Raw genomic sequence first — 72089 nt, 5'->3', positions numbered from 1 at the left:
CTGAAAATCGCAGTTAAATACATAGGGTGGCTTGCCGCATAAAATTGCCTGTGATCTAGAGCGATCTCAAATCACTGAAAATATTGCATTTTGATACATTTTGCCAATGCTGTGAAAACAACAAGAAAATAGCACTATATTTGTTAAAGCTACATTATAGACCAATATGTATATTGCTTACTAAACTCCATTGGTGGGGGAGCAACCTGGATGCCCGGCATCTCGTGAGTCCATACAGTTTTTCTTTGGTTCCTCCACTGCACAGACAGCGAATCAGGAGTATTTGAATTGTGGTTCCATGGTGAGTACAGATTGGCAACGTCGTGGTGACGTCATAGTGCATTGCCAACTATTCAAGTTGTGCGCCCCGCGCCATTGTGGCAGTTCCTCAGCGGGGAGAGACGGAGCAGGAAGTCGTGGAACAAGGCACGCGGTGTGAGGAAAAGGAAGCCAGAGAAGACCCACGGATGGCAGAGCCCTTGTAAGGGCTGGGAGTGGCTCTGCCTGCAGCTGCCACAGACACTGGGATCAAGACAGAAAGACGCCCGAAACGGGGAGCCCTTGTAAGGGCTAGGAGTTCCCATGCTTCAGAAGGAGGAGAAGAATCCGAAGTCAAGAACAGTGGCGGCTGCCCTTGAGGACGACGGCGGAGGGTGAAAGATAGAATAGCTGGGGGACACCCAGAGATATGTAAGGTCCTTGTGGGCACCACCCCTACCAGGTTCACTAGGTCCTGTGTATTTAGTGGGGCACTAGGTCCTGTGTATTTACTGGGACACTAAGTCCTGTGTATTTAGTGGGGCACAAGGCCCTTAGTGTAGTAGCGCATAAGGCCATTGGCATCATTAGGTGGGGTACAAGGCCCTAGCCCCAATAGAGACCCTAGGCTGGACATCGAGCCAATGAGGCAGGGAGGGGGAGTAACAGGCTTTAGAAGCCTGAGGTCACAATAGTTTCTGGCTGGGAACTGGTGGCCTCCGAGTCAGAGTAGGTTTAACGGGGTGTTAATCTGCACAGGTAACGGACAGGGGTAGTTGAGAGGGGCTCCTCTAACCAGAAACCAGGATCCATCCGGATCCTGAACTGCATTGCGTATCATTTCTGAGGTGGTTTCTCTAGGATTGTGTCCAAGCAATACCCTGAGGTAAATTGTGTGTAACTGCCTATATTGGCAAATATTTCCCCTGTAGTATACTGACGTCAGGCCTCCATTGAAGGTAGGCTTCTGGTATCCTGATCTTTTTGCCCCGAAGTCCCTGAGGCATGAACTTTGCTCTAGGTTCAACGGACAGAATCCCCCCTGGCAGTGCAGCACAGCCCTTTTGAGTTACAGTGGCATAAGTTACTGGTTTCACTTGGATTTCTGTTCTGAGTTCTGGCAGTGGCTCCTGACGGTTTCAGTTTGGGCAGTGTATTGTGCATAGTCTAGGGAGTGTCTGGTCTGAGTTATTGCAGTGGCCACTGGCGGTTACAGATTGTGGGACCTCACTCTGCAGTGTGCTGGTCCAGCGGGCTCTGGCTAAACAGGAGCACATTATGCAGGGTAATGATGTCTATAATAAAGGCCCCAAAACTCTATTAATCTGAGGGTGTATGAAAATGGATTCCCTGAAAACTGCATCATGGTGGCTCTAATCCTGCCCACTTCAGGATGGCATGTATGATTAACACTGGTGCTTTTTTAGCTGGAAACCACCCTTATGAACAGCATTGCTGCTTTGTTTTTTGAATCATCGTTCATTTTTTAATAAGTGATTGTCTTTGTGAGATATTTTATTTTATAATCTCATTATGTTTTTTTACTATAAGTCATTAGATGTATATCACTATGGAGGCCCCCTACATAGTACTAATTCAATCTGGCAGACACATAGGGCTCTTTTTGTTAAGTATTGGCTCTATTTTTACAATTAGAAAATTGAAACAAATCCAGCTAAAGGGAGCAAATTTGTACCTCGACAAATCTTGTTACAATGCAAGGAGTACAAATGCAATATGTTGTATGCCAGGAACATACTGCTATACTTTACAACATAGGAGTATTCTCGCACAAATCAAAGCAATCATAAATAAAATTGTATAGGTTGCAGAAGAGATTTAGATTATTAAAGAGGAATCAAAAAGAGAAGTATAACTAAATTAGAAAAAAAGGATAAGAAATATAAATAAAAAACAGAGAAAGCATTGTAGAGATAAACATTGAGATGATATTAACTTGGGAAGGAGAGAAAGGATAGGCCAAATTATCCTGGCCTTATAAGAAATACTAATAGTAGGAATAACACAAAAGTGATAAATAGGAGAAAAGAGTATGTAGAGAACTATACAGATAGATAGTTTGAAGTTAATTATAAAAAAAAGAAAATGGCATAATAAGTTTGAATACAGAGAGCTCAAACATATGAATATTAGGAAACTGAACCAGCGGGAGAATTTTCACCATTAGGATAATTATGGAAAACGTCACATTAACTATAGAGATCAGCGTATGAATAATGATACTATCGGAATGGGATAGGGTTTTTAAAATGAAATGGATATGAACTTTTAGGAGATGATTTAACCATAATAATTTTTTAGGCCAACGCAACTGATTTCAAATGAATTGGTAGTATTATATAGAAAAAACAACTCCAGAAGAAGAAGGGGAGTGAGAGGGGGAAACAGTATGGAAATCAAATTTCTCTTAAAACAAAGAAGAAAGGAAAATCTATAAAAGATAAATTAAATAATGAGGATAATACCAAAAATATTCTATTTAAGCTCTTATAACGTACATTACATATATCAATTCTGAAGAAGAGATGCTTTTAAAAAAGGGACTTAAGAGGGGTGGTCTGAACAACATGGCAGCTGGCAGCAACTGAAGAGAGCTCCAGGAATGGTCAGACTCTAAAGCCGCTCACTGGAGTTTAATCAGCCCAAAGTGTTCCAACCTGATGGGCAGGAGTCCCTAGATCACCAACAGCCCCCTTATAGCCTCCACAGTTGTGAGGATGCTGACGGCTCATCCTTAGCTAGGACATCCACCTCGTTCAGCCTGACTAAGGTACTGTACCTTCCCACCTTTGCATAGTGACTGCCTGACTTTGACACCAACTCTCAGCTAACTCCCTGCAAGCTTGGTTTTCTGTGCCATATTCAATTACACAAACTAATACCTAGGGGTAAATTTATCAAGCTGCTGGTTTAAAAAGTGGAGATGTTGCCTAAGGCAACCAGATACTAGTTATCATTTATTTAGTGCATTCTACAAAATGACAACTAGAATCTGATTGGTTGCTATAGGCAACATCTCCACTTTTTCAAACCAGCAGCTTGATAAATGTACCCCCTGGAGTCACTCAGGCTGTATCACTTTATAAACTCATAGACTGACTCACACAGAAACAAGCTCCTCTACATTGAGTTCTATCTGTCTTCTAGTGTACTGCTGCCATCTAGTGTTTTTGTTTTCAAACCGCACAAGCTACATACTCCTTAACACCTTTAATGGACTCTACTTGTAATGTGATAATTTATCCAGGAAGTCCAATCAATGGACCATCTGCACCACACAGTGTTTATCCGAGTACGTGTCTCATGGAATCCTTCGTCTAAACAAAGTGCCAAATTTAGGTCCCATGACCGGATCGCACATGAAGAATAATTGACACGATTTAAAGGCATATATTCTCATTAGAAGGTGGATCCATGTAATAAGACAGCCAATGGGCATAATTTGAGATACAAAACCCAAAAACCCAAAATTCACTAGGTTCTGTTATAAAATACAAATAAGATACTAGGGTGATATCCCTGGTATAAAATCATTCTATATAGTAAAACAACTTTTCCATTTAATGGACATTATAAATTGCTGTTTTTATTTGTGTCATTCATATGTAAATTATCTGGGCTGTTTATATTGTCACGTGATCGGCATTTTACAAATTTATTATTTGAATGTTTTAATTGTATAATTCAGTTGGGCTTCCATCTAGCCCACTTATTCATACCATTTTGTTGGCTTATTGTTTTTATACATATTTGAAAGTATGTCACTATATTTCTCTATCCGCATTCCGATTGGCCAGCTGTAGTTTAAAGATCTGTGCCATAGGGACGGATTTAATATTACCTTGACAAAGACCCAGGAGTTCAGGTTGAAACGCATTGGTCTTGCTTCGCTACAAGTCGTACCTGCCACTGAATGAAGGGATAGTCGGCTCTGCATATTCCAGAATAATCACATCTTTCCCGCTGTTTTCTCCCCTTTCATGATCATCGTTTGGCTGTATGTGGGAGAGTATTACTAATGGACTGTAAGCATAGACATCTGAAAATCCATCATGATTTATTAGACTTTACATTACAGAAGAACTTGATCATCTGTCTGTTTGCCAAGGACTTATGGTGTGCGCCAGTTACATGTACTAATTTTTTGTTTTTTTTCTGTTCATATGTGGCAATGCCTGCAATTAATCTGTGTTATTTCGACTGCTAAGAGGCTTTAAATAGGTAAGGATAAGATAGGTCCCCCTAAGACCAGAAGAAAACAAAGGAGTCTGTGACGAAGATTACCTCTCTCTCAGCTAATACAGGCATTTCTCAACCAAACCCTCGAGCTATGGGGGAGGCCTCTATTACTTTACCTCCTGTAACCGAGGCCTGCACGCAGAACCGTGGAGACTTGCTGAGATCTTGCCGTATCTAAAAACTCTACCCACCAAAACAGATTTTCAAGGATTTGAAGTTAAGATTCAGGAAACCTTCCATTCACAGATTGCTATAGTCCAGTCTTACCCAGATTTCTGACAGGGTGCTTTCCCTGGAGGAAAACAAGGAAGTCACTGATTCACACAAGGGAACTCGTTGAGACTCGCAATAAACTAAATGACCTTGATAACAGAGGTCGCAGAAACAATCTCAGAGTCAGGGGAGTTCCAGAAGATAATCCTCCCCCCAGGGAATTAGAGACACTCTTACCATGAACTTTAACTAGTTGTTGGAGGCAGAAACCCAATGACCAGATCCTCTTCGACAGAGTCCACAGAGCTCTTCATACCAAGAAATATGCAATCTGATAGTCCTCGAGACTTCATATGTAGAATCCATTATTATATGGTGAAGGAAGCTCTAATCAAAAAGTCTTGGGATGGCCATGAGATCCACAGCTATCAGGACCTCTCATGGTCTACTCTCCAACAACAGAGGATGCTGCACCCTCTCACCGATGAACTCAAGAAGCGCTCCATTAGATTCCGCTGGGGGTTCCCGCTTAGTGTCCAGGTGACCCAGGATGGTAAACTTCTCTCTCTTCCAAAACATGCTGAAGTTGACTCCTTCTCTGAGAGCTGCATCCTTCCTAAAATCTTACTACAGGATTGACACAATCCTACATCATAGCCGACCCTTCTTCCATCTCCTGGTCGAGAATGCTGGCGTACAGTCTCTAGGAATGGACGACGGCTTTGATCCACTGTTGTCTCTGATGCACAGGGTATGACCCAAGTCTTGGGACTTATGCGTAAAGAACCTTTCTTACTGATCATGGACTCTTTAGTCTCCATTTCTTGGGCCACTAAAGACTGACAGTTGTTGGTTCCTAGTAAAGGTCGAGTCCCCCACACATTGCTTTCCTTCAGATGATAAGTTGATAATATGATTAGTTGATAATATATTTATTAGTATATAATATGTTTATCCCAAGTTCTTCACATGTTTAAGCTTCATGTTTCTAGGAGCTATGGGAAATGTTTTTCAGAGATCCTTCCCATAATTCCAGTTATCCACAAAGTTATCAGACAAATACATTTTTCAGTACATTTTATCACATTATCCATCTAGCCTGGTGGGTGTTGCTCCACCACCTTTCTCCCACTAACATATATCCACTCTGTATAAATTGTCCAGAGGACTATTCACTGCCCTCTGGTATCTGAAGCGGTACTCTCACATGCATACCATCAGCATATATTTATTTTGTATTGTAATGCTTTTGTTATTGCTTTGCTGGTATTGTCTGTCCCCCCCCCCACTTTTGTTAATTTCCCCCTTTCTCTCCACCTCCTAACCATGGTGCTGTGCACTTTCTACCTTACTCAGGGCCCTCAGACCCAGCAGAGGAGCCTGGGAGCTGGACTACAGTTGAATCTACGACAATATGACAATGCAACCCCCCCCCCCCTCCCCGACACTGACCCAACAAAGAGGTCTGAATGCGTCACAGAAGCTCTCTCGACTCCTTCACACACTACACATAGATGTCACTCACCGGACTGTGAGTGCTTCTTCCCGGACTATTAGGAACCGTGGACGTCCTCTATCCTGAGGGACTGCGCATGCGCAGCCCTTTCCAAACCTTCAGTGTATGTTCCTTTAACTTAATTGGCAGATCAGGCAACCTCCCTATATTAAGCACCTGTGGTCAACACCACGTTGCCTGATCTTGGAGTCTCATTCCCCATGAGTCTCTGAAGGTGTTCCTGTGTTTCCTCGTTTATTCAGCCCAGCTGATTCCTGTGGTTTCCAAACCACTTCTACCTCTGTGGTTTCCAAACCACTTCTACTACTGTGGTTCCCATACCACTTCTACCATCTACTGTATCATCGTGACTGTGAGCTGATTCCTATCCGCTGCCTCCGTGCACTACAGTCTTCTAACCACTTCAACTCTACCTTGTATCATTGGGACTGTTAGCTGATGCCTATCCGCTGCCTCCGTGCACTACAGTCTTTCATTCACATCCACTCACCTGTTCATGATTGTGACTGCCAGCTGATTCCTATCCGCTGCCTCCGTGCACTACAGGCTTCAACCTGCAACTCGTCTGTGTTTCATCATCGTGACTGTTTGGCTGATTCCTATCCGCTGCCTCCGTGCACTACAGTCTTCAACCTGCAACTCGTCTGTGTTTCATCATCGTGACTGCTAGCTGATTCCTATCCGCTGCCTCCGTGCACTACAGTCTTCAACCTGCAACCCGTCTGTGTTTCATCGTGACTGTTTAGCTGATTCCTATCCGCTGCCTCTGTGCGCTTCAGTCTTCAGTCCTTGTCAACTCTCCCGTGTTTCCTTGAGTCTGCTGCCACTATTGCTACCCGCTACTCTCCGTGATCAACTGTTCCAGTTCAACTCTGCTCTGGTGTCCCATCGTTACTGCACCTGCTGGTTGCTATTGGCTACCTCCGTGTTCCCGCAGAGACCCGCTGCTGTTACTTCTCAGCGCTACGCATCCATCTACTGCTGATCCGCTCTCCACGCCTTCCTGGGTTCCCTGCTGGTCTACCTACCTGTGCGCTGCACCTGCTAGACCACCGCTTCACCCATCCAGGGACTTTGCATCCTGCCGGCCTCCTGCCGTTCAGGTATCTCTGCACTTCTGTCTGACTGCCTTCTCCTGAACCACGGTATGCATACTTCCCATTGACTGTGCTGTGTATTGCATACCTTGCTGGACTGTGTTGGTTCTCCTCTGGAGTGTACTATCCGCTGAGTCTATTGCCATCATTGACTGTGTTATCTCATGCTGGATTACTTCAAGAGACTTTCTATATTGGCAGTGTTGTTCAGTCATTTATACATTTATATTGTGCATATTACTGTGGATCAAAGTCAAGGTGCCCGTGTATATATTGTGTTGCAGTCTCTCCCCGTGCACCTCCTCACATATATATTCAGTGGTACAACTTGCTAGTGGCAGACCACTGACCCCTGTTTCCAGTTTCACCTGCTCCAGTATCCTCTCACATAGCAGTGGTACAACTTGCTAACGCAGACCACTGACTCCCCGGATACCTCCATTTGGATTCCATTCCTTCACTCAGACAGCGGTACAACTTGCTATCCGCAGACCGCTGACTCTCATCACCTCCTCGTTTCTGTTGGACATTCCTCCTCACTATAGCAGTGGTACAACTTGCTACCGCAGACCACTGACTACCTTCACGTGTCCTTTGTCCATACAGTTCCTCGTGTATTACTACCTCCATATTGCCAGTGCTGCTAGTCATAGACTTTCCTGAGCATCTCATCATCTGCTATTTCCTGTTCCGTGATCACCCTGCTACCAGAGTACCATATTACCACCTATACTGCTCTGGTAAGCCTATCACCTGGTGATCCCTGGGTAAAGACTCCTAGTGCCCGTGACAGTAAGATCAGGCCATGACAGACCCAGATACGGAACCTACTGCCAAAGAGATGCTGCGGCATCTGGTTACCCGTATTGAGCAACAGGAAGTTCGCCAACGGCATTTACTGCGGTGTTACCAGGCGTTGGCCTCCCAAAGACCGTCTGTGCAAGATGCCACAACTACTGTTGATGCTCCTGTGCCTTCCTCCGTTTCCCCATTGCCATCCCAGGTGTCTACAGCTTCCACGCTTCACCTGCCTACTCCGTCAAAATACGATGGAGACCCCAAAACTTGTAGGGGTTTTCTTACTCAATGCTCAGTTCATTTTGAGCTCCAACCTCAAAATTTTTCTACCCATCGTTCCAGAGTGGCCTATCTTATTTCATTGTTTTCTGGACAAGCTCTCGCATGGGCTTCCCCTCTGTGGGAGAGAAACGATCCATTGTTACAGGATAGTGCCGAGTTTATTTCCACGTTCCGAAGTGTATTCGATGAACCAGGTCGGGTTATTTCCGCTGCATCCAGCATTCTCCGTCTTCGCCAAGGATCTCGCACTGTGGCTCAGTACGTCATTCGATTTAGGATCTTAGCCTCTGAACTTCAGTGGAACACTGAAGCACTACTTGCCGCCTTCTGGCAGGGGCTTTCCGATAAAATTAAAAACGCACTGACTTCACAAGAACTACCCTCCTCTTTAGAAGATTTGATCTCTCTTTGCCATCGGGTAGACCTGAGGTTTCGTGAAAGAGAAACTGAGAAAACAACTTCGGTTAAAACACCTCTTCTCTCAAATCCTCAATTTCACCCAGCTTCATCTCCGGTGATACCCATGGAGATAGGTCGCTCCAAATTAACTTTAGAGGAGAGGGACCGAAGAATAAAGAATAGACTTTGTATCTATTGTGCCGATTCTACGCATATGCTCAATTCTTGTCCCAGGAAATGCCGGGCTCTAACCAATACTGGGGAGATAAGGTTAGGGTTCCTGGAGTCCTCTCCATCTTCCATGAAATCTAAAGTCTGCGCCTTTGATGTTACGATTTCCTGTGCTACCAAAGCCTTTGAGTCACAGGCATTGATTGATTCCGGAGCAGCAGGAAATTTCATTTCCAAATCATTAGTGAATCAATGGTCCCTACCAGTGATTACTTTGAAAACACCGATTACTGTGACTGCTATGGATGGATCACGTCTCATCAATGGTCTCATCACCCAGAGTACGTCTCCAGTAACGCTTCAGATTGGTGGGCTACACCATGAAGAGATTTCGTTTTTAATTCTTCCTGTTACGACAAGTCCGATTGTCTTAGGCCTTCCATGGCTTCAGTGTCACTCTCCCCAGATTGACTGGCGCACTTCTCAAGTTACATCTTGGGGAGCTGAATGTCATCATCGTTGTCTCTCTCAAGTGGGTTCATTCAAAAGACAGCATTCGTCTATTCCACCAGGTCCTCCTCCACAGGATCCTTCATCTACGGATCTCTGTGATAAGGTTCAGTCTGAACGCCTTCCTCCTCATCGGGCGTTCGTGACGTCATCGGACGTTGAAGATGGATCTCAGGAGTCATCTTCAAAAAGTCAAGTGCTGGTGGTTCACGGTCACCATCCGTCTTTTCCAGAATTTCCTGCCCTCCCGCCCACCCAAGTTCCTGCGGTGGAGACTGCTTGTCAGACCTTTAAAAATATCGGGTCTCAGGTCAAAACCTGTTTAAAGAAGACATCTATCAAATATAAATCTTTCGCAGATAAGAAGAGGCGGGCTATTCCACCACTAAAAATTGGAGATCGTGTCTGGTTATCCACCAAAAATATTCGTTTGAAGGTTCCATCCATGAAATTCGCCCCTCGTTTTATTGGTCCATATAGGATCATTCAAGTTATCAATCCAGTATGTGTGAAACTCCTTCTTCCTAAGAGTCTTCGGATTTCTAATGCCTTCCATGTATCCTTGCTCAAACCTCTTATTATCAACCGTTTTTCAACTCCTCCCTCAGCTCCGCAGCCAGTTCAAGTTCATCAGGAGGAGGATTTTGAGATTACCGAGGTACTAGATGCAAAAATTTCGCGAGGAGTCCTCCACTTCCTCGTTCATTGGAAGGGCTTTGGTCCTGAGGAGCGCTCTTGGATCAAAGCTGAAGATCTTAATGCTCCTGCCCTTTTGAAGAAGTTTTACTCCAAAAATCCGGACAAGCCCGGTTCCAGGCGTTCTGTGCCCACCTTTAAAAGGGGGGGTACTGTCACTCACCGGACTGTGAGTGCTTCTTCCCGGACTATTAGGAACCGTGGACGTCCTCTATCCTGAGGGACTGCGCATGCGCAGCCCTTTCCAAACCTTCAGTGTATGTTCCTTTAACTTAATTGGCAGATCAGGCAACCTCCCTATATTAAGCACCTGTGGTCAACACCACGTTGCCTGATCTTGGAGTCTCATTCCCCATGAGTCTCTGAAGGTGTTCCTGTGTTTCCTCGTTTATTCAGCCCAGCTGATTCCTGTGGTTTCCAAACCACTTCTACCTCTGTGGTTTCCAAACCACTTTTACTACTGTGGTTCCCATACCACTTCTACCATCTACTGTATCATCGTGACTGTGAGCTGATTCCTATCCGCTGCCTCCGTGCACTACAGTCTTCTAACCACTTCAACTCTACCTTGTATCATTGGGACTGTTAGCTGATGCCTATCCGCTGCCTCCGTGCACTACAGTCTTTCATTCACATCCACTCACCTGTTCATGATTGTGACTGCCAGCTGATTCCTATCCGCTGCCTCCGTGCACTACAGGCTTCAACCTGCAACTCGTCTGTGTTTCATCATCGTGACTGTTTGGCTGATTCCTATCCGCTGCCTCCGTGCACTACAGTCTTCAACCTGCAACTCGTCTGTGTTTCATCATCGTGACTGCTAGCTGATTCCTATCCGCTGCCTCCGTGCACTACAGTCTTCAACCTGCAACCCGTCTGTGTTTCATCGTGACTGTTTAGCTGATTCCTATCCGCTGCCTCTGTGCGCTTCAGTCTTCAGTCCTTGTCAACTCTCCCGTGTTTCCTTGAGTCTGCTGCCACTATTGCTACCCGCTACTCTCCGTGATCAACTGTTCCAGTTCAACTCTGCTCTGGTGTCCCATCGTTACTGCACCTGCTGGTTGCTATTGGCTACCTCCGTGTTCCCGCAGAGACCCGCTGCTGTTACTTCTCAGCGCTACGCATCCATCTACTGCTGATCCGCTCTCCACGCCTTCCTGGGTTCCCTGCTGGTCTACCTACCTGTGCGCTGCACCTGCTAGACCACCGCTTCACCCATCCAGGGACTTTGCATCCTGCCGGCCTCCTGCCGTTCAGGTATCTCTGCACTTCTGTCTGACTGCCTTCTCCTGAACCACGGTATGCATACTTCCCATTGACTGTGCTGTGTATTGCATACCTTGCTGGACTGTGTTGGTTCTCCTCTGGAGTGTACTATCCGCTGAGTCTATTGCCATCATTGACTGTGTTATCTCATGCTGGATTACTTCAAGAGACTTTCTATATTGGCAGTGTTGTTCAGTCATTTATACATTTATATTGTGCATATTACTGTGGATCAAAGTCAAGGTGCCCGTGTATATATTGTGTTGCAGTCTCTCCCCGTGCACCTCCTCACATATATATTCAGTGGTACAACTTGCTAGTGGCAGACCACTGACCCCTGTTTCCAGTTTCACCTGCTCCAGTATCCTCTCACATAGCAGTGGTACAACTTGCTAACGCAGACCACTGACTCCCCGGATACCTCCATTTGGATTCCATTCCTTCACTCAGACAGCGGTACAACTTGCTATCCGCAGACCGCTGACTCTCATCACCTCCTCGTTTCTGTTGGACATTCCTCCTCACTATAGCAGTGGTACAACTTGCTACCGCAGACCACTGACTACCTTCACGTGTCCTTTGTCCATACAGTTCCTCGTGTATTACTACCTCCATATTGCCAGTGCTGCTAGTCATAGACTTTCCTGAGCATCTCATCATCTGCTATTTCCTGTTCCGTGATCACCCTGCTACCAGAGTACCATATTACCACCTATACTGCTCTGGTAAGCCTATCACCTGGTGATCCCTGGGTAAAGACTCCTAGTGCCCGTGACAATAGATAAGGTTGATGTGGCATTTGTGCAAGAAACACATTTAAAAAATTTCTATCAGCTATTCACTCTAGTCAATATTTACGCTCCCAACAGTTCCCAAGCTGCCTGCTTAGCCAGGACCTTGACAGTAATCGAGGACCAGTTAGAGGGGATTGTGATAGTGGGAGGAACTTCAGTTGGTCTTTAACCCCTCAAATTGACACATCTGCGGGTTCCTCTAGGACATCACTCAAGGACGCACGCAAGGTTAAATAGGAATGTCATGACCACCAGCTGGCCCATGCCTGGAAGATTTCACCCGTCTGATCAGGACTATACATTCTACTCTCATCCTCATTGCTCTTATTTATGTATCGACTACTTATTTATTAGTTACAGACATCATGATCAAGTGGTAGATTCATGGATCAGCCAAATGACAGAGTGAGATCACGCCCCCATTTATTTAGTTATTAATCTGGCTGTCCCCCCTCCCAGACAATGGATGTGGAAGTTTAATGAATTTCTTCTGCAGGATTCTTGTAAGTCCCAATTAGAATCTGCTTTGGATGACTATATTGTCATTACCAATAATAGGGAGAACTCCAAGACAGCGGTGTGGGAGGCCCGAAAATGTGTCTTCAGGGGCAAATGCATCCAACTTGGTTCATTCTTAAAGAAGCTGAAAGAGGCTGTGAGATATGCTTTTCTTCTAGATATAAAATATCTAGAAACTAGGCATAAACACTCTCTCTCTCTCTGGCGACTTTGGTGGAACTTCAAATGGTCTGCTCTATATAAACAGTTAAATGATAGAACTAAACTGGCTTGGAGGCGCTGCAGGACCCAGTTTTATGAATGGGGAGATAAGCAGGGACGCCTTATAGCTAGGGCTCACATTTATCCGGTCCATCCAGGATGGTAGAAATGTGTAAAACCATACAGACTAAAAATAAGCGTTTCAAGTTTACTATTCCCGGCTGTACAATATTTGCCATCTGGTGTTTCCATCTGATCTAGCCTCTAGAGAGAAAGAAATAGACCAATATCTTAATGAAATTAATTTCCCTAGAATCTCCCAAGAAGCCAGTACGCTACTAGATTCCCGTGCCATTTTATATAGGAACAAACACCAAAGGGGAATGCAATTACCAATGTTCACAAGCTACCACCAGGCCATCTCCTTGAGTAAGATATTGGAGTGGGTCAGGGGGGATAGGACGTTCAAACAATGAGTAGATATAGAGAATGCCTCTGCTGAAACACCACTGCATGCTATACCTTGGCTTTCCAAAAATTCTAGAATGTTTCACCCTACTAATGGATTAAAAAAGAAAGGATTAGAAGAATACACACCAGTGTTGCTCGATACAAAAGATTCTGATATATTGATGACACAGAAGAACTTTGGGTGGCAAATAATACACAAGACGATAATGAACACTCCCATTCCTATAATTGATATTAACACGAATATAAATAAATCCGATGGAGAAAAAGGAAAAAACTAAGGGCTTTGCGAAAAACGAAAATTTAAACTTATATCTAATTTTTACCCCATACAACATAAAAGTGCAGCCATACAATGCTTTTATAAGGCAACTATGGCTGACTTTGATATGCTATGCCAAAAAGAGAGAAGAAAAGATAAGTATAGCTATAAGAAGGGCATTAACAATAAAAATAATAAAAACCTGACAAAGGAAGAATACTTAGCTCTTAAGGCATTGCATGCGGACCCTAATATCATTATTAGAAGTGCTGATAAAGAGGGGGGGTAATTTTAGATACAAATGATTACATCAAAAAAGCCCACAGATAACTTCCCAATTTGACCCAACATAAAAATTTCAAGAAGAGTTAAAATGTTTCTAGATTCAGCCTTGTCTGAAGGGTTAATTTCCAAAGAGTGCTGGCACTATTTATCACTCATCCAGTTATGCCTACTTTCTATTATCTACCTAAGTTGTACAAGTCCCTCACTTCACCCCCTGCATGTCCCATAGTTTCTGGTATCGGATCTTTGAACACAAATTTATCTCACTACAATGATTTTTGTTTACAAGACCGTGCTGTCTTTCTGTAATCATATCTAAAAGATTCAACACATCTCTTGAGTAATCTAAGGGATGTTACATGGAAATCTAAATACTATTTTGTCACACTAGATGTGGCAGCTCTATATACAAATTTTCCCCATACAAAAGGATTAGAGGTTATCCGAAAAGTACTTCTAGATAGTTCAGTTGAGGAAAGACAGCGGGGCTTTATCACTGATTCTATTTTGTATATTTTGTATATTCTCACTCATAATTATTTTCTTTTCATTATAAATATTATTTACAGATCGTTGGTACGGCCATGGACACCAGGTTCGCTCCCAGTTATGCCATCATCTACATGGGACATTTTGAACAGAAATGTATCTGGGATGGCCCTTTTGGAGCGAACCTGGTGTACTATGGCTACTATATCGACAATCTGTTAATTATTTGGGGTGGTATAGTTGATTTAATTCACAATTTTGTCACTTATCTTAATAATAATGATCCTAATTTGACTTTCATGTGCACTTGGAATTCAAACAATTAACTTTTTGGATTTGACCCTCTGAGATTGTTACTGAGAAGTATCAATATAAAGTGGATACTAACAACCATATATATTTTGATAGTAATCACTTTAAACCGTGGCTGAAAAATATACCAACAAGCCAATTAAATAGAATTAAAATAAATTGTTTGAAAGAAGACTCTTTCGTAATACAAGCTAGGGATATGTTAAAAACCTTTGAAGAAAAGGGATATCTGAAGGATATTTTGGATGATGCGCTGAAATATGCTGAAAATCTTGATAGGAACTCTATTCTAGAGAGAAATAAAAAATATAGAGAAAGATACATATAATGTACATATAAAGGTTTAAAATTTATTTCAAAATATAATACAAAGTCAACAAACATTAAACAGATTTTCCACAAAAATTATTATCTATTAAAACAAGATCATATTCTAATGACCTTCATTCCCGAACAACCTATTATTATATTTAAAAATAATAAAAATTAAAAGATATATTGGCCATGAGTTTCTTGAGAATTAGGAAAGAAAATGGTGAAGAAAGAGAAGCAAAAGAAAATGATTTCTTAAGTAGTGTAAAAGGTAACTTTAAATGTGGCAAACTGAGATGTACAACTTGCCAGTATATGAAGAATAAGAACAAGTCAAATATCTCTCAAGTTTCCAAAGAAAGCTTTATGATCCAAGGTTTCTACAACTGTAACACAATGTATGTCATTTACGTATTGCAATGCCCTTGCGGACTGCAATACGTGGGGAGGGCCATAAGATCTTTACGTACCAGGTTTATGGAATATAGAAGAAATATTATCAATGGTTTTGAAGCACGTAATGTGTCTAAACATTTCAAAGAAGAACAGGATGCAAATCCTGCCGGTCTTAGTTTCACCATTATAGAATCTATCACTCCCACAATAAGACGAGGTGATAGGTGTAGGAAACTTTGTGAGAGGGAGATTTTTTGGATGTTTGCACAAATTAATACCTGAGGGTTTCAATGAAACTCTGGAATTTAATTTTAGATAAATCCTTTTTTTCCGTCCTTCTTTCCACTTTTGATTTATTGTTTTATTTCCCATCATCTCTTACTCTCTCTTTTGCCCCTTATCCCCAAAAAGGAAAAAAGAGAGGTAAGGGAAAGAAAAAAGAAAGGAAGAAGTGAGGGGGAGAAAAAGAAAAGGAAGAAGTAACAAAAGAAAAAACCCTCTCCCCTTTCTTTTTTCTTGATTAACATTTTTTTTATTACTTTCTGAAAGGTCAATTATAAATTAAAGATAGAATATACAAGGAGTATCTCCTTTTATTGTTTTCTTACCGCACTATAAACTTGTGCTGTAGCTTCAAAACGTGTGCATAAAGCTGTGGTTTAACGGTTTAGAACCATGACATTCAGACTAGAAGACTAGGGTTCAAATCCTATATGGGATATAATCATTTTAAAATATCTATCATGCAGACTATTCCTCTCCGTTTCTATTTATTTTTATCTTTATTTTTTTTATTTTTTTGATCATGTGAACTGTTATATATAGATCTTCATTCTTTACATGGTTGGTTTAAATTGATTAGGAATGTATATTATAACATTGCAAATAAAGGTGGCTAAACGCCGATTTCTGTATAAAGGTGTAAAATTACAAGTGAAGTACTAACCATAGGAGCATATTAATATGACATAGGAGCATACTAAAGGAGCCACACGAGCGTATTATAATTTCACTTCAGCCTTCTCTTTGATTAACTAAATTATATTAATTAACAAAAATTGATTAAGAACTTTTAGATAAGATTTCATCCATTTGGTGTTTGAACTAAATGATGTGTGATTAAGTTTAATGCTTTTAACGATTTTAGATGTAGTTCATGTGCTAGATGTTCGGCTGATCTAATTAATACAGGTGTTCCAATTAAACAAAGTGGAACACGACTATAAATGAAGATCCAGGAGAATGACAATTAACTGAAAAAGTCAGTGTAACACTGACGAAATGCATCAGGTAGTGGAACAGATAACCCCTCTTTTGTGGATCCAAAAGACCATACCAATCATTCTATAAGTTGGGAACTAACTTTCAACGAAATATCACACACGTAATATCTGCTCGGGCAGCTCTACTTGGTGTGCAGAACTTCTCAGCAGGACTACTAAGATCAGCGTTCACCGGGGAGTCATGGGGCCCGAAAACTGTGGAGGTTGTGGATGATCAAACCATCTTTTCTCCTCCTAATATACTATAGTCCTTATATTGTGGCTGCTTACTCCGGAGATAATTTACATAATTTTCGCTGACTTTTCTCTGCCCGTTTGATTGAACTCTTTAGCACTTTTACAACTGTGGATTTAGTTTTCTCGATTACAGAGATTGCATGCTTGTTTATATATTTAGAGGTCTGGATCCTAATCGGATAAACAAATTGATTGGTTATCTGTTTTGTATCAATTTGGTGTTGACTTTTACAATAAGAGTGTTCATTGGATGAAAGTAAAATTAATACTTATTAAGGAAATCACGCCTCATACTGATGAGCTACATATGCTTACTACATATTTCAGTGACGTTCTAGTGATTCCTTCTGCTGAATTCCTATACATACCATTGACACAATTATACAATCTAAACGGTGGTTAATTTTTGCCATTGCTGTATAGATAGATATGAATGTATAGGACTTCAATAGAATACATGCGCACACACACACAAACATATATTATTTTTTCTTATATTAGGTGAGTTTCATTGCTATATTTGATTGTGATATTTAGTATTATTTGTATTAGATTTAATAAATTTTTTCCATTTTAAATTAACTTATGATTCTACCATATTTATGCTGCTTTTTTCTCATTTAGACCATTACTCCTTGGCGCACCTTTTTATTGTATTTGTTTTCACCCTACTAATGGTTCTACTCTTGTGGTGTGAAAAGAGCTTTGCTCATGCAAGAACATCTCAGGTTTTTCATTTCCTCTGTCCCCCATTGTGGCCAAGCTTGACTTACCTCCTGGCCTCTCCAAGACTCAGTTTAGACGATGGACACAAGCAGGGATCTGCAGGTTGGGTCAGCTGGTAGTCAGTGAGAAGTTGTGCTCTTTTCAGGAGCTTCAATCCAAGTACTCCCCGTCCTCTGGGGAACAATGGAGATATGTTCAGGTGATGCACTATATTAGATTAGTTGCACTCGATCACTAGGTAGAGACCCATCTCTTTTTGAGGCTATGTTTCTGTCCCAAGCAGCCTCTTTTACAAGATACTGTTGGAGGATGCGTTTCAGTTTGCAGCTTCCTTTGGGAGAGAGAATTGGAAGCGCATGTTTCCCAGCTATCCTGGTCCACGGTATTTCAAGCTATACCAAGCTGCTTATTGAGTGTCTTAGTGTTCAAAATGCAATATGAGCTGTTGACTAGGTGGTACATGTGCACTTCCTCTCTCTATAGGAACAATCCACAAGTGCTCTCAACTTGTTGGAGGTGTAACAATGCCCCTGGAACGCTCTTCCACATATGGTGGGAGTGCACTCGTCTATCTAGTTTCTGGAATGAAGTGTTCAGGCTATTAAAAATAAGAGTTGGACATGAGGTTCCTAAGGATCCGGGCTTCCAGTTGCCCTCCCACACTAATATCCCAAGTTCTCAGTATAAGAAGTAGCTTCTAAACCACCTGAAAAACACAGCACTGGTGACCCTCCTTCGATTAGCGAATGGTATAAAAGTGTGGATCATTATATGTCCATGGATGATATTATTTTATCTGCCATGGATACGCACACAGTCTTTAAGGCCACTTGGTTTAGCTGTTTGGAGTTTAAATAATAAGTTGACTTTAAAGCATCCTTTGCCCTTCCTTCTCTGGCAGTTGGAGACAACATGTGACTCATCACTTCAGGATTAGGTCTCCCACAGGACAGGACCTATCTCGCCTCCCCGATCACCCTTGGCTTGCCACTCACTCCATGATTTCACTTGAACTCTGCCACTCCTGCTTACACCCTTTCATTCCTTCCCCACTCTCCTTCCTCTTTGTGTCACCCCATTTATTTGTTCTAATATTAAAATGCAATGTTGTGACATGATCATTGTCTAGCTACATACGCTAAGGTATCATGTCTCATGATATCTCTTTTGATATGTCCTTTATACTTTCTATGGAGCTTTGTATCCATTTTGTTGAGTTTGCACTCAGACATTTTCTCTTTCCAAATATAAAAGAGACTTCAATTTACCACCACAAAGAAAATTGATCCATTTGACAATTTTGTCAATGTACAGAAATTTCTTAGGAAGTTGAACAAATTTTTTTTTTTGCTGAAAAAACAATGGGAGCAATACAGAGAACAATTGCTATAAATTTAAGAAAGGGTTGACATTCAGCCCCATCCATATGAGGAAGGGTGTCATTGAAACTTTTGGCAAGTTGGTAGTAGATGGCTTGGGAACATTGAAGAATACCACTATTGGTAACACCAATTTAGCTAACAGTGAAAAACTGCATTGGGAACATTGAAATCCAATTCACATATCATCATTAAACCCAAAGATGGTGCAATTGTGGTTATGAACAAGTCACCATCAATTGAATGAGGGGTCTAAGTATCAGAAATTGAAAACTTATCCAGTGCATATGATTAGAAAGGAGTTTGACCATTTTATTAAATATTTAGAAAAATGGGCAGTAAGTAAAGAAACAGCGGATTTCTTCACTGTTGAGAATTACTCCACTCCGTTCATGTTGTACCAAAGATTCATATGCAAAAAGCATTTGATAGTATTGATTGGTCATTTCTACGGTGCATGCTTTTACACATGGGTCTAGGTCCAGTAGTGCTTCACAGGATTTTGGCTCTCTACTGTTCCCCCACAGCGCGTATTAAAATCAACGGGATGCTCTCGGAACCGGTGTTGATTGGTAATTGCAGGGCTGCCCACTAATTTTTGTGCTCTGTATGAAGGCTCTGGCTAGGTCCATGAGAGCAAATCCTGACATATCAGGATTACAGATAGGAGGGGTAGAATATAAATTAGCTGTTTGCGGTTGACCTCCTAGCCATGGTCCCTAATCCAATTATATCGATTCCAAACTTGGTCAAGGAATTTAAGCGTTTTGGTTCCCTAACTTCAAGATTAATTACTTGAAATCGGTGACCCTTAACATCTCACTATCTACCCCTGTAGCTCAGTGTATGCAACAAGCGTTTGCTTTCCAATGGCACCCCCATCATATTAAGTACCTACGTGTTTTGATCCATAGCGACCTGTCCCGCTATGTTGACTTCAATTTTGACGCTCTAATAACACTGCTCTCAGATCTGAGAGAGTGGAGGGGAAAGGCCTTCTCCTGGATAGGTCGAGTCAACATAATTAAGATGAATGTGCTTCCACGCGTCCCCTATCTTCTACAGACACTCCCAATCCACATGCCCGATAAATGGTTCTTTGACCTGTAGAGACTGTTGAAAGAGCGTGTGTGTGTACAACGATTCAAACATGATGTCCTGTACCGCCGCAAACACCCGGGGGTCCTACAACTTCACATTTTCCTTTAGATCACAATGCAGTCATGTTGGGGAGGATTGTGGAATGGACAATCTCTAAAGGTGAGAAACAGTGGATTAACATTGAGGGTGCAAATCTGCCCTCTCTGCTTTGACTTACCCAGTGGCTGAGCAAAAAACCTACCATTAAACATCCCACTAATGGCCCCTCCATCTCAAGGTAGTCTAGACTCCAATTAATCACTCACATATCCTCACCTATATTCCCTTTGCTTCCCATTTTTGACAATCCACTATTTTGCCGGGCGAGCAAGTCGGTCCATTGAAGACCTGGGCCTGAGCTGGAATCACACGAGTCAGCCAGCTGATTAACTCCAAGGGTGTTTCTCCCTTCACAGAAAGTTAGGCCAAATGGGAACTGCCGAATTAGGAAATCTGGAGATTTCTCCAAATTAAACATTTTCTGGCTTTGGGACTTTCCTGCACAGACACAACAAGGGATCTTACGGTGCTCTGTATGAATCGATATGTCAGGCTTCCAGCTGCCCTCACCTCCTCTCTATTATATATACACTCCTTAATGAAAATCTGCATAACTCCTTACCTAGATTTACCAGAGATTGGGAACGAGACCTGGGAAATCAGATCCAGGCAGCAGATTGGCCAAGCAGTCATGGAAACTCATTACCAGGTCACGTCAAGATGGTACCCATGCCCGGCCCAATTAGCAAGAATATACCTGGGGGTTCCGAAGGTTTGTTGGAGATGTCAGGAGGCCCCAGGCACCCCCTTCATAATATGATGGGACTGTGCAGTGCTTCGACCTTTCTGGACCCAGGTCACAGCAGTCTCTACAAATATATTGGGAGATGAAGTCCCTGGTAATCTTGTCTTTGGTTTCAGATTTCCAGCTTCAAAAAATCAATTCTGAAATAACTCATAATCAGCCGCCAAAGCAGTGATACCGACCAATTGGAGGTCCCCCACCCCCGTCCATCAGGAAATGGCTCCAGAGAATAGAATTCTATAGATCAATGGATGAGTTAATATTCTCCTCAGCGGATAAGTTTTCAGATTATTCTGCTACATGGTGTCTCTGGTTTGCATTGCAGGACGCAGGGAAACTAGTGGCGCTGACAAGCTCAACTCCCATCTCCTCAGCTGATAATGCCCCATCCTAACCATATGCACAATTAGGTAGCCCCCCACATCTCCATCCCCCTTTCTCTCTTACTTCCACTTTGCTTTTACTGGCGTTGCCTGAACGGTTTCACATTGTATCTTCTCCCTTTCTTTAGTCCATCTTTTTTTTGGGTGAAAAACTATCTGATATTCTTTGCAGAAAAACATAGCCACTCTAGTGGTTTGTTCAACTTGACTATGATGATGCAACCCATTGTTACCCATTCTGTACAATTTAATAAAGAAATATTACACTAAAGATTCATATGAGAGAAACCCCAACCCCAGAAACACCTATTATAGTTCCAATTAATTAACTATAAGTAACACTTTATTGAAAATTATTTATCTTTGTAATCAAGAAGTTGTCCTATTTGAAGGACACTTTTGACATTTTGAGTAAATTACAGGATATACAGTGACAGGGTGATTACTATTTTGTAGCAGCTAATGTCAGTTCATTGTATACGATTATTCAACATGAACAGGGTATTGAAGCTATTAGGGTGGTGTTATCAGAGGAAGAAGTTGATAAAGATTTGAAGAATTCACACTTAAGAGGATAGAGTTCGTGTTGATTTTGTTTTCTATTTTGAACCTCCAGAAGATTGGGACTGCCATGGGTACCACATTTGCCACCTACTATACTAACCTTTTAATGAGTTCCTGGGAAGATCAGTATGTATTGAACCATAATGAGCAGGGGTCAAGTTTCCTGGCATAGGTTCATAGACACCATCATTTTTATAGAGAAATGTTATGTTTTTGTCAAAACTTTAACAGTAGCCTTTATAACATTAAGCTATGTATGATATTAGTAAGGAATGTGTGAATTTCTTAGACCTTATTGTCTACGTTAAAGATGATGAAATACACACTAACACTATCAAAAAACCCACTGACAGCAATACTTATATCAAAGCTACTAGTCATCATTATGGGAATTGGCTAAAGAACATTCTTGTGGGCAATTTAAAAGACTAAAAAGGAACTGTTCAGATTTTTGAAATACAAGTAGCTGAGGTGAAAACACAGTTCCTCAAAAACAGTACTCAGAGGATTCAGTGAATAATGTTTTGGAGACAGTACAAATAATGGACAGACAATCTTTGTTGACTACAAAGCTACAAAGAAAAAGGAGGGATTAAGGCAAGACATTTCAGAAAATTAGAGAACAGTATTAAAAAGCATTGGCGGATACTCACACAGGATCCCACTCTTAGAGACATTTTACAGAATGTTCCAAAATGCATATATATGAAGGCCCCAATGTGAAGAATAGCTTAGTTTGGAGCAAAAAGACCCTCTGACACCTGGTTCGAATAGGAAAACCATGCGCTGGGTAGGGACCAGGCTGGACTTTATGAGAAAATATGACCCAACCCTGTGACTGCAGTGCTTCCCCTGTCAAGAGGAAATGGGACAGAAGAGGAACAGAAATACTAATCAAAAAATAATCAGGAGATCATGGAGGTATTGCAGAACAGTCACCCCTTGCTGACATAGCAGTGCTGTCATGACTGCCATTAGCTTTGTAAATGCCCTTGGTGTATTGCCAGACCAAAGGGTAGGGCTCAGAATTGGTAATGGGACACGTCCACCTCCAGAAGGGAGTGTTCTAAATCGGACTCTGCTAACCACCTGAACCGAAGCCGGGAATGAGCCAGACGCTTGCGCGGCCTGTTAGTAGACGACGTCTCCAATATCTTCTCTAGGAAGGAAGATACCTTAACCAGCCCCTGAGCAGACCTTTCTTGGTTTTGCATCCAGGGGGGTTCCTGTGATACCTGCAAGGCATCAGGGCCCCACTGAGACACCTTTCCCAAAGGTATCTATAGTTGGAGCCCCTAATGAAGCAGTACGAAAAGTATTGTCACCTACTGTCCCTGTGCATTTTTCTGTCAAAGTCCGCAATGAACCTAGCCAGTTGCTTAGCTCAGGTTGGGTGCGCCACCCTCCAGACGAATGCAGTCATAAATCCTCACACTCACAAGCCGCGCATTTGACAATCGGGTTCGACCATCCACTTGGCAACTTTACTTGACACCTAGAACAGTTGAAGCACACCACTGAGTTGGCTCCAGCAGCCTTGGACATGGAACTCAATCCTTTATCTGTCAGTACTCAATACACAAGTGAATAAAATAACCTAACCTGGGTAAGGGTCAGGACTCAATTAACCCAAGAGGTTACAGCGACACAAGAAAAACACGAGAAAAGGTACTCATACAGTAATGGAAAGAGTACAGTACGAATACACAGGTTAAAACAGTCCCAATACCACACAGCCGGATATAAACCTTTCCCTCCCAGGTAAAGAAGTGATCACGTAGCGCAGAGGCAAGGGAGCAGATTAAATTGGCGGGCTTTTACATGTAGAAAATCCGGCAATAGGGGAGGTGCCACCCCTCAGGAACAAGCACCTCGTCCTCTCTCAACATGGCGGCTCTGTTTGTACTTCCACTAATCCTGGTGGAAGCTGTACTAGATAAAGCCCCTACCAGGTTTCTCTCCCCTTGCTACCTGCGTTTCCAAGGCTGTCTGTCCTCAGCAGCTAGTGGGTGGAGACCGCTTGCAGCCCCATCTCACAATGCTTGGGGGAGACTGGGGTTACATTCTGTGGCCCCTGGCACAGTCCACTTGCATCTTCTGGGTCCCCTGTCCCTGTGTACTGTGACCAGGTGACCCTTTGCCAGGAGCCCAGTGATGGAGCGGGAGGCAGCAAGGGAGCCCTGACGGCGTCCTCTCCACTCTCTCTGGCGGTGCTCACTTCCGAATTAACGCCTTTAGAAAATTAAAATTAACTAATTAAGAATTTGCCATACTTAGTACACAGTTAAAAACGGATTGTCCTTCATCCATGGGGCATAGAGGGGAGAGAGTAGGCCAGTCAGGTCATTAGAATGTGGTGCCTTACTTCCAGCACAGTGCCCTCTGTACTCTAAGGTCAGCAGTGTCCACCAAAATGGCTGTGCAAGAGAAATAAGATCAGGAACTTCATTACGTGTAACTTGAAGAATGTCACTTACTGCAATGTGAATGCAATAAGCAATGTATTGACAAAAATAGCTGGCTGCTTACATATTTGAGTGAGTGAACATATTCAAATTATAAAGTAGGGCTTTAATTCACTATCTGCCCACTTTAGGGATACTCATCGTGTTCTGTAGATTCTTTGAGATTATTATGTGGGATAAAACAGATTAAAGCTGACTGTTGGGATAACAATTTAGATGAAAGATTAGCTAAGGCAGAGATGTAAACCATATACGGATTGAAAATCTAAGCTCCAGACAGCCTGAATGCAGAGTTTGAGCTGAAATGGTTTTTTATAAATTATGCAGTACCATAAGAGGGGTGTACATGTTTTCCCACTATATGTTGAAAATATTAATTTGAATAATAAGATTTTGCTTGTTATATTATACACCTTTGAGGTAGTGAGGTTCCATAACTTTTGATATACATCCAGTTTATAATATATATCGTTGTTGCTATGTTTAACATTGCTAAGGTAATCACTTCGTAAACATGCAAAGGAGGGAACCCCCTTTGCACTGTTTAATATACTAAGAGAAACCTTTTTTCCCTATATGCTGGGTTGAACGGTTCTGTGGCCATCCCACACGATTTGTAGTTATAAAAGAGCTGGTGAGCAAGAGATTGCCTACCTCTGTTTTAGAGTGTCACCTATGCACATGGAATAATATGTACTTTTAGCCAGCATTTGTAGGCCAAGCAAAGGCTAGTGGATACAACTGTTGATTTTATGAAAGAATATGGATAATTAGGAGGTGTTTTTCTGTTTACATAAGCTACTATACAATCCATTTTGCCCCAATTTTCAATTAAGTAATGCCAGACAGGTAGGTGGAGCCTGTTTATTGGATTCATACAGAGAGATTTAGCTTGTTGTTGATATTACCCACATACCAAAATGCCTCTGAATGTAAGAAATCAAGTTAAAATTTCCTAACAAGGTCTGACCAACTATAAGCAAAACCAAAATGATAGAATGTTGATATGTTGACAAATATTTGCAACTCCTTTATTTGTTTTCAGCCATTTCATCAAACGTGTAACATCAACCTGGATATTTATTCTCAGGAGTGTAAAGATGAAAGAGTCTCACCAGATCACTGCTATATATACACACACCCAAACATCACAGAGTAAAGATAGGACCTCATCTCGCAGTGGATAAAACCAGTGTGTTCCATCATCACAAGAATCTACTTCCACCTTAGGATATACACAAGCGTCCAAAAAATGACAGGAGACCATATTCCCCTTTGGCTACAAAAGAAGTTCTAGTTCCATCCAGCAGTTGGACAGGACTGGAATAATGTTCGTTAAAAGAACTTCACACCCTTGCTGTCATTTAGTGTAATGATCTCCGCTTTGTGTTCCAGTTGCAGGGCTTCCAAAGATCTTTGTAGCATGCCTTCATCCAGCCCATGAAATTCTGAATGACAACAAATAAAATTAGATTGATACCAGAGGGAGAAGCTGGAAAATGTGCTTTAAAACAGTAAAATAAGAATTAATTTCATATAAACATAGCAAAACATAATTTCAGAATTAGCTTCTTGGGCTAGGCCAGAATTGCTTAACACATGTACTGACCCTACCAAGGACTGACATTTCAAGGTCTTCCTAGTACCTTACTGGCTTCACCAAATAGACACATTTAACATAATATGCAAGCAGTGTATAAGGAGTTAGAACTGAGTGGAACAACAAGAAGCTAGAATGTGAGCTACCATCCTTACCTTCACCTTCTGTGTCATCGCCACTAATCAGCTCATAAACCGTGAAAACAGAATTGGTCATTGCATTCTTTGAAACCTAGCAAGAAATATAAATTATTCCAGAATACCGTCCATGAGTAAGAGGTACACAGCCATTACTAATAAGAAATGAAGGAAAAAAAAAAAGATTGAAGAGGGCACTACCTATTAGACTTTACAATCTAAAGTGAAAAAGATACAAGATTTGAGCTGAAAGTGAGTAAACAGTTTTAACACGCAGTAAATGAAAATTGCTGGAGAAATATGGTAAGCGAAAGGAAATCAGGATAGACTTCTCTGAAATGGTGAGGTTTCAGCAACCATTTAAAGTTTGAAAAACATGGCACAGTTTTAATATAGCCTGTGAGAGTTCCAAAGGAGAGAAGCTGCTCTAGAAAAGTTCTGTTGATGTGCATGTCAGGAGTTAACAAGAAAAGTCATGGGCATAAAGAGTGGTTGGGAGAGATTTGTGATGAGGTTATATATGTAAAAAGGGGCAGAATTGTGAATGGCTTATAGGTAGAAGAACAAGGGTAAAGATTTCCATAGAAGGGCAGCCAAGCTTGTTGTTAGTGCTATGGATAAGCAAGGCCCTCTGGTCTATGGAGGGGAAGGCTAATAACAGAGGGTAGTCAAGCCAAGATATGAGTGCATGAGCCAAATCCTTTGGACATTTTTTTTTTTTTTAAAAGATATTGTGACAGTGACAGATACAGGAATTAATCATTGATTGAATGACCTGTTGATAAAGAGTTTTTATTGCCACTGAATTTAAAAAGGGAAAATATGCTGATGCACATCTCCTACTCTAATATTGGTGTACTACATTGGGAAAACAAGGTAATTTACAGGTAACCATGAACACTTATGAGCTGATGCAAAGTGGGATGTACATCAGTTTAAGTAGTGTATCTACTGTGAAATCACACTGTGAATGCCCAGAAAGCTGACGTACGCATAAGCTCCTACGCAGACTTGCATGACTCTGACACCCACTGGCGCCTGAAGAGGCGAGATGGAGGAGGGAAGGGATGTACACAGGCCAAGTACACTAAATGCTGCTCATGCTGACCTGCAGAAACACACAAATATACGCCTCTTAGGAGGCATATGTTTTGCACTCACTTTTGGGCAGGAAGAAGTACACACTGATGATGATGACTTGTAAACACGATTCATATGCTGCTGATGCAGATATGGCCACATTTCGAGGTGCATACGGCTTTGCCTATGAGTGGGAATGTGGTGGTTTTCCACGCTCTTTTTATTAAGAGTTACTACCGTTTTGTGCCCAACTCCGAATAATTCCCCTAGACTTCAATTTCTCCTGAGAACCAGAAGATAACAGTGTTTTACACACTTACCCATTGGTAAATTATTTTTCCCCACTCATCTGGCCTCCTCCACATTATAAGGAATCTGGTTTTATTTTTATCCAACCATTCCAGATTACCTGCAATAAATAAAAGCAATAGTTAAAATGAGTTATAAATATATTTTTTTTTATTAAAGTGAATCAGAAGGTGATTTTATGCCCCGAATCAGAAGGTGATTTTATGCCCCTGCTCATACCCAGAGACTCACACTACATCAGTGAAGCATACAGCAAAAAGCCAAAGAATTTTAATCCCGTGGCCAAATGTTTCACAAGCCGCATCTTAATTGTCATAGTATTCACGAAGGAACTCAATTCTCAGTGGTAATTTTTTTTTTTTAACACCGTGGTAAGTGATTTTAACGTGGTTTTCACTTATTGTGGAGCGCGTTAACTGAACCCTTATTCAAATCTATCTTTAACGCAACGTTTTGTTAGCCAAAACAGTACCATACCGGAAAAGTAGATGATCCATTGAAAGTACAGGGAGGGAGAAGCGTTAAAAGCTATTCAATTCTTTTTTAATGTGGCGCGGTAAACTGTCAAATCGCCAGTTTTATCTCACACCTCTCATGGCAGAAAACTATTGAAATCATGCAATAGTGTAAAGAAAAAAAAAAAGAAAAATTTTGTTTCTCAGTAATGTATAAAATGGAAAAGGTGATTTGTTTTTATTTTATCTTTTTTTTTTTTTACAAAAAACAAGTAAAAAAATTAATGAACACAATAATCACTAATTAATATATGTACTAATATGTATGTACTAATGTGTTTTGTCATGGTATAGATAATTGTATAGTAAAAAAAGTAAAGGAAAAAAAAAGTATATTAAAAAAAGTACTGTATGTAGATATTATAAAATAGAAGGTTGTGTAATGCAATGCATTTTTTTTTATTATAGATGACCGCATTAAACCCTCCCCTTCACTCCCCTAAAGATTTGCAAGCGCCAATAGTTAACGAACGAGGCCGGAGTTACCTGGTTTTAAATTGAATAGCACGATTTTTTACGCTGCGATACTTAAAAACGGTTGCGCCCGCGGGTCAAAACCTGCGCGGATGATTTTTTTTTTTTTTAACGCTGCAAAAAATAAATAAGTACCACGGTCAATTGAATTCTCCCCACAGACTCTTATTTTCATCTCCATGTTGAGCACAAATCTAATATTGTCCTTCCACAAAAAGCCCCCTAGTCAGAACATAGGGGAAACTTTTGATTTTATATTTACGTTTGCTATGCAGTAATGAATGCAACCTAATGTTACTTTTTATCTGCCAGAGGTGGCTAACAGAGTACTGCCTGCAGTGTCCTGCAATGGGATTACAGCAGGAACATCTGCTGAGTGCAGGAAGAGATCTCCAAACCCCGCAAACACAGCCGTACCTCAAATATTTTCAGTTCTACTAAGCATTATCAAAATGTGCCAACATTCTATGGGAGAACATAAAAAGATCATTAAACTGAAGCATTATTAATTTTGACAAGAGTGTGAAAATGATGTGGTTCTAAGAAATGTAATCCTAATTTGAGAGATGCTTTGTTAATAAGGCAATGTTTCAAATGCCAACAAGCTTATAATATTTTTCTTCAATTACAATTTATAGCACACACATAGGCAGTGAAATAGTGTGTAATTTTTCTATGTTTGTCAACTTAATTAAACAATAAAACCTGTAAAAAGAAAAATGAAACAAAGGAAATAAGAATAGGCGAGGAGGGATGGAACCCGAACACCTTAAAAAATTAGAGCTTTGGATTTACACAAAAAGTAGCAAAAACAGGTCAAAGTGAGGTCCTTATCACATAATCAGTCATGGCAACCATATTTTGTCAAAACTTTCCATATTGTTCATCAGAGTAGTCAACAATCTCTTGTCATATCGAAATTTGTATCTGATTCCTTTGCACATAAAAATACCCCCATGTATAGCAATAATGGGGGCATCAGACTCCCCACATTACATGAAGCCAAGAGCTGGCACATGGTGTAGATCTTGGTGCTGGAGGACTCAGCTTCAATACAGTTCTATGGAAGCGGTCCCGCTGAGCTGTACGTAAGAGTGATGGATGGTTTTGCAGTATGCTTGTTGCAGCTACATGTGCAGGTTGGTCAAAAAAGTGTTGAACAAGACAATATATTTTTCCAATATGTTTTACTGGACTCTTATAGAAATGGTGAAAAAAACAAACATTCTAACATGAATAGCATAGAACTTCTTTTTAAATTAAGATATTACATAGCAGCATCTATTCACCTTTTTTCCTCAGTTCCTCTAAGACTACCTGTACAGACTCCAAGGATAGCTTTCCTTGCAAAGTCAAGGAATTTAAAGGCAAAAGTATGAAATTTTACATGCATTGAAAAGCAGTATAAAAGTATAAAATGATTCACAGTACAATAAGCACAATACATGAAATCAGAACCAGTGTACTTTCGTAAATGAAATTTTACATTGTCATCCAAACTGAATATAAACAAAATAATCACTTCTAATGGAAAGTAGCCACAAAACTGATTAGGGTTCTGCTCAGACATTCAAACATCATTTGGTCGCATCAAAATTTACATTAAAAAAAAGCATTCTGGGGGGGAATTCAACTAGCCGTGAAGCCTCTCACGAATGTTCCAGAGACAGTTTGCCGTGGAAATTTTGCCAGTAATCCCTGCTCATTTGGCCTTGCACCCCGTAGAGGTGCGAGGAAAAATGAGCGGAAAAGTCTACCGTAATTGCAATGCACGTGGCGCGATGTCTAAGTTCCACATCGTTGGCAATTGAATTATCTCTTAGCAATGTACTATGAATGAATTCAAAAACATAAATTTACAGATGATGCGTGTAAAAAGAAAAAGAAAAACATTTTTTAACCAGTTCTATGGTATTATAACTGCCCATCCAGATAAAAAAATAGTTTCAATATTACAAGACACACAAGACGTACAGACAATGTAACAATATACTTATCCGAAAACAATAATACATAGATAACGTTTCCAACTTTTAATGGAATTGTTCCTTTTTGGGTTTAACCTACCCAGCATTAGATTTTTCACAGCAAAAATTGGAAGGGAAATGGGAGACATCTGAACAACTGTGATACCAGTATTCTTTAGTCACGCAGCTTTAAAGAATAGTACCATAAAATAGGTAAACAATGTTATAAATAGATGAAAAAAAATGTATCCAAAATATCCAAATGTCAATTTTTCAAAATTGTACAATTCTCAAACAATTGCTAGTGCTATTTAAACTAAAAAATTATCTATCCCTAACAAAAAGCATTAATAATACAGATATTAGAAATAATAAGGCAGCCACCAAATAAATACACAAGCCTTTCCTATATGTTGCTAACCTGACTACTATAATCTAATGAAGGGAATAGATTAAACCTCTGTAATGTATTTGGAAACAATAAGATAAGACCCGCCACCCCCTATGTAACATCACCAAAACTAACCATTCATGTGCCAAGAGTTTGTGGTACATGAATGATTTACTTCTAAAATCTTGAGACTGTAACCCTGGCATGGCACTACATACAAGCAGATACAAGTCTGGTGTAGAAATCAAAATCCAGTGAAAGTCTGCCGATGTTCACCAGAGCATTATAACATTAATTTATTTCTAGATAATAAAAGAAAAACCTTTTACATTTAAGACATTAGTGGAAAGCTTCCAGACTAGGGATATGAGGGTGAATAACACAGCATCGTTGCGATCTGTATACGCTTAGCAGTTTGAAATGGTTTGCCTTGACAATGAGGGAAACAATGATAGAGTAGCCTGTCATATATAGTCACGGAAAATGGATCTTGTAAAGAAAATAAGTCAGATAGTGCATTTCATTGACATGCATGACCATTAGTATTTAAGTATTGTAGATATGCATAATTTACAGATGATGGGTTTCTTTTTTGACATTATGCATAATGGGTGCCTCTTGCCTTGTAGGAATATATATTGTAGGAATATAAAATATATTCCTACAAGACACGAGAAGACCATTATTCAATAAATAACAACAACAAAACAACTACTGTGGCAGACACCTTTACGTTACGAAGGATACTCTGTATTTTCTTATTGTTGAACAAGGGGCTTTCTTGTATTTCCATTACAGTTATTGTGTACAGTTTGTTGTGGCGGCAGTAAGACAGAACTAAGGAACTCCATGCTGACAACTGCTTCTGTCTGGTGTCAACGTTAGGCTGTAACCTGTACATAAGAAGTAAAATACAGAGAAATTAGCAGTCTGCAGTCAGAATGAGATAACAGATGCACCCTGATTTCTGGGTATTAGGAGGCCAGAGCGGACACATCATTATGTCTTTGTATTAAGAGGAGTTGAGGAGAGATGTTTCCAGATATCTGCTTATTAGGAGTAGCAGCACGTGACAGGGGACGCATCCAGATGTCTGTGTATTAGGAGCAGGTGACAGGGGACAAATCCAGATGTCTGTGTATTTCAAGGAAATGAGACAGGACATGTTCTGATGTTAGTGTTTTAGGAAGAGATGAGAAGAATGTGTTTGTGTATTAGACGACAAAGGTATATACCCTAATACTTGCATATTAGTTGCTTGAGAAATATTTAAACTTTGATGTCTGTGTATTAGGAAGAGAAAGATCTATGCCTTGATATCTGTATATTAGGAGGAGATTAAATGGACATGTTCTGGTTACTGTGTATTAGGAGATTAAAGGGATGATTTCAGATGTCTATGTATAAAGAGGGAGAGATACAAACACCCTGATGGCTGAGTTTTAGAAGATGAGAGGCACATTTTCTGACTTCTGTTTATTAGGAGAACGTTCTGTACTCTGATGTCTGCATTAGGGGAAAATTTCAAGCATTTCTATTTCTATTAACCTTTATTTATAAAGCTCCAACATAGTACACAGCACTGTACATTGAGAGGTTCAAAGTACAAATAAATAGCATATAACGACATGAAACAGAGGGTAAAGATGGTCCAGCTTACAATCTAATAGATGTGGGGAGCAATTAATACATAAGGTAGAGGAATAACAATTAATTTTGGTGGAGGGAAAGTGTATGTGGCTAATATAAGGCAGAAACATTACCAGCAACCAAACTAGTCATAGGGGAACTAGTATTTATGTGTAGCTAGCTACTAATTTTGTAAGACTTTATTATGGACAAAAACCTAGAAAATCTTAGTTTAACTATTTACTTATCCACATATTTTCTGTACGATTTGCGGTAGGAGTCAGTGAAATAAGAGGATTATAATATTAACTTCTTGATGTTGTTTGCTTCGGAAACTAAATTTTGGGATACATGAAACTGTCACTAAAGCTAATGAACTTGGGAACAAAATAACTACCACTGGGAGTGATAATCTGTCATATATCCTACAATAGTCTATTATTCTAAGAACAGAATAACTAATATTTGTGTAGGTATTGTGGATGGAATATCAATTATACCCAGCATTGAAAAAGTTCAAACTTAAGTGAGTGCTTCACTCATTTACTACCGCACTTCCTGGTTTCTACCGGAACTCTTAGGTGTAACACCTGTACTAGAAGTGGTGCTCTCTTCTAACCCTCCCCCTATGTCATGTAACACATTCATCCCATGGCAACATCGGGGTCTCACGTGTAGAAGGGGGGGAAGTTGTACTGCCAAGGCCACTCGAACCCCATCTCCGCGGCGCGTCCGCTAATGTCTTACGGCCGGGAACTGGAGACTCGGTCTCTGGCCACAGAGTTCCGGGTTCCGACGACTGCCCCTGTGCTGCGAATTGATTGGCAGACAAGGAAGGAGGGCGGTACCGGATTGGTGAGGAGGCGGGAGCGATTATGTTGCCAGGGTAACAGGAGAAATGTTAGTAAGTACACAGGTAGAGCTGTGAGGTGAGGCTGCGATGTGCAGCAATGGTTGTACGTCCGCCCAGTGTATATGTATTACATATATCCTAACAAACGTGTAATGGTTAAAGAGGGACACAATTAACATTGTTGATTTTGCGATTCAAAATCTATTTGTAATTTACATGTGAGAAGTTTGTCAGCCTAACTTATAAATGTTTTTTGTTTTACATGCTTTGTAAGCACCTGGGAACCTGGCACTACAATTTGCAAACACATTGCCAGCAGTGCATTACAATGTTTTCTATTATATGTCATCCTCTTTAAAATAACACTATATAGCACATGTTTTGGCTGGTGGTTTAAGCTGTAGGAGTGTTGTTGTATTGATCAAGTGATGGTTCTGATAGTTAATTGTAATTTTTTTTGTTTAAATTTGTAATAGATGTTCTTAAAAAATCTGTGTTAGATTCCTCTTGTATATGTGGGTCACAATTGCATAGTTTTAATGAAATGTAAATGTATATAAACAATAATCACCATCCAATAGGACTATGAGCAGTTTCATACTAGACCTTTTTTTTTATTCCATAAATGATAAGCAGAGTAATAGATGGCAAGTTGCAATGTGTAAATAGCATCCAATAATCCTCCTATTAAAACTCCAGCAGGCAGAGTTAACGTGAAGTACTTAGTAGTGAACTTGGAAACCACAGTTCATTTGCACAATGCTGTACTAGTGATTAATACAGTGGGTGACGGTCTGAATTACCTGACCTACAAAGAATCTGTTTGACCGCAATCGGCGGCGAAACCAGGACCTTATAACAATCGGAGAATATGTTTCTTATGATGCTGAAATCGATTGGTCCCATGATGAATCACTTTCAGCCCAGGTATATAACAGCCGTCGTCTGTGATGAAATTCAGAATAGTCTCTGCGCGCTGATAGTAGATACAAATTGCAGTAAGAGAGATTCCCAAAAAAAGCTTCTTGTTCCCAATTAGATTAAGGAAACACTTAGAACATTTGTTTTATATCTGACGCGTTTCTTTACCCTTAGGGTAATTTCTTCAGAGGAGAAGCAAACCTGCACAATGCAGCAGGACAAACATAACTGGTCCTGCAACTTCTTTTTTTATTCGCCACATTAGTTGAAAATCTAATCAGCTGTGTGTGTCTCTGCTCATAAGAAACAACCATGTTAGTCTAAATCAGATCTAACTGTCTATAAGTAACTATATAGCAGTGTGTTGGTTTTAATAATACAAATATAAATATATTTTTAAATAAAGGCAAAAAAACTAATATTCAAAACTTTATTTAAAAAACACATAACAGTGTAAATCAACAAAAGAAAACTCGGAATGGTTAATTAAGAATATATCACATATTGACTTGTTCCTACTAGTCCCTATATTGATAAATCAAATTAATAAAAATTGGGATTAGACAACCCATATTCTATTCCATGCCTAAAAATACAAACAATACACTTGTCATTGTATGGCCCACTGTGATATCAGATGACGAGATCTGATGCTGGGTCTATGCAACACTGTTTACGGGTATCTGTTGTTTAATTTTATACTATTAAAATATGTTTGTGTTTATTTCTGATTGTGATTTATTCTGAGATGCTTTTGCATAGACATTCTCATTTTAATTTTAAAAAAGGAAACATGATCCTTCATGTCAGTTACTAAGAAGGTGTGTGCAGTTGTTCATTTAATTATGCTCATTAACACTTTAGTTTGCCACTAGTGTCTGAGTTGTGTTGTATGTTTGTTTCCATCTGAACTATTCGTTAGTGCTTAGACAATCCAGCTGCCAACAGCCTGTATCTGTGTGAACTTTGTATATCCCCATGTTTCTGTGGGTTTACTGCAATGTGTCACTTATAGAAGAGTACGCTGGTATATGTTTTGGTGTTGGCTTTATTTGTGCCGAGTATTGTATTGTGTATGTATATTTATGATTGCGAATTATTAGCCATTGAATTCGCATCCACAATTATTTCAAATACAGATGACACATTCTTCATGTTGGAGAACAATAGAATGTGTGTGTAATTCTTTATTGTTTATTCTTACTGTTGCCAGTAGTGCCTGTGTTGTGTTGTATGTTTTTTAGGAGCACTATTAGCTTGGTTTATGTACTTACATTTTATTTTACCTAATAGGACTTTCAGACATGGTGCAAGTCTATATAATGTATGTAGTGCTCAATCTGCACGTTGCCTTAGTGGTTAGACATTCCAGTTTTCATCAGTGGGGTCATGAGTTCAATTTCTGACACATTTTGTGAAATATGCCAATTTTACAGGTTGAAATTTGTGTGGAGCTACAACAGAGAAAAGCAGCTGTTCAAAATAAAGTGAATCCAAACAAATAGAAAATATCCACAGATAAAACCAAACAATACCTAGGTCCCCCCAAAAAACTGGAAAAGGAAAAAATTGTATATGCAGGTGTATGTTGTGGACAGGTTTTTTGGATTATGGGGTTTTAAAGCAAACATTGGTTTTACAACAGTTTAGTGTTGTGGCTTATTTGGGACTGCTGGTGTGTGCAATTAATTTTTCACAGTAACACATTAGCTTGCCAGTAGCACTTGACTTGCAGGCAATGGTGTGTTGTTGAGCTTTCCGTTCTAGTCTATATCATGCACGTATTTTTTCCATCTGCACGTTGGCTTAGTGGTTAGATAATCCACATTCCAACAGTGGGGTCATGAGTTTGAATCCTGAGTCACAGCCTTATCTCTGTGGAGTTTAAATATCCTCCCCATGTTTGAGTTGGTTTCTTCCTATGTGTCCCTTATGGAAGAGTACGCATGGTTTATGTACACACATTTTATTTACGTCGTTTAAACAAATTAAACTGTAATGCCTTATTTATACTAGCGTATTAGCCGTTTAAAAAAAAAATCAAACAAGGTATATGCTAACTATTAGATATTACACATCAACCACTTCACATTGCAACTGTGCATCCACCGTGGTTGTTTTCTCCCGGACAGCTGCCTTCAAAAGTAGGCAAGTATGTTGTAAAATATATTTTTTAAGCACCGACTCTGACACCAGGGGGTAAATGTATTAAGCTCCGGGTTCTTCAACACCCGCGTGTTCAGCGTCTTCAGCGCTTAAATTTAATGCGGGCAGTGAAACTAGTAGTCCGGGTACAAAAGTGCAGGTTGTGGAATGTTCGCTTGTAGTTTCAAGATTATCGATCTGGACATTATCCATTCAGGGGCTTGGCTTTTTTGAATACTGTATTCTTTGAGTGTTTGCAATGTTCTTAAGTGTCTTTGTAATAAATCAGGATGTCATCCAGATATACCAGCAATTGCTCTACTCATCTGTATCTGACTCTGAGATCTTTGCAACCTTGCAATTCTTCTAAGACTTTTCTGGGCTCTGGTTACCATACCTGTATCCCTCTCGTGGCCAATAACGGGTTCTGGATTCTGATATAAACCACTTAATTTCATTTGCATGCTTTTGCAACAGGTTGCATTGATGTGCAAAAATGCACAAACATTTCTCTGCTTTTCTCTAGACACCTGCTCTAGCCTTGACTTGTTTTTTTTTTTTTTAAATCTTTTACTTTACTGTGTTGTTGTGTGGTACCTTGCTCTCTGGCAGTCAGCAGCCTTCTAGTTGGACTCCTTTTGGGGGCTGAAAACTGTGGTCACTTTGGTACAGAGTTTAAGTCCCCTGTAGCACAAAAAATAGGGGGCAATTAACCTATGAGTTTCAGATAAGCCTATACTCTTTATACAATGTCAGCAGAAAATAGCACAATATTATGGTCCCTAAACTGAATCAATATGATTCAGAAAATAAATTATAATACAATGGTTAATTTGATGGTTCGCACAAGCCGTCATTGGATGGGCCAAACATTTGAATAAACTCCATATTTTGTTTTGTTTAGGCTAAAAGTGTTGGTGAATGAACACATGGAAGAGTCATCATCTCTACACACAGTCTTCTGAAATGTCATTTTTTTGCCATCCTTTATATACAGTGCATACAGAATACCACACATAATGGTTACATTTGACAATATATGTGTCCAAATTTGTTAATTAAAAATCTGGAAAGTTGAGATCCTAAAATAAAGTAAATGTCTCAGCCACTGCGGTTGTACATTTTTAATGATTTGCACATTTGAATTATTGATCATGGTACTGCCAGATCACACACACCATCAGTATATTGAACCAGAATATTGAATATCAGCCGAATAATTAATTAAAATGGACAAAATTGCTCTCAAACTGACTGATGTATGTGTATGTGTATATATATATATATATATATCTGTACACATGCCGCCCCTCCTTTTCTGTATTAAAACTAAATTTGACCCGGAAATTATGTGGTTTCATTTACAAAATTTCACCTGGTATTTGAGTACCATTAAATGTGCTGTATGTAAGGGTAACATTGCATTCTTCCTGTGAACAAGTTCTCATAAATATCTCATTATACTCTATTTTGTGTCCACAGTAAATGGGTATAGCCAGTGCCGTAACTAGCCATTTTAGTGCCCTGGGCGAGACAGGGAACCGGCGCCCCCCATCTAAGTGGGAGTGTCAATTGTCGGGTGGGTGTGGTCAACCTACTGTGGGGGCGTGGCTAGCACTTTACAAGTTCTAGACCGCACTAAAACCCCCTCCCTCTCCATTATTCTTGGTCTGGCTTTGTAAGGATCTTTATGTAATAAGCCTCCATAGAATCAAAGTACTTTAAATGCAGCTATCACATGCTAGCTGTATAAAAAAATGAATTGGTTATTGAAATAAAACTCACTGAAACAAATTAAAACATAAATGTAATGGTACCATCTGTATCACACTGCCCCTTCATCCCACTGTGCTCTCCATAACAGTTTCTCCTTTATCACACCGTGCCATGGAGCCATCTCTATCATTGTGCCCCCTTGTCACCATCACACTAAATATAATATATATATATATATATAACACAAAACAAATGGGAGGGGGCGCCAAATAGTATAATACTGTATATAAAAATACAGAAAGGTGTACCAAAAGTCAGAATGTTAACCACTAAATAGGTATAGACACTCAGGTAATAATAGTGGATCAACAGGAAGAAGGAAATGAGGAACCACTCTAGAACACCAGCGCCGTGCCAATATAATATGCGTACCAGATAAAAGATCTTTAAAGCTTATCTGTAGGTATAACCGGTATCTTCACCAATCAAGTTGAGCCTTATTACCCCATGGGAATAGCAGATGCTTCATACAATGTTGAAAGGTTCCGGAACTGGCACTTCATATATACTCAGTAGTATTCAGGATAATGGAGAGGAAGAAACTCACATAGTGTAATGCTGTATAGCAATACATTTATTACATAAATAATGTGGATGTGCACTTACATAAAAAATATATATATATACACACACATACAATATAAAGAGCCTCCTAGTGTCCGCCATACCTTACAGAGAGCATTCCTGTGACCTCCATACTATACAGAGAGCATTCCTGTGACCGCCATACTATACAGAGAGCATTCCTATGACCGCCATACTATACAGAGAGCATTCCTATGACCGCCATACCTTACAGAGAGCATTCCAATGACCACCATACTATACAGAGAGCATTCCTATGACGGCCATACTATACAGAGAGCATTCCTATGACGGCCATACTATACAGAGAGCATTCCTATGACCACCATACTATACAGAGAGCATTCTTGTGACTGCAATACAGATAAATACCTCACCTGAAATTAATAGACCCCACCATTAAATTAAAAAGCCCCATCAATAAATTAAATTGACCCACCAGCACCCCACAAATAAACTAGTACCCATTAAATAATTAGCCCCCACCTAAACGTCACCATTAAATTAATAGCTTACCTCCAACCCATGTACTAAGACACCCAACCTCCCTACCCTCATATCACACATTATATTAATACATACCCCCCTTCCCTCACACATTATGGCAGCATACCACCCCATCCCTCATAAAGCATAGCAGCATCCCCCCCTCCATAATAGCAAGATGCAGCACACATTCCTCCCCTCCCTAATAGCAGCACACATCCCCCCCCTCCCTAATAGCAGCACACATTCCCCCCTCCCTAATAGCAGCACACATTCCCCCCTCCCTAATAGCAGCATACATCCCCTCCCCCCTCCATAATTGCAGCTTACATTCCCCCCCCCCCTTGCCTCCATCCATAATTGCAGCTTACATTCCCCCCTCCCCTTGCCTCCATCCATAATTGCAGCTTACATTCCCCCCTCCCCTTGCCTCCATCCATAATTGCAGCTTACATTCCCCCCCCCCCTTGCCTCCATCCATAATTGCAGCTTACATTCCCCCCCCCCCTTGCCTCCATCCATAATTGCAGCTTACATTCCCCCCCCTTGCCTCCATCCATAATTGCAGCTTACATCCCCCCCCCCCCCTTGCCTCCATCCATAATTGCAGCTTACATCCCCCCTCCCCTCCATAATTGCAGCTTACATCCCCTCCATAATTGAAGCTTACATCCCCCTTCCCCTGCTTTGAAACTTACCTCCTGTCCAGCCGTCGCTGCCTGGCTCCTCTCTGCTTCTCTGCTCCTCTGCTGCCTAGCAACGTCATGACATCAGACGCTGAGGCAGAGGGCAGAGTTCAGAAGGGGGTGGAGCCGGGTGCCGGCCGCCATCTTGGATGCGCCGGGCGGCCGGCAGTCTGAATCTGAGGTCTGTTTAATTTTTTTTTTCTTTTCACTCCTCACACAGAAGTCGGTGCGGGCGGCCACTGCGCCCCCTTGGGACTGCGCCCGGGGCGGCGGCACCGCCCGCACCGGCCTCGTTACGGCTCTGGGTATAGCAATACAAAAGATATTAAGATTTTTTTCTTTAAAGTTTCTTTAAATTAAGAAATTCATTACCATATACCATAATACATATGCAAAACTGTTGAATTTATTTTCGTTTCCTTCACCGCTCATACTAATTTTAATTATAGATTTAAAGTAAGTGCACGTCAAAGTGTAACATATGAGTCATTAGTATTGTATTCTGGGAAATAAACTAGTGTTATAGAAGTGGAAGTTGCTATATCAATTTATAGGTTCACAGCAGGTGTTTGAGTGGAGAAGTGTTGGTGCTGTATTGGCATTTGGAGGTTTTTTGGGGGTAACTCTTGGTAAGTTAGCTCTCAATTTAAAAGATGTTGGTGTGTTTCTGTGGGAATTTGGGAACATTAATTCTGTAGAGCATTTATTAAGTCAGACACCGATGTTGGATGAGAAAGCCTGGCTCGCAATCTCCATTCCAGTTCTTCCCAAAGGTGTTCAATAGGGTTGAGGTCAGGGCTCTGTGTGGGCCAGTCAAGTTCTTCCACACTGAACTGAACAAACCATGTCTTTGTAGTCCTTTGTGCACTAGGGCACAGTCATGTTGGAATAGAAAAGGGCCTTCCCAAAACTGTTGCGACAAAGTTGGAAGCATAGGATTGTCTAAAATGACTTAGTATGATGAAGCATTAGGATTGCCCTACACTGGAGATAAAGGGCCTAGCCCAAACCCTGAAAAACATACCATTATCCCTCCTCCACCAAACTTCACAGTTGGCATAATGCAGTCAGGCAGGTAACGTTCTCCCGGCATCCGCCAAACCCAGACTCGCCCATCTGACTGCCAAACAGTCAGATTTGTCACTCCACAGAACACGTTTCCACTGCTCCACCGTCCAGTGTTGGTGTGCTTTACACCACTCCATCCGACGCTTGGCATTGGTCTTGGTGATGTGAGGCTTGCATGCAGCTGCTTGGCCAGGGAAACCCATTCCATTAAGCTCCTGCCGCACAGTTTTTGTACTTACATTAATACTGTTGGAAGTTCAGAACTCTTCAGCTATGGAATCAACAGAGCGTTGGCGACTTTTACGCACCATGCGATTTAGCAGTCATTGACCTTGCTCAGTGATTTTACGTGGTCGTCTGCTTCATGGTTGAGTTGTTGTTGTTCCTAAATGCTTCCACTTTCTAATAATATCCCTTACAGTTGACCGTGGAATATTCAGCAGGGATGAAATTTCGCGAATCGTTTTATTGCAAAGGTGGCATCCTATCACAGTACCACGCTTGAAGTCACTGAGCTCCTCAGAATGAACTATTTTGTATCACAAATGTTTGCAATGGAGACTGCATGGCTAGGTGCTTGATTTTATACACCTCTGGCAACGGGTCTGATTGAAATACCTCTATTCAATAATTAACAGGTGTGGCCAAATACTTTTCTCCATAAAGTGTAGATGTATGACCCAAAAATAGGGACTCTCATTGTTTAGAGTTAGGACCACCCTATTAGCAGAAGCGCCTTGACGGGGCGGGTGGCTTATCATACATTTGCAAGTATGTGTAACTGAGAACTCTGCATTTTTATGTACAAGTAGAAAATCAGCTAATTTACTGTGTGCTAGAGGTTTTTTCTCTATAAATAAACTAGTGTAACAGCATCAGAATGATGGCTCGCGTTCATAACGTAAGAAAGCTTAAGATTCCTCAGAGACAAAAATCTGACAGTATGATTTTGCTGATGTTATTATTACTCCCATTGCGGATTGGATAATTATGTGTAGATCATTTCTGTCAACTTGCATAAAGAATACTTTTAATTAAGCAATGATGTTTTACTAGGAAACGTAATGCTATATTTCGAATAATTAATGTGATATTGTGGACTTTCATACATGAAGAATTACTGAGCTTGTCAACAAATACTCTCCATTTACTTTTTCAGACACAAAGTATAAATGTCAAATATACTACTGTATATTTATGTAAATCAGCACACATGCCATACAAAGCTCAAAGTTTATATGTTCTGCATATATCCAATAAACTGTATACCCTCTGAAGGAAATGTACCATAGAAAACTGTATATACTTAATGATAATAATCTGATTGCTACTATGGGATTAGCTATGTAACTTTTGTTTTACCTTCCCGATCAACACTGTTAGGAATTCGAAAATGTTAAACGACACGCACTTTCCTCATTATGGGCTGATTTAAAGTTGTCCATATAGGCGTTCAGAATATATGTATGCAAAGAAAAAAAGCACGTAAAAAAAAGCTTATTGATGTGGATATATTAAATTGCAGCTCAAGATGTTCCCAGTTCAAATACAGTAGCATTTGGGCCAGGCGTATATGAGGCATAGCAGGTATGTCCACTTACGCACAAGCATAGCATAGAGTTGTGGACAACAAATTGACCCTAGTCTGTGTGTCTGTCTGTGTGTGTTAGGGAATTTAGACTGTAAGCCCCAGTGGGGCAGGGACTGATGTGCGTGAGTTCTCTGTACAGCGCTGCGGAATTAGTGGCGCTATATAAATAAATGGTGATGATGATGATGATTGCACTAATAGTACATAAAATAAGAATGTGATGAAGTGGCACATAGGAGAGAATACTGTCTCTGCAATATTATTATTAAATGTGACTGACGAATTATCCAACTACAATGTAATTAAATACAAACACAAATACAAAATAGAAATACAAAAGAAATTACATATAAAAATTGTTTTTCCCTTTAAGAACCAGATTTAATTCCGTTGTATTTCTTTCTGTGGGGTTATCTGAAGGAGAGTGTTTATGCTGTGAAGATACAAGATCGTAATCATCTGCAACAATGAATTGCTGATGCTGGTGCTCAGATTCAGCCAGACATGTTGGTCAAGGTTCATCATGAGTGGGAAAAGAGAATAGCCTTAACACTGCAACATGGTGGACAGCACTCCCAACATATCCTATAAACTTTATGTTAAAACCCGAGAATGAATTGTTTTCCTTACGAAATTCAGCATTTGTTTGATATTGTTAAATATGATTTTTTGTTAAAGCCTCATAAGGCCTTTGTTCAGCAATTTATTGTAACTTGCATAGAAATATTATTTGCTAAAAGAGATTATTCATTTTTCTGCTGATTTGCAGTTTTACAAGATGTAAGCCCATGGCCTTGAGGTTAAGCTGACATAGAGAACACCTTAAGAATGTATCAAGATATGAGAACAATAAGTAGCTTCATGTTCAGCTCGTAGTGTGGGAGCTGTGCCTTTGATGTTGGACATAGCATACAGGAGATGAACCTCCAGCTCCCCTTGAGATAAAAATAATAGGCTCATCTGTCCTTAGAAGGGGGAGAAAGTAAACACCTCAAGAATACGTGAGAAAGTTAATCAGTAGCGCTTCCCATAGACTTGTATGCTTATGATGTAGGATTCATTTATTCAGTAGGCTATAAAAACTTTAACTATAAAATCTTTGTATCAATAAATCAGAGAATATTCCTTGTATACAGAAATTGGTCTGTGTCAATTCTCTCCAGCTGATTGAAGCGCTTCCAGATATTCTTGACACCACAAGCAAACTTGGATCAGAATTTTAGATCTAACAACTTGGAGGTCGCCACGGAGATTCGCTGTCCAGCAGGCTACAGATAACAGATAACGGAGGTTTCCCAGCACATTGAACCCCAACATCCGCGGTCAGTAGATTTCTACTCGTTGATTTTCCTAGTCTGGGTCACCTCATGTCTGTCTGAGGCACCTGACATGCAAATTTGTGAGTCTCAAGTATCATCTGATTAATATAATACAGTACTAACCCAATTTGTTTACTGTAATTGTATTGTTGATTAGATTAATAAGATTAATTAATTAGAAGAGTGAATTTTGAGTGCATGTGTTTGTGCCTATTGTATGATCTATAAAGGATAAAAAGTCACATAAGACATTGATCAAAGAAGCGTGTAATGGAATAGAGGGAATTAGAGAGTTACTGTTCTGAACATTGAGTGAACATTTTAGACACCATCCCCAGAGATATATCAAAGAAGGGAGATTCTGTAATCTGCCCAAAGTGTAGAAGAATTCCAAAAGACCTTCGTCCCAGATACTGTCAAAGAAGCTATTTTGCACGGACATCCAGTACAAGGAGTCCACAGAACGGGACGTCCACTGCAAGGACAGGCCACAGAAACTAGATAAGAGTCCCGATTTGGACTCAACAGAATACTGTCAATATGGGAAATATAGATAGTAAACAGATAGATGACAGCAGCTCCCTCATAGATATGATGCACAAATATTTTAGAGAAATGGGGGAGTAGAAGGTCTGCAGGGAATATTTCAAGAAAGCGGAGATAGCCAAAGAAGGAATTGATATGTGTGTATGGAGAAACAAAGGTGTTACAAGTGGTAATGTGACAAAAACAAAGGGGTATTGAGATCAAACCCCAAGAGATTGTTTGAGGTGGGACAGAAAAGTTAAGAGATCTGGAAAGTCGCAATATCTGTGGATATGCTAAATGCATCAGAAGCTGAATGATGAATCAACTGTTCAAAAACTGATCCAAATGATATAATGACTAAAATAATGAATCAAATATGTTGTGTATTATAAAATGTATGTTTGATCCTGCGCAGGTGAAAGAGTGAAATGTGCCCCTCCCTTATTCTGTGTAAAAGATTTCAGTGTGTTGAGATAAGAAGCACTCAGTTTTTTGTTATCTGACAATGTATGTAAAATTCATCAAATATGTCGAGTGCTGAGCGATAATAACATGTTGAAGCTAACTTGTATTTAGTCTAATGCTGGGACTTGTAGTTCCACAGCAGTAGGCTGGAAGATATCAGCTAATTTTTCTCTCTGTGTATGCTCCGTCTTATTGCGTGAGGGAGATCCATGATAAGTTCACGCTGTTTGTTCTCTGTCTTACAGTGCTCTGTAAGGGAGTGATGGGATTTATGAATGTTTGTCTGTCTCGTCCGTTTTTAAAAGATACATGTTTCAAGGGTGAAAAAGTTGTACATTCATTGCTTAATTGTAAGCTTTAGAAGAAATACAAAAGAAGTGTTGAAATGTTTGGTCTGCCACTGCACGATTCAGTGGACGGACAAGATTGTAAATAATGTACATCGTGTTAGAAGAAAACTGGCTGAGGTTCAACATGCCGTTTCTGTATTTGAACAAAATAATTTTATTTCTGAAGTTGAGAAAAATAGCTTTCTCTTTAATGAAGTTGAGAATTGTGGGAGTGAGCATTTACATGCAGATATTACAAGCTGTTTTTATCTGTGTGAAAATGGTGCTGATAAATGTTCTCATAAATCAGGAGGGTTTATTATGCCTTTAAAGAAATGTTACGAGATAAAATGTCATCTGTGAGTGAGACTTAAGTAAATATATTTGTACTTTCAACTTGGAAATCACAGAATCTGGAAATATGTGTGAATATTTAGTGACAGGAGATTTTGTTGAGAAAATGTTGAGTGATTTGCAGACACAATGTGTGGTTTCTAACGAGAGTACCCTGATTTTATGAGAGGAGCAGTGTTGCTTTTAAAATGGCTGAATGCTTAGAAAGTTTTCCAGGGGCTGTTGGTGATGAATGATTGTTTCTTCCTGGATTTCAATGGGGTCATTCAAGGGGGCTGTACTAGGTGATGATGAGAAAGGAGTGGCTTTGACATACTCTCTTTGTGATATTAGGAACTGCCCCTTTGAGGAAATCATTTTTTCATGGCATGGAACGCATAGCGTCTTATTAGCAGCTGTTCACTGCACAAAAAATGTTTACTGGTTACCTGATAACGGTGTACACGCATGTTACAGTTACAGTAATTCCTAGTGAATAAATGTTAATCTCTATGCTAAAGTTTTTGTTTTTTCTTCACAGAAGGTCCAGCTATAAAGACCCTTTAGGCAATCTAGATTGCATTGATCCAACTTCCAATGAATTGAAGTTTGCAATATGTTTTGGTCTACAGCCACAACAAACATAAGTATAAACTAATGAAGGATTTAAAGACCATAGGCTTTGCTGAGTAATGATTACCTTGTTTTGGAAAGAGATATTAGAGTTTATGGGCTATTCGCATAGCAAATGCATGAACTAGGTGGTTTATCTGTATGTGCAGAAAGCAAAAGGTTTTAATTTGTATCCTCATTACAGTTTTGAGTCAATCAGTGTTGTAAAGATATTCACTGCCCTTATTTACTGTGCTATAATCGTCATATACTGTAAATAATTCTTTGTATCGTGGGTATGGTAGTGTTTGTACAGAAATGAAAAATATTTAAATGTTTGTACAGAAATGAAAACGATTTAAGACTTTAAGAGCTATTATCTGTGCTCCTGCATTAGCACTTTTGGATGATAGCAAGTCATTTACACTCTCCTCTGAGCAGAACCAAATGTTTAACCAATTTTAAGCTGAAGTAACTTCAGCACCAGCACTGGCTTTGCCAGATTATGACAAGCCTTTCACGTTATTTTGTCATGAAGTCAGTGCACATGTAAAAGGGGTGCTGACACAAATACATGGTCGCAAGCTAAGGTCACTTGCATACTACTCTGCACAATTAGACCCAGTACTACCTGCAGCACCCACCTGCGTAAAAGCAATAAGCTGCAGCTGCTTTAGTGCTTGAAAAGAGTATAGATATTGTGCTAGGACACCCAGTTACCTTAACAGTACCGCACGCTGTGACATAAACCAAGCAGAAACAAAACATTTGTTACCTGCCAGATATACTAAATATGAAGATATACAGCACAATGGACATTCCCTTCTATTGTGAAATAAGTGACATATAACATTTGCCGAGCGCACTGTGTATTTTCTTCCTCCCTTTACTTTTTTCCATCCCTAAGAAATCCATAGTTAGAAGAAAAAAAAGAGGAAGCACAAGAGGCCCCAGAGCCTCTCATGTTCACGAATATATGTTAAGATCTTTAGACAATGGTAGTCTGCGTAAAATGTATTTTACAAGTTATTTGAAAGGTCCAAGGGACACCAGAGATTGGTGTTCAGTGATATTAGCAGGAGGAATATTGATTGCACATTATGTTCCTTTGCTGGAAAAGCTAGGTCTGGAAGAACCGGACTCATGCCAATAGTAATGTAGAGATTATTATACATAATTAGGAAAATTCTAATATGAAAGTTTAACCCAACCAAATAAAGAAAAGAGCAACCCATTACTATAGGGGTTTACACACAATACAGAAATGTATTTCTGAGTATTGTGGCCCAACTCATTATTACATTTACACAAGACAATAGGTTAATATTGGACTACCTGACAGCTTAGTCTACAGGGTACGGCCTGACCCTAAATATTTAAATTAAAGCCCAGGGTTGCACCTTTTTAACTAATGACACAGATGATCCAGAGAAAATAATTGATGAACACTTACAAAAATAATACATGAAATATAAATTTTTAAAGGAGCACACTGGAGATACTTATCTATAAGGATAGTTTTCATGGCTGTACCTGGCCGATTGGGTCAAGTGTATAGGAGGATTGGTATCAGGTCTTATACATGTTGTACTTCAAGGACTGTTAATAATCCTTATTATTATATATAAACTAAAAAAAAAGGAAGATGTGGCTTATTAACGAGTGTAGTAAAGCTAAGTGTTTCTCTTCCAGAAAAATTAAAGTTACCACATTTGTCTTAACCGCTGTACTGTACACCCCATCTAATGAGTGTGAACCTTGTGGAACTCAGAAACCAAGAACCTTTTCCTTGGATTCCACATGCTCCTTAGTGAAGCCTATCCTTATAAAGGAGCACTGCTAACTCCCTGTAACGTTACACTTAAGCAGTGCACAATGTTGAATCCTGCCGCCTTATTGCAGCAAGGTTCAAAAGACGGGAGAAGTACCTGTATATATTAGAGTTCCCCTAGGGATTTGGGGGAATTCCATCCCAGACGTGTGCATTTTAAAAGACAAACATTGTAATTTTTAAGCATTATTGGAGCTACCCACAAAGTAAATATTTCCAGTTTGGACTTACACTTTTGACATTGGCATTTTTAATTACCTTCATTTTGCTGTTTATTAAAACTTGATGACGGAGACAGCTGTCTCAGATTGTCTCAGCCCTGCTAATTGTTTTTCTGAATCATTAATTTAAATTGGTGTCTCTCACAGCATTAGTCACAGGATCTTTAATAGAACTTGCCACACCACTGGGAGACATTATATATTGGAGATTCTGGAAGACAAATTTATTCCTTCCAGCTAGGTCTGGGTGGTTTTGTAGGTCACAGTATAATACCAAGAAGTCATACTATGCAGGAATGAAGTAGCAGAATACTAGCCTCTGCTTAATTTCCCCAGGTGTGAATGTTACAACTAGAGATGGTCACTGACCCCCGTGTTTTGGTTTTGGATCTGGATTACCTTCGTGTTTTGGTTTTGGTTTTGCAAAACCGCCCTTGCGTGTTTTGGTTTTGGTTTTGTTTGGTTTTGTTTTGCAATTTTGTTTAAAAATCAATGTTTTTGTGCATAAAATAACCTAATTTAGTGCTCCACCTGTTTCTTGGATAAGTAAGGTAATTCTAAAGCTAATAAATTAGAAAGAAAACAGTTTAATCCCTGGTAGGCCGTTCTTAATTCTCCACACAAACCTGGTTGTCTTCCTCTTCATCTTTGCCTATAGGCAATGCAGCCATCGTCTTTGGGTGTATATTACGCCCTCCACTTGTAGTTGAATAGAAAAAAAGCAGCCTGCAGAGACTGTGGAATTAGAAAGTAAAAATAAATGGACCACGGTAGTTTGGTGGCTATCTATGCCCCCCTGCCCTCCACTTGTAGTTGAATAGAAAAAAAGCAGCCTGCATAGACTGTGGAATTAGAAAGTGAAAATAAATGGACCATGGTAGTTTGGTATCTGTCTGCATCAGACCCCCTCTCCACTAGGAGTAAAATAGTAAACTATTCAGCCGTTATAGAGTCTAGAATATAAATTGAAATTGAGAAAGGCAATTTGGTATCTGTCTGTATCATAATCATCAACATCATCATTAGTGCCTTCGTCGCCTACACAAATCTCCCCCTCATCCTCTTCTAATTCAAAAGTGGCATCCTCAATTGGTGTATCACCGACTACACTCGGGCTGTTCAGGCACACATCAGCAGAACTGCTGAAAGAGCCCTTCTTTATGGGTACATTATCAGAATGCTCACGATTAGACATACCACTGGTGGATGGACTCTCCACAGGGATTGGTGTCATTTGTGAATCAGAGCAAACATTATCCTCTAATGCCTTGCTGTTATCTTGCAGCTCGGCTTTGACGCGTAACAGTTGTGCACCAATTGTAGGCTCGGTAACTTTTTTGGATCTGCCACTAATAGAGAAAGGTGAAGGCCTCATTCTCTCTTTGCCACTGCGTGTGTAGAATGGCATGTTGGCAATTATTTTTTTATCGGCACTTAGCTTTTCCTCAGTTACACTTCTTTTTCGCTTCAACACCGTAAATTTTTTTGGGGTGTGTGTCTTTTGGACTGATTTCGAAACACTGTGTAGTTTGACATCGCCTTGCCCAGATGACGTACTGGGAACACTACCATCAGGACTGGTGACAGAACCTGGTTGCTCATTCTGCTCATACGTGGACTGCTTTGAATCCATTCTGAGCCCAAAGCACTTGTAGTGCTAAAATATATTTGGTATATACTGCTGACAAATATGACTTTTGACAGCCAGAAATATTTATGCACAATTATGGGGGACACCCCAAAAGCACTGGGGAGTGCTAAAAATGATTTGGTAGATATTGCTGACTGATAGTAATTTTGACAGCCAGAAATATTTAGGCAAAATAATGGGGGACACCCCAAAAGCACTGGGGAGGGCTAAAAATTATTTGGTAGATACTGCTGACAGATAGTAATTTTGACAGCCAGAAATATTTAGGCAAAATAATGAGGGACACCCCAAAAGCACTGGGGAGTGCTAAAAATTATTTGGTAGATAATAGATTACTTGCTTTAAATCTACTTGTTTTCCCATTTATTTTGTACAACACAGCCACAGTTTATTTTTTTGCAGAAACCATTAATATTCCATCACAATAAACCATGGGTGTAATACATCTGAGTTGGTATAAAAGTTATATACAGGTTGTGTGAAATATCGGCTCCTTTTCATTACAACAACCAATGAGGGAGAATTCTTGAGTGAGTAGCCGAAAAGAAAGAAACATACTTGGAACTTGGAGACAATTTTAATCTGTTTAAAAGATGACAATTCAATGATGGGTGGTTATTAATTATTTAGGATAAAGTATATTTTCATTTGAGAAGTCTGTGATGTTGGAAAATTAAAATGGGTTTTTCACCTTTGGGTAACTTTGTGATCTATTGGTTTGTTTGTGTCCTCCTGTTCCTGCTTCCACATTCAAGTAAAAATCAGACCTGTATAAAGGGTGCCACAGGAATGCGGATATATAGCTCACTGCATGAATTTATTGTTAAGTGTTGTCTTGGTATAATTTATTGAAAATTCATAAAGCTTTATTATTGATAACAAAAAGTATAAATAAGACACAGTTTTGTTTAAGCACTGTTTTTATTTATTTGAACATTTTTGTTTATTCAGTAGCCTTTACATTTGTTTTTGGTTCTACAGCTATCTATGTTGTCCTTGTGAGTGGCCTTGAAATACAAGTCATCTTTACAGGATAAAATGAATTAATAGTTCATGTTGCCAGCTGAAGTTTGTCACAATGAGTGAGGCATAAAGGGACTTTATTGTTATTCACCAGTTTCCCATGATTTACTGAGTATCATTTGCTACTGAGATACAGTAAACATAGAAACAAAATCAGAACAATCAATATATTAATGAAAGTATTTTTCTGAAGTTTTTTTTAATCAATTCATTGTATTGTCACCAGAGGGCAACAGACTGTAGACATTCTAGCACAAAGAGCACATATGGAACATGCAAAGGAGAAGCAAATAATAATTTTTATTATTAATGATAACCCTAACTGCTCCATCTGTGATAAACAATATTTGTGACATTTCTTTCAGCAAACAGGCTCATTTCTAGCAGGGTGGCACAGGGCAATAGAACACAAAAGCACTTTCTCTTGTGACTTGTGCTTACCTTTGCACCCCTTGCAACACTTTTTTAGGTGCACAGCATTTCTTTTGAAGGCAATTGAGCGCGTTCCTTAAACATATTGGCTAATTAATTCTGCTCTGTGGTGTGGTTGGAGTAGGAGTAGGGTCTTCTTTGTGGAAGTGCTAAATTCCGCTGGAGAAAATTCCTTGGCAGATTATGAAATAGGGTGAAATGCAAATAAGGTGACTTTTCTGCGTAACAGTTTTGCATACTATATAATATGCTAAAAAAAGCACATTTAAATTGGAGCAACCTTTAGGAGTTGTGTTTTTAATAGATACAGTGCAAACAGGATCTTATACAATGCCTTGGATGGAAGAGCTGATTGCATCATTTCATGCAAGGGCCTAGGCCTGAAGGAAATCCCAATCACATGATAAACGCAGTGCAACCTGCAATTTCCCTGTTGTTCCCTATTGCAATGCCATGGAATCTGTGACATTATTGTGACATTGCAGGGACTTCCTCCAGCTGGGGGCAGCTAAGTCAGAAGGGAGTGCCGATACAGCTCTGCCCTGTAGCACTGCATTAATAGATCACGGATAATAGTGATATTATGTTAACTAGTGTGCCAGCTAGCATTAGATGATTATTGCAATTGATAAGTCCACGTCACTCACCTAGGTCCCTTATCAACCCTTCAAATTGATGGCATCCATTCTCTGACACTGATGCATTTTGAATGAATGTCACAAAACCTATAAAAAATTCACCATCACCCAGTTTTTCTCTGGCACTATATCCACTTACTTCCACTCTAAGGATTTGTGCCCACAGGTGTTTTGCCTCCATGTTCAGTTGTGATATAACTTCAAAAGAAAGCTAGACCATAATGTAGGAATTTGTTTCTGTGTCCTGTAATTCCGAGTAGTTTGGTACATATTTGGCATCCCTGTACTCAGGAGAACTTTCTAGTTTAATATTGGGGTTTCACTTATTATCTAAATATAATTTTGGGAATCAAGGGAAAATATATTTTTCTCTTTTTGCCCATTGTTCACTACACAGTAGCTATAAAATGTATTCACTTTCTTCGGCAGTTTTCAGACATCTTAGAAGCAAAATACATTTATTTTGGAATCCTTACCATTGATCAGCACAATATTTTCAATAATAATTGATTACATAGATCTATTACCTCTGTTGCTAAGAAGCACGTATATCAATTTTGGTTCAATCAGTTGTCTTCAGAGGTAATATAATTAATTAATTGTGGTTCACCTATGTACAACTAGTGATTGATTTCATTTAATTAATTTCAAAATAAATCCATCTGGGTGGGCCTACAGTTGGTTAGTGTAGTTCCAAACATGAAGACCAAAGAACATTCAAAGTAAATCTGAGAAAATGTTTTTGAAATAAGGGGAAAGATATTAGAAAATGTGAAAATGACGCAAATCGCGAAGCCCCACCCCCTTCCGCCCTTACCCTACACCCCTCTTCAGTGATCTTCCGGAGGGAGCCAGCCAAAAGTAGACAAGTATGCATTAGAGTATGCATTGTAGCTGGTCCCATCTACAATCTGTGGAATGATTGGAAATTGCTATTCACCAGTGGAAAAGAAGAATGGGATGACAATTGCAGGGTCTAGGTGTGCAAAGCTGGTAGAGACCCAAATAGACTAACAGCTGTATTGTGTGTTTATCAGTGGTATGAATTCCCAAAGAAATTTAATTTCCATGAAAAAAAGAAAATGACGTAAAATGTCAAGGGGTTTAATACTTTTTATAGCCATTGTATAAATCCCATAAAAAAAATCATATATATTTCAATATGCTACAAAATTAAAGTCCCCTCCCAAAATAGAAAAAAATATTCCCAGTGAAACTGCTGCATCTCAATAAAAATTGCTGTGTTCATGAAGGGACATTAAGTGCTTGAATAATGTCATTTATTATCTACCTTACATTTGAAAAAGAAAATTTCTTATTCCCTGTTATTAATGTTCATTGCCTTGAGTCCAAAGGCAACAGAAACTATTGGATTAACTCCTCCCAGTGACCTGGCAAGCCTGTTAATGTGACAGGCCCTTGTGTTAATGAAAAAGCTACATAATCCAATGCAGATATAATTTAATTGAGTTTGCTGTTTTTGGAATTCGTGTGAGTAAAAAATGTTTTTTTTTTTTCTTTACATCAGTCAGTGCACACATTTCCTAGATTTATCTCTTTTAAAGGCTAGTTGGAACTTCATCCATAAATGTATTTATTAGTACTGAGCTAAATGCTGTTTTTCTTGAAGCAATGGTGTGCAGCCTGTAGAGGTTCATAATTGTTAGTAAAGAGGACCAGGTAACAGTTTTTGCAAATCTGATCCACTGACTCCTGCGTCAAACTCTTCCCAGGATGCAGCTGTTGATCTTGTTGATTGCATTTTTACAGGTACTGGAGGAGTAAGACCCTCTTGGTTTTAACATTCACAAATTAAATTTTTAATCCCCAACCCTTTCTTTTCCCGAAACACTGAATAATAGGGTATCCGATCTGATGTTCGAAAGTCCCTGGACCTTTGAAGATATACCATTACAGTCCTTTTAAGTAGTGGTTTGTAACTTTTTCTCCAACTTTGTCTTTGCATCTGGAAAATATGAAGGTAAGCTGGTTTCCTGACTGTAGTTATTTTCAGACATAATCTTTGGCAAGAAAACCAGAATTGTTCTGATAAGTATGCAGTCTGGGAATATCTTCATGTATGGTTTCCTACAAGAAAAGCTTGAATTTCTCCAACAGTTTTTGGCAATGTTGTGGCGACTAATATTACTGTTGTGCAAGATAAATATTGCAATAAAGTGCTTTCTAGAGCAAGTGCACAGACTGTTCATTCATAAACATCATAAGTACAATATTTAAGTCACAAACAGGAAAGGAAAATTGTAATGTTGGTTTTATATTTTTGACAAATCTCTTAACAATGGTGTCTCTTGGCATATTTCTTTATAATAAAGCATTATTAGTAGATATATTCATATCCAACTTTAAACACTTACTTGAAGGAATTGTAAAATGCCTGGAATTGTAAGATTTGGGTACTATTAGCTTTTAGCTTACACCCATATTCCATACTTTATTTGTAGACCATTGAAGAAGATAGTCTTCTGGATAAAAACAGTGTATCAATTACTTGAAATGACAGTCCTGTCAAAATCTAGGCCATTCATCTGAGTCTCTGGAGATCAGCATGGGCAAAGTCTCCCCATAACATGAAAACATAGCATTTGACAGCAAAAAAGATCTTACAGGTCTACATTTATATGTGTGGTTTTTTTTGTCAGGCTATTGACTGTTTTTATTGTAAAGATGCAAACAAATAGCAAGCATCAACAATCTTCTACAAACTTTCCAGTATTTTTCACAATAGTAAAATATTAAAAGATAAACAATTTGAACTTGACAAAACAACCATGTAGAATCAACTAAGGATAATGTGTGTGTGTGGGGGGGAGGGGGATAATGGGCTGGGAGGAGCACCGTCAGGGTAAAAATGAAAAAAGGAGATAAAGCCATGGGGTACATCACTGAAAGAAAGGAACACAAACTATAATTGAGATTCACGTCTGACATCTAAAGACATCAATGACTTATTGACTGGAGCCTGCCTTAAACATATATTACTTTTATAACATTCTGTTTTTTATCTCTATCCATTGTAGCCATGTGTCTATGTAATCTGATAAATTGTTATTTGCAAGAGTAATTATATCACCCATGGTCATATAGTAGTCGATTCAAGCATACCAATCTTTTAGAGATAGGTGGATGGCGGATTTGCAGCATTGATGAGATGTCTCAAAAGTGACTACTTGTATTTACTGGTGGGAATTTTAAAGAAATTCATAATCCAAATATCTGGGTTCACTGGAACCTCACAATTCAGGATAATTTTAATAATTCTGATTTTCCTTCCTTTTTGGGGGGCATTTCCACCATATATAAATGTATGCATGTATGTATTACATTAGAGCATCTCCAACATTCGCCAGAAGTCCTCAAGTACACTTGTAGACTGGGGTTTCTGTACCAACGAACTATAGTCTTGTATTGGGTCTCTACGACTGAGGTACTAATTGAACAAATGTGTGTAATTTGGAAATTGGTTGTCTTTATCATACTTTATGAATTGGATATATGTAGTGATCATCTGTGCACATAGGGTCCTAATGAGCATTTTACCTGGTTTGTTACCCCATTGGAAGATGCATTTATGATATGTTAATTTTATGTTATCATTCATCAAAGTGTTCAATGCCATTGTCTCCTCTACCAGTTCTGTATAAAGATTTCTAACGATAGGGAAGTCTTGTAGCTTGTTTCTAATAGTTTTATTTTTTATAGTGCGTATTTCTGTATCTCCCTCTGCTTATACAGGAAACCCCATAACTGGATGCATTTTACTCATGTTCACACATTTTTGTACTACCCAGACTGAAACTTTAGAAATGTCTGGTTTATCATTATTGCCTACGTATTCCTCAATGGAGGAATCTAAATGTGTTTTACAGTAGGCTTATTGTAATAAAAGTTGGTTGATTCTCCATGATCACTGTTGGAAGGAGGATGCGGTAGTTGAATTGTATTAAAAGTGGGGTTGTGATCAGACCAAGTTACCAAGCCTATCTCAGTGTAGATATCTGTTGCTAATAAAAATATAGTCTATACTAAGATAGATTTATAACATATAGATAATTGCAAGCACTTTCTAAACAACACCCAAATGTCTTAATGAGTGTTAACCAAATGTTATGGTTTAAACAGTTTTTGAGCTCGAGTGTTTGTGTTTTCATATATTAAAATAGACCCTGTTTGGATGTAAGTAAATTGTATAATTGTGATCATTAGGGTACAGGAGTCTCAAGGTATCAGCCAACTGGTGTTTTCTATCGGATTGTCTAGGAGCCCTGCTCAAAGTATCGTCCAGGTTAGGTCACCTCCTGCTATTTTAATGCCTTCGAGCAATGGTTCTGCTTGTTCCACATATTGGTATAAAAGGCTGGTTGACCCTGATTTGGAACAAAAAGATTGATGAATGTAAAAAGTTGGTTGTAGATTTTACATTGCTGTAAGAATATTTGTAAAGTGGTGACATCTCAATGGCTTATCTGAATGTTTCAAGATCAGATATCTTAGTAAAACATGGAACATCAAGGAACATGTAAAATGACCTCAAATAGGTCAATAATCAGTTTCACTTAATGCCATAATTAAACAACAAAAATTGTAAACCTGACCAGCTATAAAAAAAAACTAAATTGATCAATGCTAATGAAGCTGGTTAGCTGGTTGGGAAGCTTTTATTGGAATGGTCTCACCAAGTTCAACGAAATATCAGGTCTGGGATATTCTTGTTGAAGAACTGTCATGAGGCCTACAAGGAATAAAAAGTAACTATAGGGTAGCCATTAGAGATATAAATAGAATGAGACAGAATAATAAAAATATATTTTCAGGGATCTTCTGAATGACAAGGTCTGCTCTCCCTCCTTGGTCTTCTTTTAGGGCTTTGAGCTGTATGCCATTGTGCACCTTCAACCAGGTGAGGTAGAGTCTCCAGTTGTCATGCTGGGTCATTCCATTTTTGGTATACGCATAGTTGAGCAGAAAAGTTCCAGGACCGAAGGAGATCAAGGAGCAGTGATGTTCCCATTATGAGATACCTGTAAGTTAAGCGGAAATCCCCATCAGTATTTTAAACTATGCTTGTGGAGTTAGTTTATGAGGAGTATTAGGGCTCTGCGTTGCTGTAAAGTGTGCCATGACAAATCTTTTATTCACCCTTGGCACCCTTGAGAAAGTCTCCATACAGAGACGAAACGCGTTGAGCCGATACACTTTTGATCCTGACAATTACCCTTACACAGGAAACGGCGTGTGTTCCACAGTGGAATGCATTCAAGCACTGTCTGCCTCTGATTAGGAATCAGTAGCCGCCAGCTAAGCGAAGTATCACAGGGTGCTGCACAGCAATATTCCACACAGTTAGCTATCAATTGTTTAACAGTATAGCTCTTTCTATTTGATTAGGAACATTTTATGCTCCCATTTGGCATTTGCCAGCTGTGGCTTTGTGTCCAATACCTATGCTACGAGGTAAATACCTTTCCCCTTTCCCTTGTGGTTTTCAAGTGGCTTTTAGCACTTAATTGGATGATTAGTTTTTATTATTTATTGGACATTTATGATTTCATGAACCTTTTCCTATGTATTTTTATTTGTTGCTGATCTTCCCCCATTTTTCCCCCTCGAGTCCCCCCATTTTATTAATTGTTTGATTTTGTGTTTATAATAATAAAATATTCACTTTTATAATATATATACCAAATCTTTTTATTTTTATTTCTGCAATAGTTCCTTTGGATATTTAGCTAGATTTGTCTCATTAGTGCACCAAATATATTTTTTTAATCTGGTATTTTTTAATGTTCTGATTGCATCATTATATTATTATATTGTGTATTGATTAATTCGTCTGATTTTGTTTGAGGAACTTTGGGCTACAAGTGTTTAGTCACTTTGTGGATATTACACTACCATACAACCAATGAGATTTCTTCCCTGAAAAATTTATCTATAGAAGATTTTAAATTATTTGAATTATTTTGAAGATACAAAATTATATTGAGCCATCTTCTCACAAATAGACTACTCAGTTGACACCTCTTGGTAGATTGGGAGGTATATCCTGACAACTTGAACTTGTGAACATTTAAGGGACTGATTATTTGGACTCTGTTTAGTTCTGTTATTTATCAATCCGCTTTCTATTTTCATTTATTTTTTATGTATTTTTTGTCATTGTTATTTATCACTTTTTTGAATCTTTACATCCATCTTCTATCTCTTCAATAACTCTTACACTAATGAGGTCGGATGTTTGGCTGTTTTTGTTCTAATCGCATTATTATGTTATTCACTATTTACCATTTTGAAACAAGTTCTATAAACAATATTCACCATCTTTCATTAGATCCTGTTATTAGTGTACTAAAGATTTTATAACTATATCATTTAGTTTATTATCAATTCACTTGGTTTAACACGAGCGCAGTTGATCTGTATTGTTTATATGACAAATCTTAAAAGCTTTGTATTTTATAGCCGTTTGAAATCGATTCTATCAAGTTGGCAAATCTTTTTAAGGAAATCTTCTTTTTGAGTATAGTATTGAAACCTGCAAATTCCGTCAGGTGGTTTCTCCATTGGTAATATTTTTGGTTTCAACATTCTCTGTCAAAGGTAATCTGTGAGTTTGGATCTTGCTCTAAAATCTCATTGAAAAAATCTTAGCACATCAATCAGACCAGCTTGAGGGATGTCAGGCAATCCTCTAATATAGATGTTAGTTCGTCGCCCCCTATCACCCTTTATTAAATGAAAAATTCTTCCATAGGTTTTCTTTCAAACTTCCTCCTTCAATTTGAATGTGTGTCCCCTTGGTTTAGAAATCATCTTAGTTTTAGTGTCTTCCTGGACACTAGTAATACAATTGATATATTTGAATGATTCTATAATATAATAAATTATATTATATTATAAGATTCTCTGTCCATTCTCTACACAAAGCCGTACATGTTCAGCTTCCAAAGTCTTTACTGATAAGTTTTGTTTTGCAGCCCTTGCATCATTTCAATACTCTTCTCTCATTTTTTTCCTATTTTATTAACCTTTTTTGGAGATATGGCCTTCAGATCATTCTACAGTGCTAAAGGTTAGGCCTTAGCAGTGACCTATAAAGTGGCTGTATAACATCCCTCATTCTGCTACTATTAGCTCTTCCTATACAACCAAATATCCTACTGGCTTTTCCCACTGCTTTACTACACTACTTAACTTCATATCATTTGAAACTATACCACCAAGGTCCCTTTTTTATTTTGTTGCTGATATTACATTACAGTTCATTCTATATTCTGCTTTCTGAATTTTTGTCTCTCACATGCATTATCTTACCAACTTTGCTCTAGGCATTCTGTCTTTACAGTCTCTACTGTCTTTAAAGTCTTTATGGCAAACAGCCATAATTTCCATTGTAGACCACAAGTGATATCACTAATGAGTACCTTAAATAAAACATGACTAGGACTGATCCATGAGTGACTGGTTACCAGTCCTTCCTCTGAGCTTTGAGTCAAATCCGAAGGGTTGAATTAATTTATTGTGGGAGTTTATATATCTACGTATGCTATAGACACTGATCCATTCTGACCTTTCACTTTAGTTACCAAGTGATAAAATCCACTAATTTCTTTGACATCCTGCATCAACAATTCCATGTAAAGTAATTTGTTTAACTATAAATAGTCACCATTTTTTAAAGGTTTTCCATTAAGTTCCCCAATATTCATGACAAACCCACAGGTCCAAAGTTATTATTTTATTTCCTACTGACTTGTTTATAATTCTGGAAACCATGCTATCCCTGGTCAGTACAGAATAAGTGCAATGGACTTTGCTTTGTCTTAATTGATCTACTTCGACAGTCTTCATATAATTGGAAATTGAGGAAATAAATAAAGTATAGTAAGGGCAGATTCCAAGTAAGAATTAATACGCCAATGGCTTCTTAATGGTGTTGTCTCCAGATGTTACAAAATTGGCCCAACTTCACATGCACTTGCTGACAAGTGGTGAAAAGATAAGAAGTTTCTACTGCATTTTATACTGTTTTGTGTATTTCTCTTGTTTGGACTGGTGATATATGAGAGAGTTTCTTCTTAGCTCACTTATTATTATTATTATTATTATTATTATTATAATTATTACTATTATTATTGTTAGAATTAGTATTATTATTATGATTATTATTATTATTTTTACTCCCTTATCTTCTGACCTTTTTCTGTTTAAATATGTAATCATGTTGCATTGTTTGATTGCACATTTACTATATTGCTGCAGAGAAACCCTGGGATGTCGGAAGGCCATAAGTGCTTTCCTCATCCATCTTCGTTACTGTTATCCCATGTTTGCCTCATCCTATGCTGGATGCATCTGTAGTTAACTTGATGTAGTCTGAATTCTGAAAAAACGTCCACTGAGTCAGAACTAGGTTCTTCAGCCACTGCCTAAGGGCTGTTCTGGTCTCTAATGACACCATCATTAGTTTGTCTAAGTTAATCACTGTTTCTACCAGAGCCTTAAAAACTCCATCTGTTGCATGGGTTTGTGCCCAAGTGGCTCCTTCTCTAGCCTTCAGCAGTAATCACACATAGGGGCATAGACAATTAATCCGGCACATCGCAGCTACGCGTGCCTGTGCATTTAAGGTGTCTATACAGTACCGCAACATTGCGGATTTCCATTCGCAACCCTATGGGGTGTGAATTGAAATCCACGGTATTGCGGTAACGTGTTGACACTAGCCACAATGTGCTGGCTTAATTGAATATGCTCTATAAGGTGATAAAGTAGAGATCATCAATTTTACTGCTAATGAAAAGTTCTTACTTTTTTGGGTAGCAAGGATAGCATCATTTCCACTGTATTTATAAACAGATCTAAAAATTACCTGTTTGAATGCTTGCAGGATTTAATTTCAGCAGATTAATTAGTTTGATTTTGGCACCACAAATATTCTTGGGTATTCACCTCTTCCCTTTTCTTCATAAGAAATCTTTCCTCCAAAATACTTAAACGAGAATCAATGGTTTTGTCGGCATATATTCTTGGTGGAGGTGTTCCATAGGTCTGTGGTTGTGTGTTAGTCACATAGTATCAGAACTTTATAGCCTTTATTCTACCTTTTGGTTCAGAAGTCTTGTGTAATAATTGTGGCATTTGTTGTATGTAGAATTTGACTTTTCTCTACCGCTAGTGCCTGTTCTACTTTACTTCTCTCAAATAACTTTGGGGTCAAGCCTGTCTGAATTTGTCCTAAAGGATCATCTCTGAAAAAAGCCTGTAGCTCTTCTACTTTGCGCTTGAAGATACCTAGTTCTTGCTTTGCCTCTAGGTTGATGGAAGGATCAACCCTTTTTCTTCATTAAGAGTCTCCATTGAAATGAGGACTGAAAACCTTACCTGATATAAGTGACAATAAACAAAAACTATTTTAACCATGCTTGTATCCAAAGGGATTTTCCTTTACTCTTCTAATGTCCACAGTTTGCAGAGCTATGATTTTTCAGCTAAACCTCAAGGTGTTCAATTGCAAGTCACAGAACGTCTGTTATCATTTTCAAGGTAAGCATTATTTCATCTTTGGTTATCTACAAGGCACCACAAAAGATGGCAGCGCCAGTCATCATGACAAACCGTAAAAATACAAATCACTCAGAAACAGAACAAGTATAAGAGGTAGACAAAGGACATGCTCATGAAAGGTAATAGTCTAGAGATATCTACATCTTGGTTTAGGACTGTGGCATTTATGTGTTTATCCAGGTAACGTAAAAGAAAACTCAAAGTATATGCCATGGGAACTGCAGTCAAAGAAGCCTTACATACTGCCAGAGTTGTGGATTAAAACCTTGTCAGGTCACACTCTTTTGCTATCTAAGGGATTCTTGAAAGTTGAGCTGCCATTGGGTCAATCTTGAGTGGTTGCTCCCATGTCTCTGTTTCATTAGATTCTATATTATGTATGGCTTTAGCCTCTTTCCCAAGTTGATCATTTTATCTGGATACTTTTTCTACATTATTTCCTTAAGGACTGGAAAAGACTTTTCCTACAGTTGTGGGAAATAAAACAGACTGTCTTCATTAATGTTAACTGAATTATTATCTTAAGTTTCTGTAATCCCTTTAGTGTCTTTTTTATGAAATAGAAAATTATGCTCTGCTATCATTGCATCCAAATATTTTGATTATATTTCATCATTGTTCTCTGTCTTGTTATCAGACAGATACTGGAGATCACACAGAGACTGACCCCTCCACTTTCACCTAGCTAATAGCTTACTTTCCTGTTTCAGCCACCAGTCTTTTTCGATGCAGTATCCCATACATATTAGGGATGTGCACCGGCGACTTTTGAGGTCTCGTGTTTTGTGTTTTGGATCCGGATTTTCGTTATTTTTGAGGTTCGGATTTGTCTCGCAAAACACTTGACGAAAGGTCTCGGTTCGGATTTAAGGTATTGGATTCGGATTTTTTTTGAAAAAAACATAAAAAGTTTAAAAATCAAGTTTTTGGGCTTATTTTCACTCCTAGGCTATTATTAACCTCAATAACATTCAATAACAAGCATTTCCACTAATTTACAGTGTATTCTGAACACCTCACAATATAGTTATTAGTCCAAAACGTTGCAACAAGGTATCTTTCTGGACTGCGTAGAGGAGTGGGTCACCACAATATATATTAAAAACCCTGAACTTTTATGATTCGCACCAATAATTGTACCTGGACTGCGTAGAGGAGTGGGTCACCACAATATATTAAAAACCCTGAACTTTTATGAATCGCACCAATAAATGTACCTGGACTGCGTAGAGGAGTGGGTCACCACAATATATATAATAAGAAAACCATCAACTGGTTTGATTCGCACCAATAAATGTACCTGGACTGCGTAGAGGAGTGGGTCACCACAATATATTAAAAACCCTGAACTTTTATGAATCGCACCAATAAATGTACCTGGACTGCGTAGAGGAGTGGGTCACCACAATATATATAATAAGAAAACCATCAACTTGTTTGATTCGCACCAATAAATGTACCTGGACTGCGTAGAGGAGTGGGTCACCACAATATCTTAAAAACCCTGAACTTTTATGAATCGCACCAATAAATGTACCTGGACTGCGTAGAGGAGTGGGTCACCACAATATATATAATAAGAAAACCATCAACTTGTTTGATTCGCACCAATAAATGTACCTGGACTGCGTAGAGGAGTGGGTCACCACAATATATTAAAAACCCTGAACTTTTATGAATCGCACCAATAAATGTACCTGGACTGCGTAGAGGAGTGGGTCACCACAATATATATAATAAGAAAACCATCAACTGGTTTGATTCGCACCAATAAATGTACCTGGACTGCGTAGAGGAGTGGGTCACCACAATATATTAAAAACCCTGAACTTTTATGAATCGCACCAATAAATGTACCTGGACTGCGTAGAGGAGTGGGTCACCACAATATATATAATAAGAAAACCATCAACTTGTTTGATTCGCACCAATAAATGTACCTGGACTGCGTAGAGGAGTGGGTCACCACAATATCTTAAAAACCCTGAACTTTTATGAATCGCACCAATAAATGTACCTGGACTGCGTAGAGGAGTGGGTCACCACAATATATATAATAAGAAAACCATCAACTTGTTTGATTCGCACCAATAAATGTACCTGGACTGCGTAGAGGAGTGGGTCACCACAATATATTAAAAACCCTGAACTTTTATGAATCGCACCAATAAATGTACCTGGACTGCGTAGAGGAGTGGGTCACCACAATATCTTAAAAACCCTGAACTTTTATGAATCGCACCAATAAATGTACCTGGACTGCGTAGAGGAGTGGGTCACCACAATATATATAATAAGAAAACCATCAACTTGTTTGATTCGCACCAATAAATGTACCTGGACTGCGTAGAGGAGTGGGCACTGGGCACCACAATAAAATATATAAAAAACCTTCAACAGGTCTGCATTACACTACACATACGGCTGCTCCTCCATCCTCTCCATCATATACATGTTGGAGTTTTAGCATGTGACAACCTCTTGTTTTTGATAATGTCAGTGCATTTTGAATATTTTTCAATTTGCCCCACACCACTGAATGTACTTTATCTATGATACGCATCTATCTATCTTGACTGCGTAGTGTGGTGGCCCCGGTACACAATTTGGTACCGGGGCCACAATAAAATAAATACACCCTCCACGTGTCAGAATTCCACCAAACAAGTATCTGGACTGCGTAGTGGGGTGGCCCCGGTACCCAACTTGATACCGGGGCCACAATAAAATAAATACACCCTCCACGTGTCAGAATTCCACCAAACAAGTATCTGGACTGCGTAGTGGGGTGGCCCCGGTACCCAACTTGATACCGGGGCCACAATAAAATAAATACACCCTCCACGTGTCAGAATTCCACCAAACAAGTATCTGGACTGCGTAGTGGGGTGGCCCCGGTACCCAACTTGATACCGGGGCCACAATAAAATAAATACACCCTCCACGTGTCAGAATTCCACCAAACAAGTATCTGGACTGCGTAGTGGGGTGGCCCCGGTACCCAACTTGATACCGGGGCCACAATAAAATAAATACACCCTCCACGTGTCAGAATTCCACCAAACAAGTATCTGGACTGCGTAGTGGGGTGGCCCCGGTACCCAACTTGATACCGGGGCCACAATAAAATAAATACACCCTCCACGTGTCAGAATTCCACCAAACAAGTATCTGGACTGCGTAGTGGGGTGGCCCCGGTACCCAACTTGATACCGGGGCCACAATACCTCCATCAACCCTCTAAATCCCACTCCACTGATGGCGGACACCGGGCGCACGTCTAACACCAACATTGCAGTTACAGCCGCAGTTATACGCTTTGCAATAGGGTGACTACTATCGTATTTGGTGGTCATGGCAAACGACTGTTGGACGGTCAATTGTTTGGTGAAAGACTTAGCGGTCTTACGACTTCCCCTCTGGGAAGATGACCGACTAACAGCAGCAACAGCAGCAGTGGCAGTAGTAGGCGTACCGCTGCAGGATTCCTCGGATGAATCCCGTATTGAGGAGGACTCAGTCTGGCTGGTGACTTGGGCTGCAGGACTGAATCTGATGGAGATTGTGGAGGAAGTTGACGAGGAGGGTGTTGCTGGTGTGTATCCAACTGGACCACGGGATTTAGGTGTCCCTGTACCGATGAGGGTCCTAGCCCCAGTTCCTGAACTAACCACTGAACTATGAAGGTTATTCAGGTGACGTATAAGGGAGGATGTTCCTAGGTGGGCAAGATCCTTACCCCTGCTTATTTGAGCTTTACATAAGCTACATATTGCCATACATTGGTTGTCTGGATTTGGATAAAAATAACTCCAGACCGAAGAGGTGCATTTTTTGGTCTTCTGACCAGGCATGACGATGGGCTTTTTCATCCCATGGACATCAGCTGTTTCCCCCCCTGGTGCCTCATTTACAATAACCACATCACCATCCTCATCATCAAGTTCCTCCACAGCGCCAGCTACATCATCAATAGCCTCCTCCCGAGCCACCTCTTCCCGTACAGTGATGGGAAGGTCAGGCTTGACAACCACCAACACGCTTGGACTCGCCTTGGGGATTTGTGATAATTTCTCTTTAGAAGGCAGAGTTGTTTGCTGTTTTGTTGCTGACAGCATAACTCTCTTCAATTTTTTGTAGGGGGGGGGAGGAGGAGGAGGGCTAAGATCCGTGGGTGAAGCTGAACCACTAGTCATGAACACGGGCCAGGGCCTAAGCCGTTCCTTGCCACTCCGTGTCGTAAATGGCATATTGGCAACTTTACGTTTCTCCTCAGATGATTTTAAGTTTCTCTTTTTGCTACTTTTTCTTAACTTGGGCTTTTTGGATTTTACATGCCCGGTACTACGAGATTGGGCATCGGGCTTGGAAGACGACGTTGATGGCATTTCATCGTCTATGTCATGACTAGTGGCAGCAGCTTCAGCATTAGGAGGAAGTGGGTCTTGATCTTTCCCTACTTTATCCTCCAAATTTTTGGTCTCCATTATATGTAGCACAAGATACTGCAGAATGTGTGAACTTGGTAATATTGCAGTACCAATGGACTTATAATGCTGGATTGGTTTTGCAAATTTGGTTATAATTATTATATATATTTTTTTTTTTTTAAATTTTTTATTTTTTTTTACTTTTTTTTTATTTTTTACAAACTTGGGAATAATGGGGAAATAACTATGCCCTTAGAAGCACAGAGCACAGGACACAGCACCACTGGACTGAACAGGACACGGCACAGGACCCAGCAGCACTACGGAACTCAGCAGGACAGAGCACAGGACACAGCACCACTGGACTGATACTGCAGAATGTGTAAACTTTGTAATATTGCAGTACCACTGGACTTTTACTGCTGAATGTGTGAACTTGGTAATATTGCAGTACCAATGGACTTATAATGCTGGATTGGTTTTGCAAATTTGGTTATAATTATTATATATATTTTTTTTTTTTTTAATTTTTTATTTTTTTTTACTTTTTTTTTATTTTTTACAAACTTGGGAATAATGGGGAAATAACTATGCCCTTAGAAGCACAGAGCACAGGACACAGCACCACTGGACTGAACAGGACACGGCACAGGACCCAGCAGCACTACGGAACTCAGCAGGACAGAGCACAGGACACAGCACCACTGGACTGATACTGCAGAATGTGTAAACTTTGTAATATTGCAGTACCACTGGACTTTTACTGCTGAATGTGTGAACTTGGTAATATTGCAGTACCAATGGACTTATAATGCTGGATTGGTTTTGCAAATTTGGTTATAATTATTATATATTTTTTTTTTTTTTTAATTTTTTTATTTTTTTTTACTTTTTTTTTATTTTTTACAAACTTGGGAATAATGGGGAAATAACTATGCCCTTAGAAGCACAGAGCACAGGACACAGCACCACTGGACTGAACAGGACACGGCACAGGACCCAGCAGCACTACGGAACTCAGCAGGACAGAGCACAGGACACAGCACCACTGGACTGATACTGCAGAATGTGTAAACTTTGTAATATTGCAGTACCACTGGACTTTTACTGCTGAATGTGTGAACTTGGTAATATTGCAGTACCAATGGGCTTATACTGCAGGATTGGTTGTGAAAATTTTGTGGTAATTAAAAAATATTAAAGTAGTTTTTGGTATTTTATAAAAAAAACTTTTTTTTATTTTTTTAAACACAGGGGAATATTGGGGAAATAACTATGCCCTTAGAAGCACAGAGCACAGGACACAGCACCACTGGACTGAACAGGACACAGCACAGGACCCAGCAGCACCACTGACCTCAGAAGGACAGAGCACAGCACACAGCACCACTGGACTGATACTGCAGAACACAGCACAGCACAGCACAGCACAGCACTAAACAGCACAGCACTAAACAGCACAGAACTAAACAGCACAGAACTAAACAGCACAGAGGACCACCTAACACACCCTCCCTCTACCCTGATCAATGCCCGAGTGAAGATGGCGGCGACTAGCGGGGAATTTATAGGATCCGAGTATCGCGAGATCCGACAACGGGATTATGAGTCAGAGCCTCAGTTTCACTTTTGAATTTGGCGCCAATACCCGGATCTGTCTCGGATCCGACTCGGATCCGCAACGTTCGGGTGGGCTCGGATTTCAGAAATCCGAGCGCGCTCATCCCTAATACATATAGGGTCTAATGAGTCAGAAGAAATCACTTTTAGGCGAAGGGGGTGAATATCTCTCAAACAGCATCACCTCGTCTCAGGCGAGTGTTTAATAATAAAAAAATGTTAGTGAATATTGCCTATAAATTTATACTGCATGTTCCATTTCACTTTTGTCTCTATTTTTTCTGCAATATTTATGCCTTTCTTAGTTGTCATTTGGAAGATGTACTGTACTCCTTGAGTGAAGACTGTAAATTATTTTGTTTTTGGAACAGTACACTAAAGCTTTATAAAGAATGTATCTTACCAGAGACAGTATAATTAATTTTCATCACATTTGAAATCATGTAACATATTTAGTTATTTTAAGAGATTCAGTGGTAAGGAACATTATGTTTAATATACTATCCAGTAATAGCACTGGATGAAAGTAAGAATTATCTGATATTAATACTGTTGTTTTACCTCTTCCACAGTTCTAGAGATGTTATACTGAACATAAATATGTTGGGGTCCAGTTATGCTCATGGTTGGTAGATTAGGACAAGAAGTCTCTGAGTGTAGACTGTTATGAAATTATTTGTACGTGTGTTGAATAATGGTGTCACGACAAGACTCCCTGGAGTATGCATTACGTATGAAAGGGTTAATCAAAACACAACCAGCAAATTATAACTCACCTTCACCAATAAACAACCAGTTCAGCCTCCACAAAGATTTGGTTCTAAAGCTGACAATTTGCGCAAGTCTTCAGTTACTCCCTCAAATTCAAACAATTTTCTACCTTAAACGTAAAATTTATAGACAATTATGCTAAGCTGGTACATGAATTCTTTAAGAACACAAAGACAGGACATTATTAAATTGAGTTTAGCATGACAATATGTCGCAATGCTTAATGAGGATAATAATGATATTTCTCTCCCACTGCTCTCTCTGTCCCTCGCTACTTTGACTACTTGTGGCCTATAGAATTAAATTTAAACTCATCATCCTCACCTACAAAGCTCTCAACCAATCCTCCCCTCCCAACATCGCCAATTTCATCTCTACCCACACTGCTTCCCTCCCCTTCTGCATTGCAATGGCGGTAGCCTCATTACCACACTGATTACCTCTTTACACTCCCACCTCCAGGACTTTGCATGGGCTGCTCCCCACCTGTGGCACTATCTACTATGCCCTATCAGATCAGTCTCTACTCTCTAAGGCTTCAAGTGTGCCCTTAAAACTAATTTCTTTATTCAAGCCTATCAACCTTTCTCCCGACTCCTTTGCCTCAGCTATTTTCTCCATTCCCCCACTTGGTGCTACCCAATTTGTGTCTTCCCTGTCCGTTTAGGATATACGTTCTCACAAGCAGGACTCTCTTTACTGGTGTTCTCCTTTTACTATTCCATCACCCTCTGTACCTCTAGGCTAGCTTCCTTAGCCTTTTTTTTTAAGCCTAGGCCTACTTCACATGGGACTTAACCATTACTCTCACTCACTTTCTTGTAAATTACTTGTTCTGCATTACAAAATTATCTGTGTCTAATTTATTACTTAATAGATGTCTGGTCTTAATATGTTATAGGTTGTTGTGTCTGTGTATTATGTAATTAAAATTTTATGTATGGTGCTGCAGACCTTTAGCGGTGCTTTATAAATAAATAAATACTAATAATATAAAAATAAATATATAAATAACAGTAAAAAAAAATACAAATAAAAAACAGTATTTACCCCAAAGAAAAGACAATTTCTAATAAAAATCCATTACCTTTTAAGCATTCTCTGCTGCCCACCAGCTCCCCTTCACTGGGAGGTCACTAAAAGAAGGTTTTTGTGTATGCTAGTTGGCTTTTATATCCCTTTTTATGACCTATGTTACAACACATTTCCATTCAAGGATTCTAGATTGAATATTTCTCTTTTGGAACATGATGGAAATATACCATTCAGCCACGACATTAGAACCATCTGCCTAATATTATGTAGGTTCATCTCATGCAGCCAAAACAACTCTGAACTCTGAAGGTGTCCTGTGGTATCTGGCATCAAAATTTTAGCAGTAGATCCTTTAAGTCCTGTAAGTTGCAATGTGGGGCATCCATGGCGCATGGTTTTTTCAGCACATCTCACAGATGCTCGTTGAATTGAGGTCTGTGGAATTTGGAGGCCAATTCAACACCTTGAACTCTTTGTCATGTTCCTCAAACCATTTCTGAACAAGTTTAGGCTACTGGATTCATGTATATTATACGCTAAGATTATCCATTACAACATTGGAAAACATGTAGCAAACAAACACTTCTCCACACTAATACCCCCATTTACACAGCTCAAACTTACCACCCCACCCCCCCCCCCACATCTGACCACCTCAGCCATGAAATATTGAGGTGCATCAAAGACATTCTGAATTTGTTTATTCTACACTATACAGAATGACCTTTCGCTTCTTAACCACACAGTTTAGCCATACGCAGATGAGACACTACCTAAATCAACAAGAACCTATTTAAAACATAACTCTTGTGAACTGCTTTGCTCAGCTCAACAAGAACCCAATCAATGCTTATCAAATATTTATAAATCACTTATAGAAAACATATTCTCTTCCCTACCTTCATTTACAAGTACCTTGGAATGAAATGCTTTCACACAAAGGGTCTGATGCAGAAGGGACACAAAGTATACCAAATTCTCATTTAGAAAATATGAATGCAAAATTAAAGTATTTACATCTATATGTAAAGCTGTGTACATTTCGAGATGCAGGTAGCTCTGCATTGGAAGCATATGCACCACATTTTCGCCAAGAGAAAAATAGCATCTTTATGTCCATATGCAGCGGACATCTGCATTAGGTGCACATGCACCATGTTACCGGTAGGCACATTTAAGCCAAAGCAAAATGCAAGTGGGTTTCTAAACTTGTTTAGGCTCTTGGCCATTACTCCTCCCTACATCTCCAACCTCATCTCTGCCCAAAGTCCTTGCCGACTCCTCCGCTCTGCCAATGACTTCTGCCTCACTGCCACATTGATTATCTCTTCTCTCTCCGTCCGTGCTGCTGTGGAACAATCTCCCATGTCCTATCAGATTAGCCTCTACTCTTCAAGACTTCAAGTGTGCCCTTAAAACTAATTTCTTTATTCAAGCCTATTAGCCCTCCTCCCAACTCTTTTGCCTCGGTTATCACCACCACTCCCCCACTCTGTGCTACCCTATATGTGTCTTCCCCTTCCCTTTAGGATATGAGCTTTCACTAGCAGTTCCCTCTTTCCTCGTGTTCCATCACACTCTGTACCTCTAGGTACATGAACATACGGAATTTAGACTGTACTTTCACATCCTCATATCATATCTTATTATTGTTCACAGCCTCACAGGTTTTAAATAATATAACACACACATAAGGATTTAAGACACCAGAAATATTTTCATATAGAAAACATGTATTAAACATTGATTAAACAATATTAGGTAAGCCTTGCTAGGTGTAATAAATCTTTCACATAAGAAACTAGTTTTAGCGTCTTAAAACCTTAAGCCATGTGTTTTATTTGATTTCTGTTATTATTATTATTATGTTTGCTTATAAATAATCTACACTCCTCAGTGGCGCATGCAGGGGGAGTTTCTGAGTCTCTAGAAACCCCCCCTGCGCTAACTAAGTGGCCACTGTCCTATACAGCAGCCGCGGCGCTGTCAAAGAAGCGTCCGCGGCGGTGCTGTATTGTATACAGCACCGCCGCAGACGCTTCTTAGACAGCGCCGTGGCTGCTGTATAGGACAGCGCTGGCAAAACGAAGCTGCTGCGCATGCGCGGGCGCATGCGCAGCAGCTCTCTCTTGTGGGGTTTTTGTGTTTTTTTTGGTCGGCGGGGAGAAACCCCCCCGACAATCCTCCGTGCGCCCCTGCTCCTAATACACTATGAAGCTAATATAATTATATGTGTATGTGTTGATGTTCACTTTTTTAACTAAACCATATTAATAATGAGATGAGACAGAAACGGATTGTTCAAAATATGTAAGTCGTAACATAATATAACCCAATGAATGCAAGCACATAAAGACTGGATTAAGTGATACCTATACCATCTATTGCCTTGGCCAACATAGACTTAAATATAGATAACAAGGTGCAATTTATTACCTTCTACTACACAACTGTGGCTTCCTCATCCTTTCATTGTTATCTGTGGAGGAGCCAGATGGTCCCGTCTCCTCAGCCACATTGTAAACATTTTCATTATTATTGCTTGACGCACAGATTGGATATTT

General features: G+C 39.5%; 1 protein-coding gene across 1 annotated transcript; it reads right to left on the bottom strand.

The window, feature by feature from the left end:
- Positions 1–25339: 25339 nt before the first annotated feature.
- On the bottom strand, positions 25340–33407 carry VPS25 (vacuolar protein sorting 25 homolog). The gene is made up of 6 exons (XM_075177398.1): positions 33264–33407; positions 31710–31855; positions 29894–29947; positions 27627–27715; positions 26245–26320; positions 25340–25937 (listed from the first exon to the last, which is right to left on the bottom strand). The coding sequence occupies exons 1-6, from the start codon at positions 33308–33310 to the stop codon at positions 25825–25827; spliced, it is 525 nt and encodes a 174-aa protein (XP_075033499.1). The 5' UTR covers positions 33311–33407; the 3' UTR covers positions 25340–25824.
- Positions 33408–72089: the final 38682 nt, after the last annotated feature.

This window comes from Mixophyes fleayi, chromosome 6, assembly GCF_038048845.1.
Source record: "Mixophyes fleayi isolate aMixFle1 chromosome 6, aMixFle1.hap1, whole genome shotgun sequence".
In the NCBI taxonomy this organism is placed as follows: Eukaryota; Metazoa; Chordata; class Amphibia; order Anura; family Limnodynastidae; genus Mixophyes; species Mixophyes fleayi.
Note: the sequence above shows the minus strand (reverse complement) of the source record. Positions and strands in the feature narration are given on the sequence as shown.

Excerpts from the sequence above, each read along its gene's own strand:
- VPS25 (XM_075177398.1), bottom strand. The coding sequence starts at position 33,310 with ATGGGGTTCGAGTGGCCTTGGCAGTACAACTTCCCCCCCTTCTACAC. Across the intron at positions 26,321-27,626 it reads GAAAAATAATTTACCAATGG|GTTTCAAAGAATGCAATGAC; the intron begins GTAAGTGTGTAA and ends ATTTCTTGCTAG. Across the intron at positions 25,938-26,244 it reads CGATGACACAGAAGGTGAAG|AATTTCATGGGCTGGATGAA; the intron begins GTAAGGATGGTA and ends GTTGTCATTCAG.